Consider the following 72,089-nt stretch of genomic DNA (forward strand, 5'->3'; position numbering starts at 1 on the left):
ACTCACTATTAATATCTAACTAAAATATATTTCAAGAGGAAAACGGAATACGAATTTTCCTGGTTAGATTTAAACAGATTTCACCATGTCCACTATAAAATACTTCATATTTTAATCTTAGCTCATGTTTATAACCAAACAAACTTTTATCGCATTTAAATTTAAATTAGCATTTCCACTTTATTTTATTTTTCTTATTTGTTCTTAATGCGTAAGCACAAATTTATTTAAAATTTGTATTTTACTACAATATCAATGTAAGAGCCAGTAGTAAAAACAAAAGGATAAATCCAAAAAAAAAAAACAAACACTTCTGGTTCAGTAAAACTGGCATTTATGGCAGAATTTTTTCCCTCACATTTCTTTGTGTACTCAACCTTTTTTTTGAGCTATATTTTAAATTATTTTAAATAAAAAAGTAGAAAAATAGAAAAAAATTGCATAAAAATAAAGAAAAAGAAAAAAAAGGATATAATATCCTAGAAAAAGAGGAGCAAATTTTATGAGATGCAGCAATATTGTGCAATTTTCGTGTAAAAGAAAGGATTTTTTTTTTGTTTAGTTTTATTCTTTTTTTTGTAATTCTCTTGCAATTTTTTGATATAAAAATACCCATGTGTGTATATATGCAGGAGATTGTAATTTAAAAAGAACAAAAAAAAAATAATATACAAAACAGAAACGTTAAATTTACGTGACTAGAATTTTGTTACACAATATTCATGTGAGAATCGGTTTACTTCGTTCGATTCTAACAATTTGTGTAATACACAATACCATATAAATTCATTTATTAAAATTTAAGTGCATATTTACAAATATAAGTTTATATGTGTGTATAACCATGGCATATAAACAGTATAAGAATTACCAAAATGGCACATTGAAATTTTTACAAAATTTCGGAAAAAACAAAATCCACCATCATAAAAGCGATCGGTAATGCGGCTTTCAAACAATGGAGCAAAAGTGTAATATTTGAAATCCGCATTACACATAAAAAAGTGCCTACCTTACATTAACCCAAAATCAATTAATAAATTATCAATAAACATATTCATATATTCAATGATTGCATCTTAGCGGGCTGGGCTTGAAAAGGGAAAACACTTGCAGATTCTGTGGGGAAGATGGAAAGAATCCAGTACACCTTCTGCGAGAGTGAGTTGTTTTCGCTGGCAAGAAATATTGTGAGAATCTGTTCTCACAACGGCAGAGTTGTGGTCCTCCGCGTCTCACAAGTTGCTCGAATACATCATTGTGGTAGATCTCGAGCGGATGCTATAGACCATGTCTGCGCTTAGGTGGGAGGGTCACAATAGATCCAATCGCGGTACACTGTTACCTCGGTTTTACAAATCTAACTAAAATTTTAATTATGAATGTGAACAGCTTCTATATTTTAAGGTTCTAGAAGACATGAAATTTTTAGTTTTGCAACTATTTCGTTACTGACTTTTTTTGCCCATGATTGTGCTTGGTTGCCTTTCGTTGATTATAATGTTGAATATTTCGGAAAAGTATTTTGAACTGAAGCCTACAAGTTTATAATTTTTGTGAAACCGTTTCATCTTTAGAGCCAAATTTCTCTTGAGCAATGCATCTCCTGAAACATACATATAGTTGAATAATTATTTTTTACTTACTCGGCACTGTTTATATACCTTTTTCTTCTATAAATTCAATAAATTTAAATTTTAAAATCATCTTACTTGTGTATTTTTTTTTTGTATTTTTACAATCTAACTTTATTTTTTACAATATTCTTTTAAAAAATTCAAACCGTCATTTTTTTAATTTTGGAACATGGAAAAATATATAGGATTTTGTTTTTCTAAATCCTTGAGAATATTTCTTCAAGTAACTTTATTTCTTTATTCTAGCAAGAAAAAATACTAGTAATTGACGATAAAAACAATTACATAGTTTAATCAACTATAGGGTATTTATGTAGATGAAATTCTAAACATTTTTATGCCTAAATCACTGGAGTGACACAACAAAAAAGTTTAAGTTGTAAATTAATTAGTTGCAACTACCTTGAAATAACTTTGTAAAACTGCTCCATCGGACTTCGTAACTTCTAAATTTTCTCTAAATTCCTTAGAACCTCATATAGTTCTTAAAATTTTTATATAAAAATCCAAAAATGACCGGCCAAAATTATATAAAAATTAACAGAAATTCTGAAACAGCATACAACATTTAACTGAATTTGCTTACAATAGGTGATATTCGAAAGTTTCACAATTTCTCCAAATTCGGTTTTGCATCGGCTTTGCATTGATAATTTGTAAAAATCGTTCAATCAATTGTTGCAAATAATTGTTTTGAACTTGTTTTAGTTTTTACTGAATTTTACTTAATAGTCAAAATTTTCAAAACTTCTTAACACGTTCCCTGTCCCAATACAAAAATTCAAAATTTAAAAAATATTTTTTCGTATGTGCCGACGTTTTTCTTTACTTCATTATCGTACCAGCACGTCCAGTGCAGCTAATACGTTCCATGCTCAGGAACGTATCAGTGCTTATCAAACGCACGTTTCCTGAACCATATGTGGCTCAGCGGACACGGAACGTTTTAAGTATTAAAATTTACTCAAAACCTAACAGAAATTTTTCGAATTCAAACATATTGAAACATACTCGGATATTTCATAAAATTCAATAACATTTTTTAATAAATCGATCCGAACATAGAAACAAAATTATATTAGCAAAATTGAATTAAATTAAATGTTCAATATTTCAAACCACACACTTGCTTAGTGTTATGAAACGAGCTCACAATTCGCAATAACTTTCGAATAAAATCCGTTTGGGTATAAAATGAAAACTCACATTTCGGCAGTAAAAATGAAATGTTTAAAAAAAAAGTTGTTTTTTCCTGTTCCTTCTTTTTATAAAATCCTTATGGAGTATTTATTTGTGTTTTTTTGTTATTTGAAACTATTTTCTATTCCTTTTCTAACTATAGGTTTTTTTTGTTTTTATACCCTATAGATCGCTAGCATACAAAATTACTTATGAATTTTGGAAATCAAATATTTTGATGGCTAAAACAATAAAATCGGAAACGTAACCTAATCACGAAATAAAATTCTATAAGTTGATGTTGGCGATTTAACGTGAAATGAATGAAAGCAAATTACTGAATTTTTTTAAATGGAATAAGTTTTAATGTGGGTCCCTATACGGATTATGTGAGAGGGAATTTGTTACTCGTATTATTGCCTTTTATGCTTTTTTCAGCAGTTGAAATTTTTTTTTTTTTTTTTTTGTAATTTATATAATCGATTAAAATTGATTTTGGAATGCGCTTTTAATACGAGTAGATTACCAATATAAACATGTATAGGCTAAGTTTTATACAAACATACCACATACCAAAAATGTTATAGAAAAACCATTCAAAAAAGGAGCAAATATTTCTAATTTGAAAATAATATTTGAGTTTGTCATTTTATTTGCACATATTGAAAGATTTAAAATGGCAATTATAAGAATAAACTGCAAATTCCTCTTCAAAAAAAAAAATCAAAAAACCATGACACTTTTTCTTAATTTTCAATTGATATTTTTGCGGTATGTCAAAAGTATAACACTGTACAACACAATACTGTGTTGAATTTTCATAACTTAGCATTAATTCAATTTGTTCATTTTTAATTGCTTTCAATTCAGTTAGAAATTTTGAAATGAAATGATATTTCAGCAATAAAAGGCGATTGATTCGATAACGCTAATTAATAGTTTTTCTCTTGAGGTTTTACTTTTTTTTTGTGTTTTTGTGATATTTGAATTTTTCATTTGTAGTAAACGAATACATTAATAACATTCGATATAAGATATTGGTACTTGTGGTTTATTGACTGATGTGAATTGAAATTCAAATTTTAAATTCAATTTTTCACTCACATTATTATTATACCATCGTCAATAATGAAAATGTTGGCAATATTCAATCACGTTTTTAAGGGAATTGCTATGAAACCAGATACAATGTATGTATAAATAACACAAGAAAATTATTTTAATTATTCCATTCTAGTTCAAATTTATTTGGTAACATTCAGAAAATAAGCTTAAATTTTGATTCGTAATCATTGTTTTATTTAATTAGAAAATTTATTTGTTAAGCAATAAAGATTTGAAAGAAATGTAAGGTTCATATAGAAATCTTAGTGTATTCAATGTGAAAATTCGAAGAAATTTGGGAAACTTTATTGAAAAGTGCAATATTTTCTTTAGATTTTTTTTTGAGTTTTCAAGTTTAAGTGAAATTAATATTGAATTCCAATATTCAATAAATTTTAAATAATTTTTTATATTTTAAACGAATAAAATATGCTTTGAAACAGGCACTGTTGGATACATGATTAAGGTAAAAAAAATTAAGATAAAAAGATTTCATATTTTTTAAATGATTAAAGGGCTCGTAATAAAATCCCAAAGTTAAATACATAGATTTATATACGTTCTTTGTTTGCAATTTTAAAATTTTACAATTTACAAAGAAAATTCACTTGCGATATGAAAATACCGCAACCGAATAACCTTGTTGTAGAGCCAGAATTTAGAATTTTTCTAAAACAAAATTTTGAAAAAAACTACTTAGTTACCTATCCGCTGTCCGGCCGTGAACATGCTCTTCTACACCCATGAAGATAGAAAGGTTATATTTCATATATAAATAGATCTCTGCGAGAAACTTATTTTTATTGAAGGAACCATTTTTTTTTCAGATTTATCATATCACTTTCCTTCCACACCACAAGTTGTAGGAGTCGAAAATTTAAGCATATTTTAGATACCAATAAATCGTTTAATTCGTTATAAGAAAATTTTTCTCCCCCGTCTTAAGTTATTTCGAGCCTCTCGAAATTTTGTAAAGTTCGACTTATATTCGACCTTTTATCCTGTAGTTTCAAAATTTCGATAACCGCAAAAAGCTAACGGTAAATTCCATACCATTAAACAATATAATTATTTTTCTTAACTCATGTAATCAACCCTTATAATCTTGCATTATGTGATCACCTTTTTAAATTTATTTTTGATTTAACTATTTTAAAGACTGCATAAATCGCTCACCCTAAATATATGCAATCCTAGAAATATTTTCGTACTTGAATGAAAATAATTTTAATAGTTTGACTCAACTTTATTACCGACCGTATTGTGTAAACAATAGGTAGGTTATGTGATGGCAACAAATTTTGCATATCGAGTTTTCGGTGGGAACGTACTTCTCCATAGTAGGGAAGTGTAAATAAACTATTTTTAGCAACCTGTCGGTCTGTCGGTCTGTCGGTCTGTCGGTCTGTCGGTCTGTGTGTGCACGCGTGTATCTCAAGTTCGGCTGAACCGATTTTGATGAAATTTTATATGTAAGTTTGTTTCCACAATGGCACGGATCGATCAACTTTTGGTATATATCAGGCCTCGGGAACTGCACTTTTTAGCGGGCCTGTTTTACATTTTTCACCATTTTGAAGAAAGTATTCAACCGATTTACTTGAAATTTCATATATAAGCTTTGCTCGATCATACGCAAAAATTCCTAACTTTTGGAAGAAATCAGGCATCAGCAACTGGGCGTTTACTACGGGCCAAATATACATTTTTGTAAATATAAAGAGAAATAATCAACCGATTTCATTGAAATTTAATATATGAATTCCTCATATTAAAGCAATGAACATATAACTTTTTTGGAAAGATCAGGACTCGAGAACTGATTTGCGTGCCGACTTTACATTTTTCACCATATCCACAGAACAAATTGATGGAATTTCTTGAAATTTGATATTTGAGTTCTGGTTGTTACCCAAACTAACTGGCGAGCATTTCAGGGAATTCGGGTAGCACAAAGCGAAACTCTACTAAGAGCCAAATTTACATTTTTCTAAGTATGTGAACTATAAGCTTACTAATGTCCTAAAAATTGGAAAGAAGTATTTAACAGACATTTTTATAATATTCTGTAACACTTTCATTCAACTAGACAATACACAATGCGGTCGGTTATGTGCTGACCACATCAGATTTTTTTTTTTTTGGTCCAGTTTTCCTTCTTCTAGTTCCTTCTTTAATTATAGCTTTTCAAAATATTCAAAATCATCCTCTATAATATTTGATTTCTATTTTCCCTGAATAACTAATTTTGCCCTAAATTTCATAAACTAAATTAAATTTCGTAATACCGCGTTCTGAAATTTAATCGATTGTTATAAAATGCACTTAATTACAAAACAATTTCAATTTTATTAAGCGAATTACATTAAAAACAAGATTATTTTAAAAAAAAACAAAATTTTTATAGTAATTACCAAAACGATCAAATTTATCATTTTTAAAATTAATTTAAAGTACACCGAAAATTGCCTTCGCTTACATAATTTACGATATATAGGTATTTGATACCTTCCAATTCTCCTCCCACAATTTTTACTTACAATATTTTTTATGACATTCAATAAAATTTGTGAGTGAGTGAGTAAAAGAGAAATTAAAAAAAAAAATATTGTATAAAATTAAAATTTAATATGTACTTTAATCCCCACCCTTTATTTTTTATTTTATGTAATTATTTTAATTAGTTCTTTTTTTCTCTCTTTCTTTTATTGTTTTATTTCATATTAATTTAATTTTTCATATATTATTTTTATTGACACTTTAGTGGCGTGGTAATAAATAAATTGCATGACAGTAAGTAATAAGAATAATTGTAATAAAAATTACACGTGTCATTTTTTTTATTTCGTTCTCTTTGCTCTTCTTTTCGTTCATCTTCCTATATACAATCATCTAGTTTTTTTTTCTAACTTGTTGTTATTAAATTTCTATAATGTACGAGATAATTTTCCTCAAAAAAAAAACAACAACAAAAATTTCTCCCAAAAAAAAATTATTTTAAAAAATATGTTAATGAATTCAATAAAAAAAAAATATTTATAAATAATAATAAAAGTATCAATTTAGTTATTCATTATGGATATTAGAGAGCATAAGGATATTTCTTCCTTATTTTTCTTCTTCTTACATAATATATGAATATTAAAGTACATAGTTGCTATATTATAATAATAAATTAAGTCTTAATAACTTATTTAAAAAAAAAGGGCGAATTTTAAAATACTTAATTCATTCTTATTAAAATTACATTATCTCCCATCACTCTTAAAAATATTATCCTTCATTCTTCTCTCTTGTACGTACATTTCAAGTTTTTATTTTTTCATTCTTCTTCTTTGTTTTTTTTTTTCAAAACAGGAATCATCCGGCTCAATTTACTTTAAAAAGGAATGAAATGTTTTTGAAAAAGGAAGATGATAATATGGAAAACAGTTGGAGAGCAACACAGCAATATTGTGTTATACTGACACACATATATGTATGTATGTATATTTTATGATAGTAAATGTTATGTAGTATAGTGGCATAGCATAATGTATAACAAAAGAATTTTTTTTTTTTCATATCATTCAAGAAAGTTTTTAGGATTCTTGAAAGAAGAAACAAGAGGAGAAAAACACTTTTTTCATTCATACAAATTTATATAGAAAATTATAAAAATAATATTTTTTTTTTATACAATAAAATAAAAAATTATAATATAGAATAAAAACAAATATACAAAATAGAAAATATTTATTTGGGGTGTAACATGCTTTCAAAAATTATAATGTAAATTATTTTCAAAAGAAAAATAAAACACAAAAAAACAAAAAATGCATCAACCCAGGATTCTTCCTTTTCTTTTCATTTCTTTTTATTTTTGTTTTATTTTTGTTTCGTTGTTCTTTTCTTTTTTTGAATATTAATAAAATTTTTACAGATTAAATTAGTGACGATCCGGTTTTTTTCAAAATTATATCAAAAGAAATATTTGAATGAATTTATAGCGTAAATTTGTGTAAATGTGTGCGAAATGAAAGAGAAATGAAATTTAATTCTTACTATAGTGATTTTGTTTTGTTTATACAAAAAATGTAATTCTATATCCATCTTACACATGAAGAGTAATTTTTAAAAGCTTTGTTAGATGTTAAAGGAAAACACAACTTAATACTGCACATGTGTGCGTAAAATTTTTATTTAAATTAATTCATTTCCAATTTTTTAATTTTTAATGAAATCTTCAAGTTAATATTGTTCAGGAGTCACGAGTCACAATCTAATTTTACTTAATTCATTCCAAGTGCCAAATTCAATGTTACTTTTTTACATATTATGAGCACAGTATTAATGCATTTGTTTCTCAAAGCTGCAATTGATTTATGTATTAAAATAAATATTACAAAACTTCAAATAGCATGATCTATGCGACCAACAAATCCAAAAATTATAATTAGTTTATTGGTCACCGAACACATTTCTAATTAATATTGGTTCGAACGTTGATTTCTCTAAATTGAAACGATAAATAAAACCGAGATTACTTGACATTAGACATAAAATTAATTTTGTTAATTTTTTCAAGAATTTATAGGTTTTATATTAGTATCAGACCATGTCAACTTGCAAGCCTTCGCAACCGTTCCCGCGCACTTTTTGTTTATTGCAATCAACAAAATACATGTATGAATCATACTTAAGAATATATGTATGAATCAACAATACATGTATGAATCTAAATAATGTCTACTAATATTATTTGAGTTTGACATTCTATGTACATTTAGATGTTTGAATTCATGATTATTTTAAGTAGATCGCCACTGATTTTGGTAATCAGTAACAATAAAATTTATGTAAGAATTTTTACGTACATATTAAAAATAAACATAAACATACATACATACTTACATTTATGTAGTATATAAACATTATATAAAAATTAAAAATAAAGAAAAAAAAATAAATATAAACTTATGTTATTTTTATGACGCTTTTTCACACATTTCCACACACACACACATAAAGTTTCTTTCAAAAAATTACTTCAATTTTATTCTTTTTGTGCTTTTGATTTTCTCTGTGCTTTTGTGTATTTATAATGGATCGTCTTTCATCGCTTTAATAGCCTTTGATATCATTAATCATTTTGGTAATGGAACATAACTGTTTTCTTTATATTTTTGTTGTTGTTGTTGTTTTCGTTTTATTTCTATTCTACTTGATTTTGTAAAAAAAAAAAAATTGTATTTTTTTTTCTTCCTCTTTTTTTGTAATTCTGTCATCAATGACAGGGGGACGGGGGGGAATTTGAAATTATTATTGTAGTATCTGTTGTAATACACAAACATTCAAACAAACAAATATCAAGGAGGATCAAAATATGTTTTTCATTTTTTCTTTTTGTTTTCTTTACACAATTCTCATTTTTATTACCAATTTTTGGGTGTCTATATTTATGAAAAATTTAATGTGAAATTTGGTACGTAACATAAAATAATTGTGCAAATACACAGAAGTGGTGATACGAGTATAACCACCCAACAAAAAAAAATGTAAGAAATTTAACATAAAACTTGTCATAAAGAATAAGAAAATTATTTTACTTAATATACATACCTACAAAATAGATATAAATACGCACACATATGTATGTATATATTGTAATATAATGCATCAAGTAAGTATAGCATATATATATATATAAATATGTTTGATTTAGAATGTATTTTATTCGTTTTGGGACATCCTTCAAATGATATCTTCAATAAAACAGATGAATCCACCCATGAAAATAAGGGAATACAAGTAATATTTAGTGCGTATATTCTTCTTAGTTGAAAAAAAAAACTTCACAATTTCTTATATAATAGACACCTACTTTGTATAGGGAGAGTAAAAGTATCGTTGATCTAAAATTTTCTTAACAGTAAGTAATGGCCCATTCCATTTAAATTTACTTTTTTAAATTAAATTTTTCTTAAAGAAAATATGTACATATTTTGATATTTAATGACTTTGTCTTTAAGTTTAATGTTAAAGACCTTTAAAATAAAATAATATTTCAAAACTTTTTCTAATAATTTGATATTACACCATTTTAGTAGTTTAACGAAACAATTCTATCTGGTTTACTAACATTGTTGTCATTAAAATAAAATTTGATGTCTTCTTTCAATATTCCAAAAGAGATTTTCAAGATCAAGATTCAAGATGAAAGAAGATTACTTTATTTTGGATTTTTTGAATGATTCAAAATTATTATTAATTTCTTAGATTCCAATAACCTGAATGTAAGTTATAACCATACCACATAACGGCAGCTTAAAATATTCAAATTAATTTACATAAGGTTTTATGCTTTTTTCCTTTAAACACCTTCAATAACAATTAGGAAATAAACTAGAAGTGTCAATTATTAGAAAACCATAGTTATATAAACTGATTTCTCTGCTACCAATGATGTCAAACTGTCTTGGCAAATTTGTTGTTGATAAGGCTGATGCCGACTATACAAAATAAGTAATTTATTCCAAACCATTAGATTAATATTGGATAAGGTGACAGAAGAAAGGCAAACATGTTGATATGTTGATAAGGTTTGGCACGACGGTTCATTATTAAAACTTAAGAAATCGATACCTTTACAATTCTTGAGTTACTTGAATCATATTTATCTGACAAACTTTTTCGAATTGAACAGAACAAGGAATACTCCACTCATAGAGAAATTAGGGCTGGTGTGCAGCAGTATTTTGTGTTCCACATTATACATACTTTATACAAGTGATTTGTCAGATTTAGGAGATGTAACTGTTGCTACATTTGCCAACAATACAGCTATATTAGGTGTAGGGTCTAATGTTGAAGAATTGCCAAAAAAATTACAGAAAGCAAGTAACAATATAAGTAAATGGACAAATATATGGAAAATAAAGCGAAATGAATATATGTATGTATGTATATCTGTTTATATGTATACATTTCACAAACAAAAATTTAGTATAAATCGTGCTAGAATAATTGTTGAATGGTGCTAGATTATCAATTCTAAACACAGCTATGACTTTAGATGTTAAACTGAGATAGAAAAAACACATAATCAAGAAGAAAAGAATAGAATTGGAAAACAAATAGGCTCCTAGATCGTAGCTCAAAATTGGCAACATACGAGAAGGTGTTTGTGTGCAACCATAAGTAATAAAGCGCGTAAGTAAGTGAACATTTTTTACTTTATTAAATTACAAACACATTGAATAATGAATATTTCATTAAAAATTTTATTGTATTAGAAATAAGTAAATTTTTAATTGTTTATTTCCTCTTTATCAAATTTTCAAATAATGGAAGAAATTCAAAAACAAAAGCCTACTTTATAGGACTACTTTAAATAACATAATTTTTATTTTATTATGTGACACCATTAAAACATTTATTTTCAACATTTGCTGAGTATTGACAATGTCATTTAAATTAAACAATAGTTTATTTGAAATATTTCTTAGTACAATTGTACAATTGCTTCATATTGTAATTTCGCATAATGTCCTTTCTCTCAAAATTTCATTTTACTTTGAAACAGAAACAATTTTGTAAATCAATATATTGCATTCGATAATTTTTTTAATAAAAACAATACAATGCCATATTTTAGATAAATTCACGTACCTATACAATATAAAAACATTTCACTCTCATTTTATTCTCAGATTATTATAGTTGACATCCATAGCATGTTACTAAAATAATTAAAAAAAAAGAATTTTGTATTGAAATTTGCTACCCATTTTGCTTCTCATTTCACAAAATTTTAATATTGTGATCGAAGGAAATATGAAGAATCTAATAATTAGAAATGTAAAATCTATTTGAGCAAATGAAGGAAAATGCAATACCTTTTAAGGATATTGGATTTTTTTTTATATTTTTTCATTTCATTCACTTCTAATGGAAAACTAAAATTGCTCTTAATTTATTAACTACTACGTACAAAATATTTGAATTCCTAAATTTAATTTTTCATTTCAGTTTTTTGGGAAAATTTTAAAAGTTTTAAATTTCAAAATGGTTTCTCTACAATTTTATGTATTGTTTAAATCTTATATTTTCTTCATGAAAATTAAAATTTGTATTAGGGCCTGATAAAATTTTAAAGGTCATACAGGCCATGAAAAATATTTAAAAAAAAAATCTTATACTTACTATAAGAAAAACACATTTGATTGTTACATTTACTATTTAATTAATATATATACATATATATATATATTTTTTTTAAATATACATAAATGAGATGCGATTTTAATTATTTTAAATTGCGTATCTAATATCTACCATTTTCAAAGAGGGTATCTATTTGATTTTTGCAAAAATTATCCAAAAACGATAATTTAAATTACAAAAAAAATGTACGTAAGAGCCGAGCCATTGTCATAGTGTGTCGTTTTAAATGAAATGTTTTTCTTTTAAATAATATTGTTCTGATTGTTTTCAAAAATATTTTTATTGCCAAAGAAACTACGTTGCATCAAACTCAAACATATAGATCATAAATAGAACAATACAAAAATATTACAATTGTAAAACGATATGCCTAATACCTACATGAAGTTTCAATATTTCTTTTATGCTATTAAATTGTATGATACAGCAAGTGAGTCAAATAAATAAGAACTACTTTAAAAATGTATAAAGTACTGAAAAAATATTTTTGTTTTTCAATCAAATACTGAAAGAATCTATTTATGCTTGTGTTTTCTTTGAATCAAAGTATAGAAATTTCTTTGAAAATCTGATATTAATTTAAGAAGTTTTAAGAAAATATTAAATATCTCACACAAAAAAAAAATTCATAGTGTTGTAAGTTATAGGAGCAGCCATCCTAACAGAAATATTTACAAGAAACTTTTAACATAATGAATCACATATTACAAGCAGTAATTATATAAGATGACGTGAAAAACTTTGACATTTTGAGTAAGGTGACATGAAAAACTTTGTGATTGTATACAATCACAGATTTAATAAAATTCACTTATACTTCTGTAAACAATATTATATATGTATACCGTATAATTTGCATGCAATTTTTTTAACTGCTAATTAATATATTATAGATGTTGCAGCTTTAGCTATATATATATACATTCCGAATCAAACCCTAATAATAAAAAGAAAACAATAAACCGCCTTAAATTTCTTCAAAATCTTGCAGAAAATTTAGTAATACCGGAGATAATTAAATTTAACAACAGCAGCGAAACCATTAAGAATTTCAACGATAGAAGTGGATTAGAAAGTATGCTGAGATATAAATCAAAACCGCAAATAGAAATACGAAATAAATTCATTCTCCAGATAGAGATGGACGTCGTAGAATCCGATACAAAGGTAAGATTACTATTCATTATATTATGGTACAAATGTCGCTCTAAAAGAAAAACTTGCCAGAACATGCCAGAAACCTTTTTACAACCAGCAATCAATTTAAATTCCTAATTTCTTTTATCATAATTATGTTTAAATATAATTTTTCTGTAAAATTAAAAATTTATTTTGTTGTCTAATTTAAATTTAGTTTTTTCCTTTTTGTTTCTAGATATTATTCTTACTTCCATAGTACATTCGTTATTATACCAAGTATGTTGGGTATATTGAAAAAATATACCGATTGGTGTTCAACACAAATATTAAACTAATCATATAGCCAAGTTCATAATATTACACATATATTATATAAATTACAATATTTGAAATTTTTATACAAACTGTATTTCTAATATTATTATTATGAAGGCTTCTTATATTCAAAATCGTGCATAACAACTCAACATTATGATAGTTTTTATATAAAAGACCTTCTTTATTCCAAATTTTTTTAACAAAGCATAGACAATTTTCTGATAATTATAAAATTTAATTTTTGTTTTTTTTTTTCCATTGTACATATTTTACTTTATATTGTACATAAATAAACATTTTAAATATTTTCCTCTCATATATTTTCAAATTATTCAAAAAAATTTTTGTAAAAATTACATAAATTAAAATAGCAATTTTAAAGTCAAAGTTGATTAAATATATTATTATATTGTACATAGGTACATTAATACATATCTATATATATATTAAAAATAAATGAAATTTTAATTAAATTTAAAGTATAGCATAATATTTACATTTAATATAATATTAAAATCAACAATTTTAACCAAAAAAAAAAACCGAAATTATCCTATGGAAAATTAAAAAAAACATATAAAAATTAATTTTCATCAAATCTACATAATCAAATAATCATAACACTATTATGTACATTATAATAAAATTACTGAAAAAACAATCCTACATTAATTAGATTAGTATTAAATGTGATACAATGGTACATATACAGCCATTTTGTAAATATTTTAATTTCATATTATAGTTGTACGCACACAAGTATATTATTATATTATTAATAAATTTAATATTTCATTTCGGGTTTTTTTTTTGCTCCATTTTGATTAATAAAAATAAATATATTAATTAGATGTAATTACAGCAATATTATTGGTAAATTAAAAAAAAAAAATTCATTAACATTTTATTAACAGGAATGACTTTTGTTTTTTTTTTTTTAAATTTATTTTTCATATTTTTTGCAATTTTTATAATTGTCTATATTAATTAGTTCCTAAGGAAAGGATAAATATTAATTGACAGAGATAAAAACATCAACAATTATGATAAAAATTACAAGTAAAATAAAAAATAATAATAAAAAATAAAAATGCAAGCATTTTTAAGTTATTAATTACAATTTTCAAGTAAACAAGCGTACAAAAAAAAAAATTGCAATATTATTATGGAATAATTTACTAACTTTGAAATAATTAGTAGTCATATTTAATTCATATTAATTAATTAAAAAATATAAAATATATATATATACGTAAATACGTATAAACAATAAATATCAACAAATTTTAAATAATTCATAAGACTACCTAAAAATTTAATATTAAATCAGTGGCGTGTCAATATAATATGAGGAAAGTTTTATTGAAAAAAAATCATGACTTTTATAAAGATTTACAGGTGAATACTGTATTTCTTTCTAACGCCATTCATATATTATATGGTATACAGATTGAGAAAAATTTTACAGAAAAATTATCAAAAATATAAACAAAATTCAAAATAAAATGTTAAAAAACTTATTTGGAAACTATCACTGAACCTCTGTGAATGAAATCCATAGACAATTAAAGATTCCAAAATTAGAGGAAGTTAATGTTCTTACTTCCTCTTGCCAGTTATTGCATATCCATACATTAATTCAAATTAACAAGGATATACTAAACCCGAGGAGCTAATAATTTCTGATTTTCAAGAGATGTTCATTTAAGCAGATTTCCACCAATTCGAAATTTTGCTCATACTAGTTATTCCTGTTAGTTATTTGAAATTGATATTGATCGAAATTAAATACTCGTCGCTGCAATAATAATTATAATACAATACTTATATCCATACATTTTTATTACACGAATTGCATAATTAAAAATTTTAAATTCAGTTCCATTTTTCATCAGAATAGATAAATTATAAATTAAAGGAAAATATTATATTTTTTTAAAAACTATAAATTACAAAAAATTCATTACAAAGAATTAAAAATAATGGTTGAAGTCGAAAGTTTAGTTCAATTTTATTATGACGGTTTTGATATTTTTTCGAGAAAATTGTGAGTTTTATAAATATCTAATATTTTTATATTTCACAAAATTTTGCATAAACGTAGGAGAAGTTTCATAAAATTTTATTCTGTCATATGGACGGAATTTGATTTTGTAATTCAGTTACGGTATTAGGTTAGACTTTCCGAAAACTTTTGTTTATTGAATGTTGTTTATTGGAGTTTTTTATTTACCTTTGTATTGTCGAAAAATCTTTCACATAGCTTCTTTCAGTAAGTTTTCATTTTCATTCTTTTATTCTAAACTTCAAAAATTATACATTAGAACAATATTGAAATCAATGTTTTTTAGGGATATTTTTTCAAATCATAATTACCATATTAATCTCATATTTACACACACATACCATATTGATTTATGTTGAGAAATATATGAAAATATTGATTGATCTATTACAACATTTTTCTGATTGATAAGGGACATAAAAAAATAAAAACAATAAATCTTGTGACAAAAAAAGAACAATATTTTCATAAGCGTCAACATTATTTTCGATTTCTTACATACATGCACGGGGTATTTAAACAACAAGAGATTTCTTATTTTACTCAGTTTTTGGACTTTTTGGAAAACAAACTATAACTACAAAAAAAGGTCATCTTGGACTTTGAACATAAAAATGTTTTGAAACAGCTAAAATTTTTGTTCAATTTCATTTTGAATTCTAAACGCAATTGCGGGCTCGATCTCTGTATATAAATTTTAGAAAATAAATCATAATAGATTTTCCATGTCCAATTTATTGCATATGCAGCATTTAATTTGAACCTAGAAATCGCTACATCTTCTCTGCAACCCTGCTTTAACTAGCCTAATAACATTATATTTTTCATTTCTCTGTAGTATTTCTGATAACTTTGTCTGATAACCTGCACAAGGTTTACAAATAATGCATACAAATTACTTGAAAAAAAATCAAATCTTTCAAGGGATTAAACTACACACTTATGTGAATTTTAGTTTTCATTCGCGATATATTCTTTTTTGCTAATAGAATAGAAAACCATTTTGTAATAAACATTCAAGTTCCGCTAAAAGTTAAGAAATTTCAGTATATCTCAAAAAGTAACTTAAATTTACTTCTCAAAAACCTGACAAAGGTCAAGTTTGTATGCAAAATATTAAAAGCAAAAAGGATATTTTTCATATGAGATTTTATATTTTATAAGATTACGTTTATCCTTTTTCTAAATAATGTAATTATGTTTACCGATCATTCAAATATTATTTTAATAATATAGAAGATAAAAGATTTTTCTTTTAAGATGTTAAAAATATATTCTATATCATCTCTAAAAAGAGTTGACGACAAATAATCAAAAATGAACAGAAAACAAAAAAAAAGGAAGGACCTTCTTAAAGATTTTCTTTTTAAGAATTGCAAATTGAGAAATTGAGGTAAAATATTTCTCAGGAATCAGAAATATTTGTTGAATGTTGATTGAGATATCTAAGTATTATACTCAGATTGTATTTATAATAAATTTGATCAAAAAAAAAAAACCTAAGAAGAACGAAGAAGGAGAGAAAATATGGGAAAAATACACCTTTGTCATTATTATATATAAAGTTAAAGTCAATAACTTTTTATGTAAATTAAATTTTGTGCCTACTCTTGTTTACATTTTATAGGATATTCTATTTCAAAATTTCTGTTAGTTTAGGACGAATTATTTTCAAAAGGAGCAGAAAAGGACAAAAACAAAAAGTAAATTTTTTATAACTGATCAGTAATTTTTATGTGATTTATGAGTTCATAAAAAATAAAATATTAAAATATTATTTTATCATAAAAATGTAAATATAAGGATAACATTTTTTTTTTGAAATAATGTTTCAATTTTAAATTTAATTATGTATTGTTTATATTTCTAAGTCTCGGAACATAATAACTTCAGTAGGTGTGTTATATTGATTTTACAATATTTCATTGATTACAATGGTAGTGGCTTCAACTTAATCGTTTCTTAAATAAATTTCATAAACAATAAGATTTATTTGAGATTCAGAAAACTTTTCTCTTAAAAGCATATAATCTTATTAATAAGTAAGTAAAACCGCTTCAGTCGGTATAAAAGCTGCTTGCTAGATTGTAGATTGTAGATTTTAAGGGAACCGAGTGGGACAGGAGTAACCCCCCAAAGCCACCGCAGCCATTCTTGACTTATTGTAGCCTCCCCACGCTCCCAACTATAATATCCCCGTTGCATGCAGGCAAGCCTGGCCCTCACGGCGAAAGAAGGCCCAGTCAGCCCCAGATCCCCAACGTGCCAGCCCATCGGCAGTTTCGTTGCCCGAAAGCTGCTTGTTAAAAACCAGAGTTTAAAAATTTGTTTTTGTAATATTTAAAATTAACTTTCATTATTGTGTAACAATTCTATCGCACCTTTGAAACCGTTCTATAGAAACTTCAGAGATACATTTGTCCTATAATTGGACACACAACCTGTAATTGGACACACAACCTGTAATTGGACACACAACAATCAAGTTTCATGAAACTGACTTTATTATTTTTCTAAATATTTAATAAATTTAATAAATTTCGAACCAATGCAGCCACTTCATTAAAAATTTTCAGAATATATATATAGAATTTAATTGAGCGTATACCCTTACAAAATTTGAAATTAATATTTCGATTAATTTTTCAATAATTTTAAATAACATCTCTGAGTTGTATGGCAGGTATTCGAACCTTTTTTCCGAATTGGTCCAATTACATTAACAGCCGTTATTCGGAGAAAATAAACAACTTGTGAAAATTTGATGTTTGAATTATTCTTTTTCGAGTTCGAGTTTCGAGTTAAGCTTTTCAATGAAAATTTAAGACCTTGCAAAAGTAGCAGCTATTTATTTCAAATAGTAAATTAAAGAATCAATTTAAAGTAACATACGTTTTTTACGGGATTTTCCGCTGACACACATAAGCTCGTCATCCGAATATAAAACATTAGAATAGATTTTATTCAATAAAAGTTTTCTTAGTATTTTAACATTAAAATTTTTACTTTTTAACGTCCAAGTATAATAATAATGTATGAAGACATTTATAAAGATTAAAATAAGTATAAAATATACTTAAATTTATTTGAATTGAGTTCTTATGTACTTAATAAGCGCATGTAATAGCTTAATAGAAATTATAAATTCCATTGTTATTGTTGGAAAATTATTTTAGTCAACATTGTATACATATTTGTTAGTTAGGGAGTAACTTTGTTCTAATTTTCTTCGTCTTCATCCATTCCCCTCTCCGCAAACACTATAATTTATATACACGCATTGAAATAATTCAGAAAATTTTTACATCATGCGAAAATCATATCCATATGTACATATACGAGTACTTAAAGAAACGTTATAACTATCTATACCTTATGGTTTTATACAAATAACGTATGGTGTATTTGAGCGTATCACGACAATGTTGCATATTAATGTTATATACATTATTGTTGCTATCTTGTAGCTTATTAGCTGTTTAAAGTTTTATTGTGTCGTTCATCGGTTATATGCGTGGGTCACGCTATTTTAAATTTAAATTCTTTTAACAAAATGTGATTTTTCTTTTATACTTAAGAGTATTTTTTCTTTTTTTTTGCTTTTTTTTCTATATACTCGTAGTATGATATTATTATTCTATATAAACTCTGAAAATAAACGCTGGTCCTTCTCATATTTTCTTTCATTGTTATTTTTTCTTTTTTTTTTTTGTGAATATAATATGTGCATAATGCATATATGTATGTATGTATAGGATCTATTATGTGCATTAATATACGGTTAAGTGAAAAACAAACGGGAAATTGTTGGATGAAAATACAAAAGGAAAACCGGTTTTTCATATTTCTGTGTTCCCTATTTTTTTTTTTCTCCCCCCGGTTGTGCTTTGTTGTTTTTGTTTTGTTTTAATATTTCCATACATCAGGAAAGACGTGAAAAAAAAAATTGCCGTGTAACTAACAGAAGGAATTTCAAGTTACACCTATGCATTTTAAAATTCACCATAAGGTCGTAGTGTTTATTAGAGCAGGCGAAAGGCAAATTCGTTATGAAAACGAATAAGATAGAAATGAAAATAAATACTGTGTTACAAAAAAGAAAAAAAAAAGTAAAAACAAATAAGAACCGTTGCCATGCTAAATATTGTTATAAAAGTAAAAAAAAAAAAAAAATAGCGGAATATTTTTTTTTTTTTCATTTTAATAAAAAAAATTTTTTATTGTTCGTTTTTCTTTTTTGCACCGCTTATTTTTCTGTTTTCCTTTAACAAACTGAACCTACATTTTAATTTTTTTTTTGTTTTTTTTTTTTTTTCGTAGTATATTTTACTTTTACAGTGTATGAGAGTCAGTCCGTTTTAAACATAATATTATGATGTTATACTATTTTTCTACTACCTTGAAATGTAATTAACCTGACTTGTATTATGTCCCAACAGAATATCCTATTAATGAACATATACACTCGCATTCGTATACATTATTATATTAATATTACATTATGCGTTTGTATATAAGTATATAAATGAGTGTGTGTGTATGTTTGTATAACATTAATATATGGTTCAATACACAAGGGTTACAACCATATAACAGAAAAAAGAGTATATTAAATAGATGAAGAAAATATAGAAATAAAGAACCAAACATAAAAAATAATAATAAGAAAATAACAAAAACAAATCAAATAAAATAGAAAAAAAAAATGCTTTTTGCATAAGAAAATTGTGTTGCATTAATGGTGCAATATGAATATTAATGAGAGATGTAATGCTAGGGTAACATAAATATTCCATTAATGCGACATTCAAAAGAATTGAATTAAAAAAGTTGAGAAAGAAAAAGTGTACATTTTTATTTGAAAATAGCAAAAAACAAAACAAAAAAAGCACTAAAGAGGCAACATAAAAGTCCTTATTTTTTATTTGTTTTTTTTTTTTACATTCTTCTATTTTTATTTTAGATGGAAATAATGATAATAATTTTACCTGAAATTGAAATTCAATATTCCTTACATAATATTCACCTACTCTCTATTCCTATACCTTTTCCTTCATCATAAATTATGGTTTGTATGCACTATATTTGAAATTAAAATATATGTACATAATAACTATATTATGTAGTGTGTATGTATGTTAAAATTTACATGAATGTATCCAACAGGGTATTACAGTCGAAATTTTTATAATTTTTTTTTAAATATAAAACTATTTTTGCCTCTTGTAATGAACAGGTTTTCATAAGCGCAGTACTACAAAATAGCAACATGACAGATGTGCAATATATTTTTGATAATTCTAACAAAGACAATATTATGCAGTTCATATTACTTAACTGGGCTACAGATATCAATTACACTATATTGTTGATAATTTCGAAAATATTTATGAGCAAAATTCATTCGTAACATTTTTATTTACGACCACTTTTACAGCCCAATTTTTACTATATGTATGGCGATTTATTATTGTATTAACAAAATCTCTTATACATTATTTATTTCAGCTATTTAAGTATATTTTTTTTCAGCTTGTTAAATAAATTTTGAAAATTAAAATTAAATAAAATACAATAAATTATTTTTATTATTTAAAACTTTAAAATTCATTTGGATTATATGCATTTGACCAGAAATTATTGAAAATTTTTCAAAATCTTAAGATTTATTAAACAAGAGTTAGTCATAGTTTTGTCATTTCATTATCTTCTAATTAAAAATATCAATGAAGATAATATTTATAAATATTTTAAATGCAAATTTTTTTTACCATTCCTAGAAAATTGTTCTCATATCTAAACTTTTTCTCATATTCTAATAAAAAGATATTATTTAAATTTTCGGAAATTTAAAAAGAAAAGAGCGATTCTAAGCTAAAAATTATTTACTCCATTTTAATTTGTAACCTAGTTCATATAAGATTATCAACTTGAGATTGGAACACTCTAATCTAAAGTTCACATACAATTACTAACTATAGTATAGTTACAGAAACTACTACTATTAAAATTGATTAAAAAAAAAAATAATTATGCTAATTTTTTTAAAAATTCTTTTCATATTTTTATAATTGTGTGATATATGTAAATACATTAATAAAAATTAAAAAAATAAAAACAAAAAAATTAAAACCATACAGTATATTTGTAAATTTATTAAACATTGGCATATATATATGTACATACAAATGTGTGTACAGAGGAAACCAAACGTGCATTTATATTAGCATTCTAAAGAATATTATAGGAAAAAAAAATTATCAATTCAAATGAAAATAAATGGCATGCCGTTATAAAAAACCCCTATATTATATTAATTAAATAAAAAGGATTTTTTTTTTAAATATTATTATAATTTTCTAACACAAATATTTTTAATAATTATCATGGCATTCCCAAATTATTTTATTCTAAAAACTACATATAGCCTATATGACTAGGACATGGATGGCAATTAAAGGGCACGCGTGCCAAACTTGGCACGGAAAAAAAATTTGATGGCACGTTATAGTTGTGCCTCGACAAATTTTTATATAGATTTTTTTTCTAATAAAAAATCTAAAAACTCGTTGAAAAATTTATTGAATGAAAAATTTCCTAAAAATGATAATTTCCTAATAGCGAAATGACAAATATTCAAAACCAAACATATTCAAATGTTATATTCTTTTTATTTTTGTTTTTTTTTCGCTTCACTAAGTAAAGTATTGAAAAAAAATTGAAAACGAAAAAAAATTCAAACCGCTTTGAAAATGCATTGAGTATTCAAAATTTCAAAAAAGAAAAAACATAGTAAACTTTGAAGTTTTCTTTTTAAAACAAAAAAGTTGTGGTTTTTAGGGTATGAAAAATTATCCATATTTCATTTGGAGCGAAGTTAGCAAGAGTGAATGTCATAATTGTTTTTCTGAGTTTACACAACACGTGTCGTGTTTAGTTTTTTACCGTTATTTTTAATTGAAAATACTTCTAATAGAAAGTGAATGAAAAACATCGACCAATTTCTAATGCTAAATATTTTTACAGCTGTAAACTTGATTTCGGTAATGAACTAATTTAACAAATAAACATTATTTAAATATATATAATTTTTATCGTGTAATTTTAGATTTAATTATTTACCCCATTAACATGTCACCAATAAAAAAACAAAAACTACAGGATGTTCGCAGTTTTTTACCATCTTGGACAATTGATTACGGCTTTATTAAACATGGAGATAAGAGTAGTTGTGGTCTGTGTTCCGAAGTTATTGTATGTCGAACATCTTCTATTAAACGACATTTTGAAACTAATCACAGGGAAATTTCTGAAAAAAATATTGCCGAAAGAAGAGAATTAATATTACAACGATTAAAAGATGTTGAAAAACAATCAAATTTGTTTTCAAGATTTGTGAAAACTCCTAATAATATAACAGAAGCGAGTTTTGAAATTTCTTATTTGATTGCTAAACACTCGAAACCATTTTCTGACGGAACGTTTATAAAAACACTTATGTTAAAAGCTGCTTCCAGTTTGTTCCAAGATTTCAATAATAAGGAAAAAATTCTCCAAAGAATACAAGAATTACAGATGAGTAGAAATACTCTTAAACAAATAATTTTAAAAATGAGCATTAATATTTCCGAACAACTTCAAACCGATATTAATAGTTGCGATTTCTTCTCAATTTGTTTGGATGAAACAACTGACATAAACTCGTCTGCCCGATTAGAAATTTTTGCACGTTATTCAAAAGGGAATGAAATACGCGAGGAGCTGTTGAAATTAGCAAATATACCGGAAAGAACAAGAGGTGCAGATATTTGTGAAGTTGTTGTTAATGAATTAAAAAGCCTTAATCTCAATTTAAAAAAAATTGTTTCTATTACAACGGATGGAGCACCTAATATGACTGGTCCGGCAACAGGGTTTGTTAATTTATTTCAAGAACATGTTGGACATCCGATTATAAGATTTCATTGCATCATTCACCAGCAAATGCTTTGTGCAAAAGTAGGTACTAGCGATTTAAAAGAAGTTTCAGAAAAAGTTAATAAAATTATAAACTTTATTGTTGCACGTGATATGCACAAAAGACAATTTAAATTAATGTGCAATAACGTGCGTTGGCTGAGCCGGGCCATATCGTTAGAAAGATTTGTGAGCTGCTTGGATGAAATACGTCTGTTTTTGCGTGAAAACAATAGGGTCGATTTTAAAGAACTTGATGACATAGAATGGCTAACAAAATTAATGTTTTCCACTGATTTAACATTACATTTAAACTCTCTAAATAAAAAATTGCAAGGGCGTGGAAAGACGATTGAAGTTATGTTTGGACTTATAAAGGGGTTTGAAGTTAAACTAGATATTTTCATTAGAGATATCGAATCTGGAAAATTTGAATATTTCCGAAAACTAAAAGTTTTTTTTGATGAAATACACATTTTTGAAAAAACTAATTGGAATTTCACCTATGAATTTACAAATATTCTTGTTTCTATTAAGCAACAGTTTGCACAAAGATTTCTCGATTTTAAAAGGATCGAAAATATTTTAAAAATTATTAATTACCCAGATTTATTTGATATGCAAGATTGTGACAATAACCTCCTTAATTGGATGCGATTAGATAATTTAGAAATGCAAATTATTGATCTGCAATCCAAACCAATTTGGGTAAATAAATTTGTGAATATGCGGAAGCTTGTTGAAGATTTAGAAAGCCATCAATCCCAAAATGTGGAATCAGAATGTTTCATGGAAAGTAAAATTTTAGAAGCTTGGAATAGTATGCCAGATACCTTTTATTCTGTCAAAAAATTAGCAATCTCGTTGTTAACGATTTTCTCTTCCACTTACTCTTGCGAAAGTCTTTTTTCCGTTTTGAATCATGTACATTCAAAGACTAGAAACAGATTAACAGAGGAAGATTCGGCAGCATGTATTACTCTGCAGTCAACAATGTACCAGCCCGACATAAAAACTCTTGCAAGTAATATGAAACAAAAAGTTTCTGATAAAAAATTAAATTAATATTTTTTCTATCTGTATTTATTAATTTTTATACCTTGAACTATAATATGTATAAATAAATATTATTACAACTTGTCATAATATTGTATTTACCTAACCATACCTGTACTTGGTACTGTGCTGGCACGGGAAAAAGTGTGACAATAAATTTCCCCAAATTTTGGCACTTTGATCAAACCCTATTTGCCATCCCTGGACTAGGATATGAATAAATCATAAAAAATAACTTCTACAAAATTTTATCAAATTATATAAAGTATGCACGTATGTAGATATGTAGGTATGTATGTGCATAAATGTTGAACCTCGAAAAGATGAAAATTTTACTGAAAATATTTTAATAAGTTTTAAATAATTCTCTTTTTTTTTATTATTATTTAATCATATTATAATAAATTTGAAATAATATTCTTTTAGAAATATTTTGGATAATTCTATTTTATAATACTTTATTTTTTATTTTATATTTTTTTTTTTTGAATATTTTATTTATTGTGTTCAAGATTATAATAATTATTTTGATTTTATTTTAAATGTCCCCTACATTCAATTTGAATTTATTATGAAAATAAAAATTATTCAAATAGCTAACTCGATTTATAAAAAAGGATATTAAACACATTTTATATATTAAAGGACCCAAGTATGCATTGAAATTTATTGCATATGTACATATGAGCAATTTATATACATGTGTACAAAAATATACAACAAAAAACTGAATAATCTATTCCTAATTTAAAATTTTTTTTTTTTGTATTAAAGAAAAATCTTGTCATTTCAAAAATGTTAATTAAAATATAATTTTAATAATTATTGTATAAAGTGTGACTTTTGTGTGAAGTGCTAAATTTATTAATAATTGTGAAAAGCAATAATAATTTTAATAATAATAAATATAAATATATACATACTAAATTTGTTGTGATGTGGTGATATATTGAAAGATAGTTAGAACATAATATACGAAAAATGTATAATTATTTACGCTTACGCTTTTTGAAATTTTAAATCTGGTCTGTTCTCTTGTATGGTGCAGAGGCTTGGACCTTGAAGATAAAACACCTGAATAGATTGGAAGCTTTTCAGATGTGGTACTATAGGCGTATGTTAAAAATATCTTGGGTATATCACATTACCTACTCAGCGTTTTTAAACCGAATGCAAATAGATTTGGATTTGGATAGATATGCAGATAGAACTTCCTTAGCTAATTATTCAGGGGAAAATTGAAGGGAGACAGAAAGAAGATGTCTTGGCTCAGAAACATGCGGAATTGAATGGGAATCGGAACATTCCGTAATTTGGTGCATAACACATTAGACAGGGCGCAGTTTGCGAAAATAATTAGGAACATCACATAAATATATCTTTTGTACATTCCAGCATATTATATATTGAGATTGAGTATTATATTTTGTAACACTATTTCAACATGCTAACAGCCAGTAGTGGATACGCAAATAAAGAAATATACTTACTGAATAAACATAATATTCTCACCAAAAATTCCTGTAATGTTTCCGGAATAATTTACCTACGTCTCAAAAGTTATTGGGACTTATATAATCAATATGTTAATTATAATAATTTAAAAATTTTTAATCTTCATTCAACACCACCGAACTCTTCTTCTAATAGATTTAAAAGGCGGGAGAGTAGTTTTTCCAGCAGTTTTTTCAAATAATCAGCCATGGTTTAAGCCTAAAAATTTTAAACACACAAATATTTTATAAATTAGATTAAACATTTCAAAAACTGCAACCTTTAAAATCTGTCTTTTGACAAAAATAGAAATTGTCATACTTAAAAATCATTTTTGGATTTCGTAACAAGATTCACTACATTACATAAAAATTTGATCAACGAAATTATATTTCTAAAAATGAAAAAAAAGAAAAGATTTTTTTACCAAGAATTTTTATTCAATCAAATATTGCAATTGTAAAAGATTATAACAATATAAATTTTTTTTTTCATTATGGGCACGAGTAGGATATTCGAACAATTATTTTAATTTCACATGTTTCAGAATTAAACCTTATAATGCAATTTCTACAAATTGTGTAATATATAAAAAAAATTTTCACATATATCGCTTTATATCGGTTTTATCCCGAATAAATACAAAAAAATCGAAAATAAAAATAGCAATCATTTGGATTTCCGATTAATTAAAAAATTACAATATTGAGTCCTTTAGTTTTTTTTTTGTTTTTTACGTTTTACTTGCAATTATTTTTATGTTGTTGTTTTAGCACATTTTTCAATAAAGAGGATTTTTTTTAAATATTTAATTTGTACCAATTTAGTTATTTTATAATTATGGCATAGAAAAAATTCTCGCTACATATAATTTAACACCTTAAAAATTTATTCAAATTTGAGCCAAGCTATATACGAAATACCAATGGAATTTAAACAAGTATAACACAAGTTGCCTGTCCTTCAAATCTACCGCTGCTGAGATTAAATTACAAATTATTGTCAAACAACAATAAGTGTAGCATTATTTTAAAATATTCACCGTAACTATGGAAGCTTTTCAAATTTCGATTCACAAAATTTTATATAAGGGTATGTAAATAAAATGGAATTTTCTAGAATACTTAATTTTACATATTATATACAATTTTTATATTTTTATATTGATATTCTGGTCATAACCTTTTACATGATTATTTCAGAACAAAAAAAAGACAAATTCAAAAAATATAAAAATTAAATTGAAGTACTAAAAAATAAAAAATTGTTTAACATTAATTAAAAATCTTTAATTAAAAATAATTAACATACCAAAGCAACTGATTCCGATATACATATTGAAATATTTTATTCTGGGAAAGGACAAATGGAAATAGGAAAATACAATATTGTTCCTGTTAGCTTCAGGATAAATTGTAAGTTTTTATGCTTGGAAAGGATTTTTGTTTTGTACGACACAATTGAAGACAAGAGTGAATGTAAGGTGTCAACTAGTTTTTGAAGTTTCCAGTACATTAATCTTCTTTCAAAGCAAAATAATTCAAAAGTGTGACATAACACCCTTTCAAGATAAGGTATCTGTTAAAATGAGTCATTTGTTTTTAAAAACCGGTTTTTGCATATCAAAGGTTAACATACAAAACCTCTATTTATACAACAAACTCATTTTCGTAAAAATTGTAAACATCTTCATTCACTCGTGTCTTACTATGAAAAAAATGTGATTATTTTTAAATAGTACAAATAAATTTCGGTAATTCTTTTCATATTATATCATTTGAAATTGCTTTCAACAAAAATAGTAAATAAAAATTTCTTGCGTCCATTATAAAACTGCTTCCAACTTGATGGACGTGTTTTAAACAGTTGATACTTCCAAATTTTGTAATCTTTACGTAAACAAACTTTTTAGAAGCATAAATTTTGGCAACCCATTTCAGTTGATTTACACATTTAATGTATAAATATATGTAACTTGTTTTTCATGTTTCCAGCATTATGAAACTGTATATGAATTTCAACATACTTAATAAATCAAAATAATCCAACAATAATATGCATGTGGCTTGCATGCATAACGTGGAATTTGAATACATTGAATTTTAATGATTATTTTTTCAATTTATTAAGAAATAAAATATTTAAAATATTTTTATTGCATTCTTTAATCGATGTTATATTTTTATACACATAATATACACATATACATATTAAATGAGGAAGAGTTCTTTAAAAATTAATATTATTATAAATTCGGATCAAATCAATGGTTTGTATAGTAGCATTTTTTCCTTGGACAATTAAAAATACTGTTTTTATGTGCTTGATAAACAATTTACTAGAATTATTTAAATTACTTTCATTCATATACCAAAATATGGAATATTAAATTATTGCATATATTTAGGATGAAAGAAATTTCTACGGTAATGTTAACAAAATGATTGAATATACCGGAGGGGATGGAAGGTAATGTACGTGGGAAAACACTTTTTTCTTCTAATGTAATATTTTAGTTATTAACATGTTTTTAAAAGATGATAAATTCAGGCTTCTACAAGCTACCGTCTAAAAGAAAAAATATATCAAAAATTTGCAAAAAAAATCAGGGTTAGGTAATTACTAGATTCAATGGTTATTTTGTTATTGTAATGCTTGACTATACCATATCGCGGTAGAAGAACACCTTTACTACTTTTTTGTGTTAACAAAATTTTAAAAATATTTGTGTTTCTAATACAATAAGTAGTTGAAAGATGGCATTTTTAGCATTTTTAGTGGGTATGACTTTTAGCGGAAGGAGATAGATAAAAACTTTCTTCTACAGAAACAACTTTCTAGTAAACATCTACTTGCGTGTATGAAATATCAGTTTCAATCTTAAAGGGTATAGAAGTTTTGTAAACAAATGCATCAGACGGACGAACCGAAACTAATAAAATAATTGTGTTAATCATATTGCTATGTATATACATTATATTTATTTTATTTATTACATTTATTTCAAAAAATTGAGTCTTGACTTAATATTTTAAAAATTTGAAATAATGTTTACACATTTTAATTTTTTTCGGTTTTCACGCTCTACCCGAATAAAAAAACTTTTCCATTTACTGTGTAATAATAAATTAAATAAACATCGAAATATTTTGTTAAGCATATTTTATCTATTTAGTTATAATTTTAAGTGAAGTAACATTATAAAAACTCTTTCACAGCAAATTATAGGAAGTAGAATAAAAGCAGGTCTTGCTAATTCTATTATATTCTATATATAACTGGAAAACTAAACCTAGTATTCCCGAAAAACCCGTTTCGAATGAATTAGCTCCAAAGTTTAAATTTCTTTGGAACATTTTCTAGAAAATCAGAGGAAAAAATGTATTTAGTCTCTTTTCACAAAACATATTTAATATACAATATATTTATAATTAAACTTGTTCGAATATCCATCCGCATAATTCTAACAATTTATAGCTTCGAGTAGCTTTTTTCTCATCCTGAAGTTATGCAATATGTAATTATGACTTATGTAAGAAATTTATAAATTTATAAAAAAATGATAATATTAAGTTATACTAAAACCAGTTTTTTAAAAAAAAAAAAAGAAATATTTTCATTTTAGAATTTGCTACTTTGTAAACCATGGATTTGATCCAAATCTATTACAGTATTTTCCGGCTTTTTATATACTTTTATTCATAATTTTTGAATTAGTGTTAACGATATTTTCACTTAGATTATAAATAAAACTGTAAATAATTTAAATTTTGTATTACCATAACAATTAGCTGTTAACTAATAAGTTTGACTTAGTTGTAACCAGATAACTCTTTAACACAATCAATTTTATATATTATTTTAATTATTTTAATAATTATGCGTCAATATTCAAGGCAACAATACTAATTATCATCACAATAGTGAATTAAAAAAAATATTCATATTCACAGTCTTTTCCTATAATATAGTATGATGTAAAAATATTATCTTCCTCCATGTTATGTAATTAAAGTATATCAAATAAATTAAAATAATAAAATATTATCCATTAAATGGATTAATTACATGAATTCTCAATAAATTCAAAGATTTAAATTTTTTAAACAATAAAAAATCTTTTCTTAGCAATATTTTAAATTAAAGCAATTAAATTTTATGAATAACCTTCCTTAATATACCAATAATATTTCGTACACATTAAAATATAAAATCGTGTCTCAGGTTCCAAAATTTGTTTTATGCCTTTATTAACATTTTCTTTAGCATTTTAATGTCATAACTTATTAGCACTTTTCCAAAAAATTTTTTGAAAAAAGTGCTTATTAGTTTCACTCTGTCCGTCCGTCCGTCCGTCCGTCCGTCCGTCCGTCCGTCCGTCCGTCCGTCCGTCCGTCCGTCCGTCCGTGGACACTTTTTTTGTTTACAAAACTTCTACACCCTTTAAGATAGAAAGCTGAAACTTCATACGTACATAGATCTTTACAAGAAACTTATTTCCGTAGAACAAAATTTTTACCTATCTCCCCCCCTCTAGAAGTTATACCCCCCCAAAACTCTAAAAATGGCCTTTTTTAAATATTTGTTGCAATGAAACCATAAGCATTTTTGAAATTTTGCAAACGCAGAAAGGCAGTGGCTTGCTTCCCCTAGCGTGATATACTATAGTTAAACTTTAGAAAAACAAAATGGCCGTTCAAATTTACCGTTATCTAAAGTCCTTTTTTTCCAAATTTTTGATGTCATTTTTCTTCTAGACCCCAGCCTGTAGAAGCTTGAAATTTTAGGAGCTTTTAGACATTAACAAATAGTTCATTTCGTTAGAAGAAAATTTTTTTCCATCTCCACCCCCTCTCAAGTTATCACCTCTTGAAATTTGTAAAATTTGAATTTTTGACACCTTATATTTCCAAAACCGCAAGCTTTTCCAAATTTTTATAAACGCAAAAAGCTAACGGTAAATTCCATGAAATTAAAAAATATAATTATTTCTCTTAACTCACACAATTAACCCTTAAAATCGAGCATTATGTTAACCCCTTTTTATATTAATTTTTGCTTTATTTCAAACACTGCATATATGCGTCATCCTAAATATATGCAATTCTAGAAATAGTTTTGTATATGAATGAAAATAATTTTAATAGTTTGATAGGTATACATAGACTGTATTTAAAAGCAGAATTTTCACTTGTTGAAGGGAAAAGTGCTACAATACAAACCGTTGGTTTGACCCAACTTTATTTTTTTTTCTCTCTCTGTTTTTTTTTTTGTTACAGCTGAATAATGTATTTATTTGTATAAAAAATTAACCTATAGTATAAAATTTTTTTTTTATGAAATTTGTATTGTTCGAACACAAAAGTATACATAGAATTTATGTATGACATTTATGTGTATATATATATGTGCATGTATATATAGTGTGTGTATACTATTTTAAATAATATAAAATTGGTTTTATTTATAATTTGAACATTTTCCAGGATCCGGAAGCAATTAATTTCATTTGGCTCTTTTATTTCCTTTTTGTATATATTTTTCTTTTATATTTTGGTGTATTATTTGATTTTTGTATTATTACTCCTTTATATATTTTATTTGTTTTATTTAAGTTTTATCCTATTATATACGAACAATGACAAAGAATGTTTAACAATTAATTGTGTTTTATTTTTATTTTTTTTCCCGTGTCCATTTTATTTTATAATAATATTTTATTAACCCACATTTACCAAAATTTATATTTTTGATCATTATATTTAAAAAAAAAATTTTTTTAAATTTCGAAATTATTTTTTGTAAGAGGTCTATTTTTCGACTAAAAGGTTAACCACTTTTATTCTGTGATTAATTCAAAAGGATCAGTCGGTGTATTTAAATGGGTTGCATATACACACGTGATTGCAATGTGCAATATTTTATCTGATAATTTAGAACAGACAAACTCATTCAAATATGCAAGTAGTATGTTTACAAATTATGAAAGATTATATCCTAAAAGTCTCTATAAGCGCGATTGCAAGAATTCTTATAAGACTGAATTAACTAACCTGTAAAACCATGATGATCTCCAAGTAAAAATGTTATTTTGAGTCTAGTATAAATTTTACAGTGTCGTCCGAATTTAAAATACCTATAATGAAATACCGTCCGAAATTTTGCTGGTCATAAGCATATTATTATGGTAACTTAAATTTGAAAAGCCGTTTTGGCCCTAGCAGCCAAGGGTATTGATAATATCGTAATAATTTATTATAGCTCTTTGAACGAACATTCCTGTTTAAGCATTAAATTTAAAATTTTTAATCACCAGTCAAATATACTGACATTAATGTTAACGTTCTGCCAAACAATGGTTAAAATGCTCTCATTCTTAAAGTAGCGTTCATATAATATTGTAGACCAATTTATATTAAATTTTCTTTGTTTTTTTTTATCGAATAACGTTCAATTAACAATCTATAAAATATATATATGTACATTTTATTATTGTTATATGTCATTATTTTATTAACAAATATACACATATGAACATAAAATTTTAAAATTAAAAAAAAAGCAAAGAGTTTGAAAAAAAAAAAAACAAAAAAGCACACAATATAACACCATTGTAAAATAAAAAACCTTTCAATAAAACTTATAAAACTCGAAATGTACCTCATGTGGTTAAAAATTAACACGATTTTTATATTAAAATAAATGAAATTTTTCAATCGTATATACAGTCATTTTACTTATAAAATTTTTAATGTTATATTACAATAATAATATTGCTTGTTTTAAATATCCTTTTAATTTTTTTTGTTATAATTTTTACAAATTAAATTAAATAAATTTTTTTTCGTTCAAATATCTACAAGAAAATTGTTACTATTTTTCACATAATAACAATTTATATGAAAATTTTTAATTACATTCACTTAGTTAATAATTTTACTTGAGTGTAATTCTATTTGAACAATGGTACACTTGGTACAATACCGGTCTTTCAACCGAAGAGTCATGGTTTCAAACTACAATCGGTTTAATATAAAAAAAATTTACAGAATGATTTTAGAATTCATCAGAACAGAATTAATCTATATATAATTTTTAAAAATCAATATTAATTTTAATATCAGTGTAAAATTAGTTCTTATATATAGTATTACCTGTAGCCTAGTATTAATAGTAGCCTAGTCACCTACCTAGCTAACTCTCTATGACTATAAAAACTAGGGCATCATAGATATCATTCACTAGCCCTATGCTCCTAGGAGTGAAGAAGGAAAAAAAAAATATAGTATTACAGTATCTATTAGTTTTAATGAAAAACAACATTACCTTAAAATAATATTATAATTTTGAAAACATATATAAGTCACCCAACACCTTTATCAACTGTCAAAGAGGCATTAAATTAGCAATTTTGTTCAATGTACATCCGTAAAAATCTTTTACACCATTAACCATTTACACCATTTCTTGAACTTAATGATCTCCTAATGATAACTCAAAATCACCAAAATCAATCATAAATTCTTAAAGGTCATATCCATATAATTGTAGGCAATCCTTAAATCAAAATTAAATACAGTATATAACAGAATATAAACAATAATATTGAGATGAGCCATAATGCACCACTTAAAATCAGAATATATGAATTCAAAAAATTAATAAAATGTAAGGGCAACTTAACATATTCTTCATTACATTTAAATATAAAACAATTAATTTTTGTAAAATTATTATACATATAGCCGAAGTTGTTTAGAAGGGAAAGAATGATATTATTATAAGGAATATAAACCTTGTCCAAAATTTGAATTTTATTCAAGTATATTAAGAGTATAAAACAATAAATTAAATCACCATTATGCATAAATGATTCGAAATAATTAAAATTTTTTTTGAAAAAATTATTGAATTCTAAAATGTTTTTTTTATTTTTCTTGCTCAAAATACAAAAAAAAAATGTTAATTTCGAAAAATGTTAGAAACATATTCATTACATGTTATAATCAAATATTTTTACAAGTGTTATACATAATTTTGAGCATAATAAATAGTATTCTAAAATTATTAGAATTATGTTTGCGTGTTTATTACTGTTATACAAAAAAAAAACATATTAAATGAACATAAGAGTCGTCTTTAATAAATTCATATACATTTTATTTAATATATACAGCAGTATTTTTTAATAATAATAGTTAACTTCAATAACATAATTCAGTTACCATACCTTCAATAGATTTACAATCATTAAGAGTAATTTCAAATTCATTTACTATTTTATATTCCAAATATATATATATATGTGTTACATTCAAATAGAATTTAATACACTCAGTAACTGCTAATGAAATTTATTTACATTAACTTGTTATACAAATCATATGTGTATACACAAACAAAAATATCCTTATATTTATAATACACAAAACTACTGCTAATTTTTTTGTTTACAAAATTTTTAACATTTTGCTCCATTATTAATGGAAACAAAGAAACAATAAATTTTTAGAATCATAATTTATTTAAAATCAAAAAGGATATAATCTTTAACACTGTTTATTAACACTTTTCCAAAAAAATTTTTGAAAAAAGTGCTTATTAGTTTCACTCTGTCCGTCCGTCCGTCCGTCCGTCCATCCGTCCGTCCGTCCGTCCGTCCGTCTGTCCGTGTGTCTGTTTACAAAACTTCTACACCTTTGAAGATAGAAAGCTGAAATTTAATACGTACATAGATCTTCACTACAAATTTATTTCCGTAGAATAAAATTTTTACCTATCTCCCCCCCTCTAGAAGTTATACCCCCCCAAAACCCTAAAAATGGCCTTTTTTAAATATTTGTTGCAATGAAACCATAAGCTTTTTTGAAATTTTGCAAACGCAGAAAGGCAGTGGCTTGCTTCCCCTTGCGCGGTATACTATAGTTCAACTTAAGAAAAACAAAATGGCCGTTCAAATTTACCGTTATTTAAAGTCCTTTTTTTCCAAATTTTTGATGTCGTTTTTCTTCTAGACCCCAGCCTGTAGAAGCTTGAAATTTTAGGCTTTTAGATATTAATAAATAGTTCATTTTGTTAGAAGAAAATTTTTTTCCATCTCCACCCCCTCTCAAGTTATCACCTCTTGAAATTCGTAAAATTTGAATTTTTGACACCTTATATTTCTGAAACCGCAAGCTTTTTCAAATTTCTATAAACACATAAAGCTAACAGTATATTCCATAACATTAAAAAATATAATTATTTTTCTTAACTCACACAATTAACCCTTAAAATCGAGCATTATGTTAACCCCTTTTTATATTAATTTTTGCTTTATTTCAAAGACTGCATAATGCGTCATCCTAAATATATGAAATCCTAGAAATAGTTTTGTATATGAATGAAAATAATTTTAATAATGTGATAGCTATACATAGACTGTATTTAAAAGCAGAATTGTCACTTGTTGAAGGGAAAAGTGCTACAATACAAACCATTGGTTTGACCCAACTTTATTTTTCATATTATTTTAAGCTAAAATAATATATGTAGCTATATAAAATATTATTTTTTGTTATACATACGAGTACTAACAAAAATTAATTTTTATCCAAAATTTAAATAAAAAAAAAAAAAAAAACAAATAAATTAAAAAATTTTTACAAAGAGAAAAATCGCTATATTTTGTTTTTAAAATTCATTTATATTTTTTTTTTTTTACATATATTTACATATGGAATTATTCTGATTCAATGATCCTTGAAAAATTTATGTAATTCATTATAATGTTAAAAAAATTTATTTTTGGTCAAAAATGTTATTACTCGTATATATGCTAAAATAAAAGTTTTTCAAATTTTATAAAAAAAAAAATAATAAATTTGCGTTTAAAAAGTTTGTTAATTTTTTCCCTTTATTTATTTATTTATTTTTTTTTCTGTAATTTTGATAACTTGAATGTTTAAAATGTTTCGTTAAATATTTTTATTTTATATAATTTCCCAATGGGAAAAGTCAATATTACATGCAATATGTTGCAGAACATTTTCTATGCAATTATATAATGTATAACAGTCCGTAACATAGTTATCATTGTTTGATAAACAATAGTAATAATAATGTAAATTTTATTTAAATGAAAAATATAAAAATTTAATATTTTGTTTATTCACATTTAACGTTTTTTATACCAACGCAAATTATAATTTTAGTCAAAAATAATAAAATATCATAAGCATGAAACATCTTCGTTCTATGTCCAAATTGAAACTCTAGTAAACCATCGTTGAAAACTGTTAGATTAGTAGGGTATACTAAGCGTTTCAAATTGGAATTTTTGGCTCATTTTTGTTGTACGCAGCAAGAAAATTAATTTTAATTAAAGCTACTACACTTTTTTCCAAAAAATAATCTCCAGCAGTTAATTAGGTGATATGTGGTAAGCAGGATAGTTCTTTTGAAGGTGTACCTTCCACTCAATAGCGTACCTAGGAGGGACCCGGAATTTTTTATATTTTCTTATAGTTATAAAAAGCAACTTATTCATTTCATATTTATTTTCTTTCGTGAACAATAAATGATTATTATGATTATTACAAATTTAATATTTGGTTTATATATGAATTATGATTAAGATTTCGAATATTATTCCTCACTGTATATAAATGCATTTTAGTGTAAATTTTGAATTCTAATTCAATAACAAGATAATAATTTTATTTTATTGTATTCATTAAAATTCGTTGAATTCATAAAAGGATCTTTACGATTTTTTTCGGAAATTTTTCCTAACTATGTCTAAAAAAATTTACTCTGTGTATTAATTAATATTGATTAAATAACTAAATAATTTATATATGTGTATTAATTTATAAAAACCAATATTTGATTGACTTATAATAGAAAGGGCGGCAAACTGGAGATCGCCCCGGGCGGCAAAAGCTCTAGGTAAGCCACTGCTTCCACTGTTACCATTTTACGTTCATTGAAATTTAAAAAACAGTTTAATTACAACTTAATGAACAGGTCGTCGAATTTGATGAACAGGCCGTCGTATAAGTATCGAATTTCCTTAGAGACTTTTGCAATTTATACCCCACTTAAGTCCTCAGAGAGTATAATTTTATATTTGTTACAGAGACGAAAATAGTAGTCGCTATTTTTTCGCTTTTACGTAATTTAAAATTTTGTTTTGTTTCATAACAAAAAATTGTCTTAAATTTATTTTTATGAGATTTTAAGGAGGAGCTATGCATCTATAGATAAAACTTTTCTTCGAACGAAATGTAGGATCTAAAGGATGAAAAATTTTTAGTTAAAAAACGCATGGACGAACAGATGATCTATTAAAAAATAAGAAAAATTATTTACAAATTGCAATATTATTTTTATTTAAACAATTAAATTTGTATTACAACTTTTTTAGTTCTGATCAAAATTTTGTTTTTTTTACAACCACCATAATGAAGTTGGCAAATTTGAATATTAAGTGGAAAAGTTTATATAATCAGATGTTATCATTGGTAATAATATTGTTTCGCCAAGTATTCTTAAATTTGACAATTCTAAATACATAGTTCAATAATTCAACTTCAGCTGCTTTACTTTAAAATTACACCGCAAAACATAATTATGAGAAAATTGTATACTATGCAATTATTTAAATATAACATTGCTTAAAATAAATAATTACAAATACTAATAAAGTAAAATTATTTCTTGTACCATAATTTTTGTTATAATATACGTACCGTAATATATTCAATATAATGCACATTTTCTCTTAAATTACATACATAAATAAAATTCTATGTAAATCAGTATAAAATAAAATAAACTTAAATAGGGGAGAAAATTCTTATTACCTTTTAGAAAAAAATTTTGTTTTTCTAGAATTTAAATAAAAAATACTTTATTTACCAATTTCATTGTTAAGACTAAACCACATGGAAAATTTTTAAGTTATTAATATTTTTTAAATGATTATGAAATTTTTCTTAAACTAAAACAAAATAGTTTTTTGTTCATATACAAAATATAATAATATGTAAGTTTGTATATTTTCCAGATAAAATTAGAGAATATTATTTAAAAATGAAATTTTATTTAAAGTTTATTAATTTTTATGTTCACATTATCCTTTTTATATCCGTACGAACGTATGTTCGAAGAGTATAAAAAATTTGCACTACCGTTTGTAACGCTAAGAAATAATGGTCAGAAATGTAGACTCAAGTACATGTTTTAGATCGTGGTCGAATTCTGAATCGATTTAACGTTGTAAGTCTGTCCGTCCGTCCCAGTGATAACTCAAAAACTAATTAAGATAAATTTACCAAATTTTCACAAATGATTTATTATAATAATTTTTAGCACCCTATTTAAACTGGATATGATCGCGATATGAATATGATTTAAACTGGATACTGGTTCGGGTAGCTGCCACACCAACTTCAAAATTTATATGATTATATCTTAGAAACTATAAAAGCTGTGGTGTTGAAATTTCGTACAAGTAAATTTATAAGTATGACCAATGTGTTTGATAAAAGCCGTTCACACTGCTTGGTTCGTTCTGGTAGCAACCATGCAACTTTAACTGTAGTCTAGCCATATCTTAGAAAATATTGAAAACACAGTACTGAAATTTTCCATAAATTAATATGGTAATACGACAACTTAAAGTCATAGTCTGTTCCATAGTCAGGTATGGCATATTTATTCACACATGGGATAATAAATTCGTACGGTATCACAGAGTTGACAAGGTCAACTCTACTTTTTCTCGTTTTATTTTAAATTATAATAATGTATGTGATAGTACCATCTTTTATTAAAAAAATTTTAAGAAAAATTTAACAGAAACAAAACAAAAAAAAAAATTAAAACCTTAAAAAATGAATTCATATAAGAACACACTTTACGACCGAAGTCACTTATTAAAAAACCTCGAAAATGGCAGTAAGAGTATCTTGAAAGAAATATGTGTGTACTTATTTTCATGTAGGTTTTCTTTTTTTTTTGTGCAAGAAACCAAATTTTCTTAGAATTTTACACATGCATGCTAGATGTATGTATACGAAAATGTATGTACGGAATATAAACTATTTCATTTTATGTTCACATTCTTTATACAAATTATTGCGATGCAGTTTTTTCTTCAGAAAAATTAAAAAAAAAAGGAAAAATAGTAAAACAAAATAAAATATGAAAAATATAAGAAAACCAAAAACTTATATATAGGAAACCACATATTATAACACCACAATGTGTAGCATGGATTCCTTTTCCTTCCGATTCACATTATATAAAATAACACATTTTGTATACAATAACATTGTATACATTATATTTTAATTATTTGTATATATAAATATACATACATATTATTATATAATGTGTTTAAAAATATTATAATATGAGAAAGTGTTCCTTTTCTTTTTCAAAATGAAAAAAAAAAAATCATTTCTTCCCTGGTTAATATTTCCCTTTGATGAAAAATAATTTTAAATATGGTTCTTAAACCCCTAGTATACACAATAATAATAAAAACAATAAAGAGTTTTAACGTTTAATACGGTTTTAGATCGTTCATTTTTGAGCACAAAATGAACAAAAAAATAAAAAAACAAAAATGAAAATCTCAAAAAAGGACTTTTTAAATATTAAATCAAGAAAATGTTGGTTTCATTTATATTTTTGTTTTCTTTGTTCCTAAAATTTTTTTTTTTTGTAGAAAAAAAAAGTACCATACCTACTTGTTTATTTTAATTTTTCTTTAATATTTTTTTTTTCTTTTAAGTTTTTATTCGTTCTTGAAAACCACAAACTTTGTATTAAAAATAACATTAAGAGTTGTCTAATAAATAATGCAGGCAATGTGATGCAATAAAATGCATTTAAAAACAATTTTTATATATATACAAAAATGCCTAAATACAAAAAAAAAATAAAAAATTTAAAAAAGAATTTTCATGAGAAGAGAAAACGAACTGGAAAACATTAAAAAATAGAAAATCTTTTCAAACGAAATTTTCTTTTTGTTTTGAGTTGCTTAGAAATTCTTATTTTTAAATTTTATAAACAGTGTCGGACCTGTTTGGTATTGATTATTGCAATCAATATTATAGAAAATCTATGAAAAACAGCGCTTTTTTGGAAAAAAAATTTAGGGTTTGTTCCAAATTTAAGAAAGTATGTGATAAATAAGTTTTAAAAACGAAATCAATAAAAGTTAATTTTTATGATTCAAAAATCATTTCTAACAAAATCTCAATTAAAATACTATTTCCCTTACTTAAATATTAGTTACCTAACCAATTCTAGGCAAATGGATGTTGAACTCTTCTTCCGTTTACCGGGTCACAGTCTAGTGTCTTTCCGGGAGAGATGGTCGAGATTAAGAAGGCTCTGAATTGGTTGCAATGTGATATCGGCCGATAACATCAACATTTTCAATGACAGTCAGATCACAATAAGGGCATTAGAATCAGAGGTCTCTACATCCAGAACGGTCCTAGAGTATAGGTCGCTTCCTAACGAGTTCGAGGTAAATTTGGTATGGGTCCGTAAACATAGTAGGACTCCGGGATACTGTAAGACGGACAAGCTTGTGAGGCAACATCTGGGCATGTCTCTAAGCACCCAAAAGCAACTGTTGTGCAACGCAAAAATGAAGCGCACCAATCTTACTTGGCTGAATGAAGCAACGTGTAACGCGACAAGGAATCTGATTTCTCTCGAACGGAAGGATATAAATGATATAGTAGCGATTCTGACAGAACAATACCTGACTGCCTAACATGTAAGAAGGATGTGCCGCCCTGTAAATTATCTCTGCAGAAGCTACTGACATGAAGGACAGGAGGAAATGACGGTCCACCTCTCTATGCTGATGTCCGGCGCTGACGAAATCTTGTCGGAGATTTGTTCGGTCATATTTCCTTGGGCGCGTTATGGTCTAAGCGAATGTGAATTTAGGGATTTAAGCCGATTTTTGAGAAGCTCGGGCTGGTTCGAAAAAGGGAGGGAAAAGAGATTCGGCAGTACCACAACGGATTAGGCCCTGTTGCTAATCACACCAAAAATCATGTCATTGTGGTAAGTCCAATACTGGATTTTATTCAACACATTATTTTACTAAATTTTTATAAATAAAAATGGAAAAAAACAACTAAAAGTTTAAGCAAAAAAAAAAAACTTTCAGGTTATGCTTGGAGTTATAAACAAAATACGCTATTAAATGAAACAAGGAAAACAAAAATATAAAAATGAAAACGAAATGTAGAAAAAAATCAAAACATAAAATGAAATAAGAATAAAACTGAAAAGGAGTCAAAACCAACAATAAGGTTCAAAAATATGTTATACTTTTGACTGTGCACTTAAAAACCCCATATATACTTGTATAGAAAATGGAAAATGTATAAAGGAAAACTAATTGTTTTTTTTTTATTTTTCCTTCTTCTTATTTTGCTATTTCATTTCATTTTTCTATTTTTAATTTTCCTTTTTCGGTATACTTATTTCATTAATTACAATTTAAACTAGTACAAAATGTAATTTGTTTCATTTTAATTTCTCATTACTTTCTACTCGTACACATTATACATGTATACATATACGGAGTAACACATATTTTGTATGTGTTGCAGGAATAAGTAGGTAAATTTAAAGTGCAATTGCCACAAAATTAAAAAGAAAAAAAAAAAAACTTGAAAATACAAAATAATAAATTTAATTTTCTTAAATATTCTAGGATTATTTGCGATTATAATTTCTTATGTTGGTTTCTTTTTGGATAATTTTAAGATTTTTAATTATCATTTGTGTGTAACAATATTTTAAAAAGAAAATTACTTTACTGTACATAAAATTTTAGGAATAATTTTCTAGACATTTTTTTTTAACATACGCGCTTATTTAAAATCATACAACCATAGGTAATACGTAAGTATTTTTACACATACGTTTTGTATTTCATTTTAATTGTATAAATACCATTGGTATTTTGTATTTAATTCACTGCAAAACAGTAAATGTACAAGTGATTTTTTATATTTTTTGTATGCGACCAACATTTAATAAGATGTTTCGAAGGGTATTATAAATTTACTTTATCGTTTGTAACTCTAAAAAAAAAATGGTTTGAGATATAGACATACTTGTATGTTATTGATTAGCGTCGAATTCTAATCAGTCATATCTCTCCGTCTGTGTATCTGACCGCCCGTTCCACCGATAACAAAAAAACTAACGTAATTAAGTTAAGCTCACCAAATTTTTACAAATAATTTATAATAATAAAACCCTATTAAATTTGGATGTGATTGAGTCACTGGCTCGGATAGCTGCCACACAACTTCAAAATTTTTTTGGCTATATCTCAGATTGAAGCTATAATTTAGTAATTTCGCTCAAACAACTATATTATTGGAGCTGTTATGCGTGATAAAAGTCATTGAAATTGTTTGGCTCCTTCTGGTAACTAACATACAACTTCAAGAATTACTTGGCATTGCCTCAGAATTCATTGAAGCTATAATTTAGAAATTTCGCTGCTACGTGTGGTAAGACTCGTTTATATTTCTTGATTCCTTGTGGTAGTTGCCATACAACTTCGGTAGTTTATTAACTATTGAATTTGCAATGGTAAAATTTTGCATAAACGATAATAGTAATATAGCCATTATTTTCAGTAAATATCTTTCAGGCGGTGTGAATTTGTATGGTGACTGCCATATATAATGTATAAAATAGCACTATACATATAAAAAAAAGAAGGTCGAGTGAAACACTGTGGGCTGTGGCAATTTATTTATACAACTCTTAATATTATTCATTCGTACCGGTATCACAAAGTAGACACGCTCAACTCAACTTATTCTCAGTTTTCTCATATTTTAATTATTTTAATGAATTTAATATTTTAACACTTTTATACAACTTATTGTATGGTACTTTTATAATCATAAACACTTAATAATAGTTAGTTTTAGTTTAATTTTTTTCAAAAAAAAAAAATTAATATTTTTAAATTTTCTCTTGAACAAAAATGGCTTATGTTCTCTGAACAATAAAGTTTTGTAAATTAATTCACTTGAATATAAACGAGAAGTAACATCTGAATGCAATTAGATATAATAATGGTATATAGATTATAAATATGTATATACAATATGTAACGTATGTGTAAACAACAAAATACACATGAAAATTATGCAATGGTATACTAAAAAAAGAAGATAACTGTTTTTAATGTGAACAGTTTATATTTCAGTTAGAAAATTAGTGATAATAAAACTTGTTTTATATACCGTTAGCACTGAATATAAAAAATAATGTTGTATGTCGTAATTATTAAAGAAAAAGAAAAGAATATTAAGTAGAAAACATTGTTTTCACTAAAATCGTTAAATGCATATGTGGATTTTTCCAAAAATTATTCTTTAATGTTCATGTAAATAACTATTATAATAATCTTTTAATTCACTTAACAATTAATATACGTGAATTCGTTGGTATAATAATAATATTATGATACATATTAACACTCTAATGAAAGTCTTATGGAAAACTTTGTTTACTACAAGTATTATTGCGTTCCATTTCAGTACATAAAAAATTCGAAATATATAATATCTCAGGTTAAACATTTCGAGTGTTTTAAGGCAACAGATAGTTTCACATTGATATAAAAAACTATTTGACTTTATTTGTTTTTGTTTCTGTACTGTAGTCTAAAATTTTCAAAGAAAATACAGCGCCCCATTTGAAAATTACTTTTAACAAAACCGAAGTAGCTCAGATTATTACATTTCTTTATACAGAGCGTAACAAAATGTTATTTGGAATAATTTCGAATTTGAATAAATTTTAATGCTGCGACCGAATAAAAGAATTCTTAATAGTTATTCCTTGGTTCCAGTATCAAGTTGGATTCGTCATGTACCACTGCAGTTTGAATTATCATGATCTTGCTCCACGGAAGAGGAGACAGTGAAACAGATCTTATGTAGCTGTAAAGTCGGTTACCTTATTCTATTGCTCCATTAACTTCCGGAAATATTAGTAAAGAAGCGATTTACAAACTGACAACTAAATTTATGCTTGTAAAATTATTTAAAGTTTTGTTTTTGATTGATTCAAAATATACTTTTATTGTAAGTAAACCTAAACTACATTTCTTTCTAATTTTAAAATCATTTAAAATTATTACAATATTTTGGTAATATTAATTTTGAATGGCAATCTATTTAATCGAAACTTTTTATTATCACGAAAAACAATAACTTGATATTTATTAAAAAACCAAAATTTTTCCAAATAATTTTCCCAATATTATTATTATACAAAATATTATTACAAAAATTAAAATAAAATGAAATATTTAAATTATTATCGTATGATTTTATTTTACTAATAATCAAATTATAAATTTTAAATTCCGTTTTATTATATTACATGTTTTTAATTCATTAAACAAAATTTAGTTATTTCTATTGAAATATTGCATCCTTTTTTTTCCCCCAAATTTTCATAATAATCTAATATTTTGACTATTCTGATCAAGCTGAATAAAAGCGATTTTCTATATATATAGTTGAATTAAAGAGTTTTTTTATTCTAAATTTATTTTTAGCAAATTTTATTTATATTAAATGAATTAAAATTGTGTATTTTGTTAGTCGCACTTTTTTTTTACCATTATTGTAGATAATTTACATATTTTATACATGCTTGGAGTTCGTACTAATTTGTGTTAAGCAAAAAATTTATGAGATATTATTTTTAAATATTTTCGTAAAAAAATTCAAATTCTTGGTTTTGTTTCAAAGATTTTTAGTAATTTTTCAATAAATTTACCTTTTAAATTAGAATAAAATTCAAGCATCTAGATCAAATCAACCCTTTTATTATCTAACTGCAATACTTTAGCAAGCTATACGATTCAAGGCCAACCAAAAGAATAATATTGATTAGTTTCTATATAAGAGAAAATTTTAATTCTACTTTTCTATTTGATAATCGCTTAGATACTATTTATCCGACGAAATTTAAGATATAATCAGAGTGTGACCGAAGTCGTATATTTAAACACTGTTTTACGTTAGATTTTGTGTGATGGCAAATAATAAAAGCTATTTTATTCTAATTCAGTTTACAATCAGAAGTTTTGAAGTTGAAATGACGATAAATTATTTTTCCACGACAATTTTGTACAGTGATCAGTTAACTTTTATTTTAATTATAAAATTTGTAACAAAATTATTAAATTTTAATGTAAAACCTAAGAACTCATCAGATAATTTCAGTCTAAGTCCGAAACCAGTCATCAGGTTTTGTCATAAACTTAATTTTAGTTTTTTTTTTTTCTTATATGTAAGCGGCATTTTATAAAAGAAATGTACTTTTCAGAATTCATTTAATAAATAACAAACTTATATTGTAATTTTACTTTATTATAAAATTATCTTATCAGCATATAAATTATGGTTTAGAATGCATAAATAATATTATTGTTCATAATATATGTATGTATATAATATAATAATGTATATTTATAGTACAATATGATTGTATTATTTTAAATAAAATGCAATAATTGTATAAATGCTAAATCAGCAAAGTTAATTGATTTGCAATGAAGTATAATGTTTTATTCAAAAAAGGTAAATTTAGACATACACGTTATATGTATATACATATTTAAATGTATATGAATATATTATAATATGCGCATATGTTTGTGTACATATTATATTATATAATGTTGGTATGTCATTTTCTAATAAACAATTATTCATTATGTTACATAAATATTTATGTTCTAATAAATAATTTAGATAAAAATTTTAAAAATTGCACATTCGTACTTCGAAAGGTTTTATTATTATGGAAAAAAAATTAGATTCAAGTTTTAATGTGTGACGATATAAAAAAAATTGTGAATGCTTTAAAGTCGTTAATATTTGTAGAGGGTGAGAGGACAAAGGAGGAAGGACAAAGAATGGTTTAAAAATTCTCTATTATTAATTCATGCATTAATATTTAGGTAATTATTCCTAAAACTAGCTCATTTGAAAGGGGAAATGTGGCAAAAATGTGTGGTACGAGGCAATAAAGAAACACAGAACTTGATAATCGAACGATAACATGAAGTAATCACCTTTCTTTCTTTAGCACTGCCTTTAAAAGGAATAAAATAACAAAATCAATGTTTGTAATCAGTATTCATTCGCATAAATTCTAAAATAGTCAATACTAATTCAAAAATTATAAAATTGTGATTAATTAAACCATATTGTAAATTAAAATTTTTATTCAGTAAATTTAACATTAAGCCCAAATATTAATCAAAATCATAATTTAATTATAATAAAATTTTATGTTTTTCATTGCTTTTTATATAGCATTCATGATAAGATTTTAAAAAATTTTAAATGGCATTTAACATTTAATCATCGTACCGTACCGTACTTGTAATTTTTTATTAAATAATTTTCTCTTTATTACAAATTATATCAAAATTTATTATGTATGTAAAAATCTCAAAAACAGATATTTTATTAGTATAATATGAAATCATTATATTTGCGCCTATTCTGACAAATAATATTCGATATTTTAACAAAATAATATAAATTACTAAAAATTTATTTAATAGATTTCATAAAATATTTTGTGTCAAATTAAACCAAAAACAAAAAAAAAAATGAAAATCTTACTATATTTTTCAAACAGATATACATATATATTATACTTGTATAACATTAGCATACACATGAGTTACAACTATACATTTAAAGCATACCAGATTTTTGCAAATTCTACAAAACATTTTTGCATCACGTTTCATTTTCATGTAAAGCAAACAGTCTATTTCAATGTTATCTGAAATATAACAGATATTTCGAAAAAAAAATAACTGGTTCACTAATCAGAAATCTATGAAACTACAATATTTTGGTGATATTTACACGAGCAAAGTGTCATTCGGCCTTTGAATGATATTAAAATGAGTATTTTTAAAAAAATTTTTAATTTTCAATAGCGGCACAATATTATCCGGGCGTCAAATCATGAATTCTTACAAAAATTTCAAGAATCGAAAACTAGCAGGAAAAACTTCTAATAACAAAAAGGTGAAATAACCATAACGATTTACCAAATATTTCATTTAAATGAGATGGCAATCTAAGAACGAATAATATACAAATTCCAATTCATAAAATATTTAATGAAGTGTTAAAAATATGTTTTATAATATTTCATTATATTACATTATACGAATTCAATTATGTGTAGATATACATATATGTAATTTGAAATAGCTGTAAGGTGTCAAGTACAGATTATGAATAAAAATAAAATATTTCATATTATACATATTTCATTTTCTCATGATTTCATTAATGGAAAGAATCTAAGGATAAAAATTGTTAATTTATTTTCTAGTTTTTTTTTTGTAATATATTGAATAATATGAGTATATCTACTATAAGAGTGAAATTTACCACCAATGCAATAAAAATAAATGATTTTGGTTCTTAATAAATTAAGTAAATTAATAATAATATAAAAATTTTATATAAGTATATAGGCTTTTTAATAACAGAATTATTATTATTAATTTCTTGTCAATTTTGAAACATAAGATTTACACAAAATTAATATGATTTTTCTTCTTTACGTATAAGAAAAATAATTTCAAAACAAAAAAATTGATTCAGAACTCGAACTAAAAAACTTTAATCCCTTCTTAGAGGGTACTAAAACTATTGCATTTAACTTATAAATGCAAAATTATTGATTCAAAATTATATAGCATCAGACTTATTATGAAACCGATAAGCAAAATCGTTTAAAAATTCAGTTCTCATATCATGCAATATATGAACTTTCCGAACCATTACCTGTACACAAAAATTCACACACGAAGTAGTTCTTTTAATTAAAAAAAATTAATAAATTTCAATTAACAATAGTAAGCAACAAAGAAATCGCCCAATAATTATAAAGACATAAAATTTAAGTAAGAACCAACATATGTGAGCTAAGATTTCTTTCGCACGCTTTATGTTAATTCAAAAAGGTAGTTATAGGCACTATAAATAAAATTATACGCATATCCTTAAATCACATTTACCAATGTCCTTAATTATAAAATTAAAAGAAATTCATAAAAAAAAACTTTTAAAAATTCGATATTTAAAACATTTATAATTTATTTTTAATATAAGAAAAATTCATAAATTGAATATTAAAATTGGAACATTTTTAAAACAAATTTATTATTAAATGATAATTTTTTTTATTCATTTAAAATTCATAAAAGAAGAAAACCATTATGTAAATTTCCAATTAAAATATTCAAAAAATCTTATACACAGGGTGATTAAGAAAATTCGATTTTCTGCTATATCTGAAAGATTTAAGAAGCTTAAAGCTTCAGCAGCTGGACAAAATTCTGTAAAAAAAAAATTATAAAGTTTCAAAAAATTTCGTACGAAAGTATCGGCTTAAAGAAAACTAAAAAAATAAGAAATGTGCAAAAATTTAATTTTTCTTAAAGTTCGACTGCTTGATATTTCGAAAGCATGTAAAATAAAAAATCAAGTAACATTTTGATGTTAAGCCTAGGCTTTTCAGAAATTGTTTGTTTGAAGCTCCTATCTCTTTCGGAATGAAAATTATAATTTCTATAACTCGGAAACTCTTGTAATATTGCATTTTGGCGGGAACAAAAGTTTTACCCATTTTCGACCCTTTAACCAATGATATATGTTAATGTATATCTTTCTAAATCACCTTGTATTACTATAGTTTCCTTTAATCTCTAAGATATTATCATTATTATTCAAAATTCATAATCTATAAATATTTCTGATTTTTCATTTGTTCTTTTTTCATTATTTTGCTCCTTTTTAGAAATTCGAAAAGAATTTTTTGTATATTGAACAATTTTTATAATAAAATTTTCCAATAATAAATAATAATGATAATGATAATGATAATTATTAATAATAATATTACAATAATGATCATAAATTACATTTTCATATAATATATAGAATAAATTCAATAATCGAATTTTTATTTTACAAAAATAATATCTAATTTAATAAATATTTCAATTTTTATAAAAAAATGAAATAAAATTAAAAAGATTTTTGTTTTTTTTTGTGTTTTTTAGAAAAATTTCAATAATTGGGTTTTTAATATTCAACATGAATATCCTTTCGTGTTTTAATGCAATATACATATATTACATACACATTCATACATATAATAATTCTTTATTACACACACACACACATATGTTAAGTAAAAAAAAAACTAATATTATGTGCTCCTCTATATTTCGTTTATTTCTCGTTACACAAGAAGAAGAAGGACAAGAAGCAGAGGAAAACTTTAAAATCTTATAAAAGACCCAATTTATAATGGAAGAAGTTGAGCATATATAAATTAAGAAATTTTCTTTCTATTTCTTTTATTTTATTCTTGTTTTTAAAATTAATAAAAAAAAAAGGCATTTTTTTCTGCTATAAAATGTATAAATTCAGTATACAACGTGTTCATGTGTATGTGCATAACATTTATATGCATTTTTCAAACCAAAGAATGAATTATTTTTATGTCACACCATTGTTCGTGCCTATATGGAATTTAAATAAAATTGCAAAAGGAATAAAAAGAGCGAGCAAGAAAAAAAAAAGCAAGAACAAAACAAAAAGAGAACAACATTAATAAAAAAAAAAATAAGGAACAAAAATTTATAAATTTTTTTTTTTTATTCTTTTCAGTTCAGTTCAATTCTTCTTAAATTTTTAACTAAGAATACACTTTCGGAAAACAATAAAAGAAGAACAAAAAAATAATTTACCAAAAAAAAGAAAACGAACAGGACAAAAAGGGACGAAATGCTGAAAACTTTTTTTTTTCTCACTGCTTTTCAAAAAAGTAACAACAAGAAGAAAAATATAATAAAAACAAAAAAAAAAAAAAAGAAACATAAGAATTGAAAATTACACATTTGTAATATTATAAGAAATAAATTTAGTTCCCAAACGTGAAAAATTCATTTTAAATATTTCCGCAGTGGTTTTCGTAACTTTTCATTTCTTTCCATTTCCGATACATACAACAACCATGTGTACTTACGTACTTACATTCATATGAACTTATTATAATATGTACTAAGCATATATATTCAATTCATAAGTGTTATATTATTATATACTGTGTATAAAATTATTGTATAAAAATTTATTTTATTATAATGGTGAATAAGTATGTTTGCTATACAGAAATTCTTTTATGCATTCATTATTATAGAAGCGCATATAAAGAGTACATATAAGTTGATGCTGTAGGTTCATACACATTGTGTATATAAACACAATATGTATCTGTTATATATAATATAATATGAAAACACTTCCTTTCTTCTGTCTTTTCTTATATACAAATAATAAAAGCAATAATAACCTATAAATATATTTAATATAATTTAAAGAAATATTCTATCCTACATACATATACATGTGTATATGTTTATATAAATAATTCACATAAACTTTCAATAATATATAAAAAATAAGAGATTTTTTTTTTAGTGTTACCACAAATAAAATGACAAATTTTAATTAAAGAAAAAAAATTACTGTACTTATATACAAGTAATAAAAGCTATAATTATTTTTTTATAGCAAATTTTCATTATTGTTATTTTAATCTTTAAACAAAATAAATATTAAAATTCTTCTTCAAATTTATTATTAAATTTTCGAGTATACGAATAATTTATGAAAAATACTCATATAGCAAATCAAAATAAGCAAATCTTAAGTGAATATAATAAATTTAATTTATTAATTGTTATTTTAAATATTAAAAATGTTGTCTAACTTGCAAATTTCGAAATAATATTTCAGATAGCCATAAATAGCCTATAAGTGTAAATAATTAATAATTTTTATCAAATCAAATAATAGTTCTTTTAGCTTTATCTGTTTTTTCTAACAAAAACCGCTCCGATTGAGTTAAAAGCTATTTAGTTACATAACAAGTACAAGTTTTTCGTAGTTTTTGTTCGATTATAATTCCAAATTTTGTATTTTCCAATAATATTGGAAATTCCAAATATTTTATAAGTTTTAAAAAAAATGAGGAATTTTTGAAAATTTCGAAGTAAAATGTTGGAATGTATAATAAATGTCTGAAAATGTTGTCACAATATGAAATAAAATTATAAATTTCTATTAAAACCAAAAAATACAGAAAAAAATATTGAAAACGATTGAAATACTGAATCGACTTCCGATGTATAAAAAAATGACAAAAAAATCTTAAGCATTTGAATTATGTAAAAATATGTAAAAATATAGTTTTTTCATAAGGTATACCATGATTTTATGACTATAAAAACAATTTTTTAATAATATTTAAAATAATTTTTGTAAGTCGCTAGATTGGTCCCCGAACCTGCCAAGCTCCTTTACACAGACATATATAATTGAACATATGACGGCAAAATTTCATGCAACTAAGAATTTTATTAGTTTTTGAAATATTTAAAATAATCTTTTTGATTTGCATGGCCAATATCCGACCCGTTGCTTGAATTGGCCCAATTACAATAGTATTCAACCTTAATAGAAAAAGAGCTGCTTCTTATAATTTGGTAATGTTTACTTTATTTGTTTGGCGGACGGATAGACGGACATATTTAAATCAACGCAGAATTTTACGCTGGGGAAGAATATTGTATGCACATGTTCATACGGCAAACAACTCCCTCAATTGGTTTCAAACTCCACATCAAAGTTAATACAGTCTTCATTAAAATTTAGAGTATAATAAAGTTTTCTGTCTTTCAAAATCAACCCAAAAAGATAATTACCGCCTAAAAGTATGCATTTTTCTAATATAATACTACACGAATTTTCTCTAACGCATTTTTTTATAAACAAAATCAATTTGGAATCTTGCCTTCAAAAATTTCGTTGTATTTGCACAACTAGAAGTAATTTAAATTTCATTACTCTAATATACACATCTGTATTAGCATAAACTCCTATGTTCTCTAATCAAGGCATTCTAATATTGTACTTTTCATCAGTGAATAAATTATTTTGAATTTTCATTATATAAGTGTTATACAAATATTATATACGTGCTATAGTATATAACTTTTTATAGCTTTGCATTTATATCAGCTCAAGCATGAAAATTATATTAGTTTTCTTATTTAATATTTAATAAAAATTGGTAACACTGAAATATTTTAAATATATCGTAAAATATAGTATGTATATGTGTATGTAGATGTAATGGTATAAATCAAATTGTTAAAAATAACGTACGTGGTGAACTTTTCGATTGCAGTTGAAAAGGAATGTTGGTAGGTATATACACTTCCATACAGTAAATCTTGCATCACAATTTCACTTTTTCTCTTATATTTTTTTTTTCCTTTTGTATACAAGAACATGGTAAGCTGTATCAACGTGCCTCAAAAGGACCATTTCAAAATTTAGAAACTGTGGTAGTTTATTTCTTATGTTTCCTTTCTATTTTTGATAGCGGAACAATAATGAAATGTTATTCATACATACACCCATATAATAAACAACATATCTACTATAATATGCTTATATTTCACACACACATGTGGGTATGTGTGTAAATTATATATTTTATTCATACATTATTATTTGTGTAAGTTGAAAAAGAAATAAAAATAGTTCTTTATCTATAAATTCAATAATTCTGGTTTGTATCCAAGGACAACAATAAAAACTTTTACACAAAAACCAAAAAATTAAAGAACAAAAACAAAAAATACAAAAAAAAAAGAATCAAGGACCAAAATATTCACACCAGAAAAAAAGTAATTTTTATATTTTTTTTTTTCGCTTATTTTGTTTGCTGCATTTTATTTAATGTTGAACAGGAGCGTATCAAATTATTTGACAAAAATCGCCATAATTAGTACAAAATATTTTAGCTATCGTAACTTTTCTTTGAATTTACTCTCACTAACATAAATTTATTAGAAAACAGAGTTAAAATTTTCTTATTATCAACAATTTTAAGAGAATAGGGGAATTCTTGAAATCGAAAAATAAAATTTTTAAAATTACAAATAAGTTGATTAAAGTATTGAGAAATTAAAAATATTTCTTGTTAACAATTTCCGCCACCAGTAGTTTAGGCGGCTTAAACTTTTAGATATGGTTGATTGGTTGGCTGAAGTGGTAGATGCAGTAGGTGTACTGCACACAATTTAGCAAAAATTTACTGTTTTGCTACCAGTATCGTTATGCTATCACTGCCATTGTAGACTGCCGTCAGGCAGGCAATGTCCCTCCGAGACATTTGCAGGAGCCGATCCGGTTTCCTAATTTCGTATTTTGGACACATTTTTGTTGGTGACCCGCAAGTGGACAGGGCTTTCCACCTGGTGTCTGTTCACGATAAATAATACCAATATATTCATTTTCAATGTGTTGGTGAAAGCAAAAACTCATTCCGCCACCGAAATGCCCATAACTGAGAAACACCCACATCCGTTTGTTTGTGCTATAATATGGTGGCCCGCAACCCAAAGAAGTGTGACACTATGTAGACACGCCCCCGCGAGCTCACAACAGCATTGGCCCGCCAGCTTCGAGGACACCCTAGGTGACCTTAGAATCAAAATCTCGACCCTTCACTATTCTCGCGATATTACTAGCTCCCCTGTTTTTCGCATGGTTTCAATATGCCGGAAACTTCCTCCTGAAAGACACTCGAAGCCGATACGATTCAAATCTATATTTTAATCATATATTTTTTTGAATTGAATAAAATATAGAGGAAAGCATAAAGTTATATTCATCCATAACACAGCATCCATAATTAAACAAATTTTATTAAATGGAACACTTAGCTTATATTTAACCTTCTTTTGTGGACTTTGATTCAAAGTTCATAATTAAATTTTTCAGTTGACACATAATTCATCAGGATTGTGAACCTACCAGATTCATAATTTATTCCATGCATGAAGCTACAAATAATTTGGAAATTATATTCAAAATTTTTTAAGAATAAATTTTAAATAAAAGGTCATATTTTTGTCAAAGAAATTGCTATTAAACTGTTTTTAGTGCATTAATCCAAAGATGAGCGCCTTGAAATAGACTACAATCACCATAATATTTGTGTTTTTCTTTTTTGTTTTAATACGATCCTGATTTTAGGAAAAATTATAGTGCATATTTTTACTACGCTCCTTGGCGGTTTTCAGTTTTAATTTTTTTTTTTTCTTCGTTTTCCTTTTATTTCATCATACAAATTGTACAAATGAACAGAAAAGAAAAAATGCATTACGAATTTTCTTTTTTGTATGCTTTTCTTCTAAAGTCTCAAGTGATTTTCTTGTTCCATATTCATTTTGTTATAAGTCAACGATGGTTTTTCAATTTTCTTTATTTTTATTTTATTATTTTTCTTTATTTTTCTTATTTTAATGCACATCGAGCTGAATTACAAATGAAATATAAAATGAAAGCACTAAAAGTAACCAAAAACTCTGAGCTATTGCAAAAGGGTACATCATTTTTTTTTTTTCGAAAATAAAAAAATAGCAAATAACTATAAAAGGACTGGAGATTTTCTTTTACCAAAAAAAAAAAAATATTATAGAAATATAAAAATATAACAATATGCACATTTGTATAACATATATTTGTATATACTTATAAATATTTTAAATATATAAATATTTCATTTATATTTAAACCCTATCAGCTAGTTAGTTTTCTTACTTATGGTATACTTGGAATCCTTTCTATATAAATTTATTCTTATTTATTATTATGTATTTTTTTGTTTTTTCTTTTATTATATTGTTTTTATATAGGATATTGTACAAATCTATATTATAGTTTTTATGTATAAAATATATTTTTTTTAAAAATAAGTTCATGTATTTTTGAGGATTCTTTTGTAATTCTATTTACACTTAAATCAATTTTCCTCTTTGTGTTCAGTGGAAGAAGTCAAAATGATAGAGTAAAAGAATGAAAGGAAAATAAAAAAAAAAAATTTTTTTTAAAGGAAAGGACAAAACCCTGACAGGATTTTTAGTTTTTATTCTATTCTAAAGAATATTCTTCTGACAGTTGAACTTATTTATTAGTTTATATAGCGGAACTTTTTATATAATTTCTTTTATTTTTTATAATATTATGCAGATTTTAACTGATAGACTTCACTTTATCGAAAATTTGAAAGTTTAAAAGCTTATAAAGAAAAAAAAAATAAACGAAAATGGAAAAATTATCTTTAATTTTTCATATTAATTTAAGAATTTTTTTTTCAACACATTAACACGTTTAGTATTTTTAAACTACTAAAAAATTTAATATGCATTTCTTATATCGTACATTAGGAAGAATAATAACCCAACTCAAAAATATTAGTTCGACTTCCGGAATTTCAAATGGTTATAGCCGAGTATAAATTACTAACGATGGTTAAAAATAGGTGGTATAGAACTGTTCTACAAGTATATGAACAAATTTTCTGTTTTATTTTGTTACAAAAAAGCTTTATATATTATAAAATATAATAGTAATAAAAGAAAGTTTTGTGACTCTTGCGACATTTTGGCTTATGTCATTGTTCTAGCAAATGTGTGATATACACGTATGTAATGTATTTAACATAAAACTGGTATCCAGATACCAAACGAATTGAGCATAAATTGGCGTAAATTAATTGACAAAACGCTTTGAATTTTTAAAAATTTTCAAAATAGAAGGTTTATTTAAGTAACAGGCACAATATCTATTTATAAGATTTCTTGTAGCATCTCATGTAAAGAAGAATACTTGGTAGTCATGTGAATTACAGTATAAAGCAAATGTGAAGAAAAATTTGTAAATAATTTGTTCATATTTCTGTAGCTCATTAAGTAGATATTTCGGTTAGAAAGTGGTAGGTCACTGGATCGAGTCAACTTAAAGAAAAATTTTTTAATTTTGTCTGCCTTGACTCGTTCCTTTGATTACGTCATTCATCTGTTCTGGAATTATATGAAGAAATTGCCATTAGTTATTCTTATAAGAATTAAGTAATGTTAATAATATTGATTTCAGTAATTTAATTTTGTGCCAAGTTTTTAAGAGAAATGGCTAAGAAATTAAAATGTTAAGATCTGATTAAATTTTTTTCATAATTTATTAAAAATATTTCAATTATATTTTCTAACGTAATTCCAGAACGCTTAAAAAAGTAATTATTAGAATTTCCCTTAAGTTAAAATACAAGTTAAAAGCTTTGAAATTTTGTCAGTAATTATAAATTTTATATCTTATATTTAATAATAAAACTATATTAATACTCACAGAGTATTCACTTTAAAGTACCTTCGCGAGTTCTGAAAAATGAGGCGCTGATTGAGACACTATGTCCTTCCACGTGTGCTAAAAAATTTTCTTATTCTAGCTATTTAATATTAAAAGCTGAGAGATCTAATATAAATAAATGTAGCTTTAATAGGAACTTATTTCTGTAGAAGCAGAATTTTTACTTATAACGGTTAAAATAAGCGTTTTTAAATTTACGGCCCCTCAAAATCCTAAAAATGCCATTTTTTGACTACTTGTTTAATAGAAACCAAAAATATTTTTTAAATTTTGCAGACGCGAAGTAGCGACAAACTCCTTTTACCACGAAACAACATAGTCAAACATCACATTGACAAAATGGCCGTTGAAATTAAGCATTATCTAAGATGTGCTTTTTTCCTTAAATTTCAATGTAATATTTTCTTCAGACTTTAAGTTGCAAGAACCTTAAATTTTAATAACTTCTAGATAATAATTAAAATCATCACAAGAAAATGTTGGTTCTGCCTCCATCCCGTCTCATTTGAATTTTGGGCGCATTATGTTTCTGGAACTGCAGCTTTTTCCAACTATCTACAAAAACTTATAGTAAATACCATGCCATGCTGACGACATCGGGATGATGGGGAGGGGCAAATATGAAAGCACCCTATGTGACATTGTGCAAAGGGTTCTGCGAGTGCCCATTAACTTTCACTAAGAGAAGAGGGTTCCGCTACCGACATGTGATCTATGTACGCGATGGACTCCCACAAGATACTCGAATTTGTCAGAAGGATGGGTCTCGAGGGAATACTTCAAGCGTGATAATTGAAAGGGGCAATATTCCACCTTGGATTGCGATGCATTGCTACCGCATGTAGAATCAAATCTAAATGCCATACCATTAGAAAATGTAATTATTTATATTATCTGACTAATTTAACCATCGATTTCGTTCACTATGACAATTCCTCTTTCCTTTTTTTTAAATTTTTGCTCATCCTTAATGTATGCAATAATTTTATATCTACATATTTTGGTACGTTGACGAAAGTAATTTAAATAGCTAGATTTTTGCTCAAAGAAAGTATTTTCAATTATCCAAGAGAAAACTGCTTTTCAACAAACCCTTTAACTTTGTTCTTTGAACCAACTTTATTATATGCGTTTGCTCAAAGCATTTATCTATTTGAACTAAAATATTACAATTTCATATTATTATAAAACTCATAATGCAATCAGATTTTCTTTTAAACTAAAATCTTATTAACTACCAATTAAACTTTGTTCATTTCTTCTTTACTCTCGACAAAGTAAATGTAATTGTGACTTAAAGCTATTGTTCATAATAAACCCAAATCATATTTGTAATGAAATAATTTTTTTTCCTTGCATTGAAATTATTTAAAACAAAAGACAGTAACATACTATGTATGGTGCTAGTATATTTAATTTATTATCTGGTATGTGTTCAAAAAATTTTAAACACATACCAAAATTTAATTATAATTTTTTTTTATGTTTTTCTTTTGTCTTTTTAATATTCTAGAAACAAAAACTAAATATACACATTATATACGATAAAATTTTTTAAACTTATTTCACTCTATTTATTTTCTGGACTTTCTGGTGCTTATTCTAATGTTAAATGTGTCCAGAACAGGAAAATACTGAAATAAATAAGGAAATTTGTTTTGAGAGAAGAAAAAAACAAAGAAACGATAAAAAACAATAAAAGTGAATTCAACCATAGTGATAAACATCAAATAAAAAAAAAATAATAAAAATAAAAGAATAATAGAATAAAGTTAAGAATTTACTGTGTATGTGTGTATATGTGCATATTTTCTCCGGAAATTTCTCAAATAAGAAATTTTCTTTAGTTTTTTTGCTTCAAGAAAATAATCAAAGTTTAAAATAAATTTGAGTATCAATATTTATAGTAAAACAAAAAATTTTCTTTCTATTTTATTTTTTTTTTAATTTTTGTATTTTTGCTTTTTTTTTATTAATTTTTTAAATATTTAATTCAAAAATCAGAAAAATATTATTACATACTAAGGCTCAGCATTACATGAGAATTGAAAAAATATGAAAAATAATGTAAGAGCAAAGCGTATCCAATTGACTTGTTATTTACTAGACCGTTACTGAAAAGGATGTTTAAAACAATTGATTCTATTGTATAGGGCAAACATTAGAAAAAAAAGCCATAAATTCCTTATTTTTAAAAATTTTTAAAGTACATTTTTTTTTTATTATAAAAATTTAATTTATAAAATATTGTTAAAAGTCTGGAGTCAAATATTAATAAAGTTGGGTCAAACCAATAGTTTGTATTGTAGCACTTTTCCCTTCAACAAATGAAAATACTGCTCTTAAATACAGTCTATGTATACCTATCACAGTGTTAAAATTATTTTCATTCATATACGAAACTATTTCTAAGATTGCATATATTTAGGATGATGCATATATGCTGCCTTTGAAATAAAGCAAAAATAAATGTAAATAAGGATTCACATGATGCTCGACTTTAAGGTTTATTGTGTGCCATTAGCTTTTTGCGTTTATAGAAATTTGAAAAAGCTTGCGTTAAGGTGCCAAATATTCAAATTTTACAAATTTCTAGAGGTGATAACCTAAAAGTAGGTAGAGATGGGAAAAAATTTTCCTCTAACAAAATAAACTATTTGTTAGTGCCTAAAAGCTGCTACAGTGCTACAGGTTCCCACATTTCAGGTTCCCACATCCTGCGGTCTAGAAGGAAAACAACGTCAAAAATTTGAAAAAAACGGATTTTAGATAACGGTAAATTTTATCTGCATTTTGTTCTTTTAAAGTTCAGAAATTGTATGTCGTGAAAGAAGAAGCTAGCTACCATCTTTTCTGTTTTGCAAAATTTGAAAAATGTTTATGGTTTCATTGCAATAAATTGTTGAAAAATGCCGTTTTTAGGCATTTTTCAACAATTTGTTGTTATGCCGTTTTTAGTTTCTAGTAAAGATCTATGTACATATAAAATTTCAAACAGACAGGCAGAGGGACCGACCGACAGAGTGAAACTAATAAGCACTTTTCTCCAAAAATTTTTTGGAAAAGTGCTAAAAATGAATAACTAGCTACATTCGATGAAAAAAGTTTTTTTACGAAAGTTTAATTCATCAAACCCTAAAAGTATGCAATTTTTTGTAAACATATATTGCAATACAATTTGTATCAAAATAGCTATTGTTATTAGAGAAAAAATTGTAAAGTAAAAACAAATAGCTTTTACACATGAGGTTAAATATGTTTAATCTCCCAAATCGATCCAGAGTAATTCAGGAGGTTACACTTTCACAGCGAGAAGTATTTCAATATTTTACAACTGCTGTAGTATTTATGAATTTTGCAATTTAATTTATAAAATTTCATATTTTGTCAATTATTGTTATACTTATGAATTTTTTTGTTATATTATTATATTTATACATATACAATATATTATACATATATAATATATTTTTACATTTAAGTACAGAAAATATGAAATTTTAATTGAATTTTAATAAATTCGAAATTCTTTACTCTCTTGTTTTTTTTATTATAAAAAACAAATTCCCATTTTATTGTAATTCTTCATATAAAATTAAAATATCACTCATCAATTACCAATTTCCATCATTATTAAATAAATGATTATTTAATCATTACTATCTGCCCCATTGAATATACTATGTTTCATGATTACAACCACATCTTTAAATTTTCTCACAGTTAAATAAAACGGTAACCCTATTATAAAACAATAACTTGAATAATAAAATAAAAAAAGAATTAAAACGCAATAGAAGGGCATAAAAATTGAAACTTAATCTTATATGACTTCATCTCCATAAAAAAGAAAATTGCTATAAGAATACGAATGTTATATAAAAACTTTTTTAATATTACGTGATCCAATTAAAATGCAAAAAAGTCAATAATTTATTATCCTTCGCGTTTATTCCTTTTTCTCTTTTTCCATTTTTGTTATTCTTTTCTTTTGTCTAGTTTTCTTCTAGTTGATGACAAAACGTAACTATATACACGATTGTGTCCTTTTTATTTTTTTTTTTTTATTTTTTCTTTTAGTAATGGAAAAATGCGTGATTATCTTTGTTAATTTTTTTTTACAGTTCTTTTACATGAAAAACGATTTTTTTTTTTAGTTTTACTTGCATTTCGCTTTGGATTCTGGTTTTCTGTTTCTTTTTTTTTTGTAACCATAACAAGCAACCATTTGTATAGTTTTACAATGGAAAAATTAAATTTAAAACATAGTTTTTTTTTTTCATTTACAATAATTTTAATTTATTTTGTGGAAAATATTTTTATCCTTCCTTATATTTCTTTGCTTCATTTTTCTTTTTCTCCAGTTTTTTTTCGCTAGGAAATTTTAAGAAATTGCTTTTAATATTATATTTTAAAAAATATTTTACACAGAGCCATTATTTTCACTTGCAATTCGAATTAAATTTAATAGTACCTACCAAAAAAAATGGAGAACGAAAAAAATTAAATAAAAATTTATGTGACGCTATCTTTACTTTTTTAATTCGCTAAAAATTTTTTAAATAATTGAATTTTAATAGTTTTTATAGCCTTTTTCTGTTTCTTTTTCTTTTATACATTTTAATATGAAATGGTAGCCATAATTCTTAACAATTTATAGTTTTTATTAAGAGAATTTGTTCAACTATGGTTACTATGGTTGAGTATGTCAAATGTATTGCAATTCAAATTGTAATCTATGAAAGAAAAAAATAATGTATGAGACTTTATTATTAAAAACAAAATTTATTAAAATGATTTGATGCGCTAAAATTGGAAAATTTTTTTTTTTTTAAAATGGGCAACGCCAGTTATGGTATTGATTTTTTTCCGTATTACAAACATATATAATCATAAATGAAATTTAAAGTCAATGTAGTAAATAATGAATGGAAGCAGAAAATTTTTTTTAATAATTTCTTCGACGTATGCTAAAATAATATGATAATTCAGATCGAACATGAGATTATTAATCAAACTTTAAAAGCTATACCATATTTCTAGTCATTTTGAAGGCCCAATTACCTAAAATATTCTTTTTAATTGAATCGATTGAATATTCCCTAAATAAAACAGATGAAATTAAGAGAACAGCAATGATAGTGTTATCGCTATGGAAACTGCAATGAAAACTCACCTAGCTGCTTCACCAAGAAGGAAACAATCTTTCACTATCTCTGCGAGTGTGGGTATAGGGTTAGACTGGTCACGTAAGGCCCAGCATGTGTGACGGGGCTGCATGAGCATCGGAGAATTAGATAGATCCCTTGGGAGAGCCAGACCTGCAATCGTACACTCCGTGACGGTCTGATGATTATTGGGTGGTTGTAACAAAACGGCAAATTTGTGGTTATTCGGGTGCGATGCACCTGCTGCATCGACCACGTTAACTGAGCAACCATCAATACCCTGTATTGTATACAAATTTACATCATAATTAGTTTTACACTTTTTACATATTTTTAAAAAATCTCTCCAATAAGTTGTTAGAATAAAAATGACACACAATGAATGTTAGATTAAATTTCTAAGAATCTAATAATTGTCTATATATACACATGTAATTTTCCATGTATGTAAAAATGTAAGTTTCATATAAAATTTTTACATTGAAAATTGAGTAACACATAATAATAAAATTTTATATATTGTCAAGCAATTAAAAATTTTCTCATATATTTAGACATAATTTTAATGTTTCTCTATTTCTTTTCCTTTTTCCTATATAATATAAAGGCATTTTCTCATATCAATTCCGAAGTAATTAACATTACTTACCCAATTAAATTTGATCATCTATGTATATTAGAAAATTTTCAACCTTTATTTAACTTTATATATTGTATTGTTTTCTTTACCACATCATTATATAACTTGGATAACACAATTAAGAAAAATAATTCAAAGTTAATCTTTATCTTCCTGCATAAATTATAATGTGTATATTGTTGTATACATATGTATGTATTAAAAAATTATAGAAAACGGAAAAGGGTGAGAGATTAAAGAAGAAAAATATTATGACCATGTACAATATTTTGTACTTTATGTATTATAGAGGATGTTAAAATGATCATATTACAAATATGTGTATATATATATATATACATATTATTACACGAGTATTGTATATGAATAGAGAAAATAATTGTTACCGCAATATAAACCGATACAACCAAAACAGTTTTCTTTTCTATTAATCATTATACTGACTGACCTCTTTTATTGTATATCGTTTCTCAAAAGTACATGGCTTCTCTATTTTATACAGTTTCCTTTAATCTTTTCTCTCTCATTCTTTTCAGAAATAATACATAATATTACGTGTATGTATATAGAATACATAATGTTCTTTCTTTCATTTCAATATTTCAAAAGAAAATCCGGGATATATACGTCTATGTTTACATAAATATTAGTCTATACCTTATAGAAAATAACGTTAGATTTATATGAAAGTTTTCCACCGCATATTTATACATAGGCATTAAAATTTTGTTATTCGTTTATCATAACATACTAGTTAAAGTACTTATTTTTGTTTAAATGCAAAATCACTCCAATATTTTTGATTAAATTAAATTCTTCGTATCAAATTCAGCATTCACTTTTGATTTTTCAAACTGCAATACTATATATCAAAACAGTTTCCCTACGCACAACTATTTCTTTATCCTATTATGTTAAGCCTAAGAAATTAAGCAAATTAATCATTAACGAAAGTGAAAACAAAAACAACTAAAAGAATTTGATGAGGTCAGCCGATAACCGACTGCAATGTGTATTGCATAGTTTAGCAAAAATGTTGCACATGTTTATGAAAATAACCTTTAAACATTTAGGTACCTCAAATTTAATAAAACCCAAAATTTCACCCAAAAAATAAATTTCAAAAAATTCCGTCAATTAATTTCTATTTAAATTCTGTAGTGAAAAAGCAGTTGCTGACACCTGATTTTATCCAAAATGCCGGTGATTTCTTGTGCTGCCAAGAACAGCTATTATATAAAAGTAAAATCGGATTAAAAACTTCTAGGGAAGATTCAATTTCAGAGACCTTACATACCCCAAAAAATTGATCAAATAGTCACATCTTCAAATACAAATTTTGGTAAGAATCGATTTACCCGAACCAGAGCTACTAATTTACCCAGACAGACCAACATACAGACAGACAGACCGTCTCTAACGAAAACTCGATATGTGAAATTTGGTACCATCACATAACCTTCCTTATTGTATGCAAGACGGTCGGTAAAAATTTCCTTTAAATACCTTTTAATAAGGCCTTCCTATTGGTGAATATTACAAATCTCTAAGAGCAAAAAGTGATTTTTACGTTTGATTTCAAGAAATGGGATTCAAATTGTGTTCACCTTTCTTTTGCGTTTGTCATTCTGATCCAACGCTATTAATATTTTTCATTATTTTTATATTTATTTATTTATTTATTTGAATTCTAGTACTTATTTCCTGCACATCAACAGAACTAATAAAATTTGATTTTAAAGAAAGAGAGCCATGATTCTAAGAAATTTAAAAGCCAACATTAAAATTTATTAAATAAAAATATGCAGAACATGAAGCAAATAATGTTCTGGGGCTCCTCATTCTGAACTGAGTGCATTTTCAAGAAAAAAGATTTATATTAAATATTTTTTATATACTAATAAAATATTTAGCAAACTTATCTGGATTAAAAACTTATTAAATGCAAAATGTACCTTTCGATTACATGGCACTAAATTTTATTTTCACACATCTCTTCTTATTTTATTTGCTGTTTTCATTTTTTTACCGACCGTATTGTGTAAACAATAGGTAGGTTATGTGATGGCAACAAATTTTGCATATCGAGTTTTCGGTGGGAATGCACTTCTCCATAGTAGGGAAGTGTAAATAAACTATTTTTAGCAACCTGTCGGTCTGTCGGTCTGTCGGTCTGTGTGTGCACGCGTGTATCTCAAGTTCGGCTGAACCGATTTTGATGAAATTTTATGTGTAAGTTTGTTTCCACCATGGCACGGATCGATCAACTTTTGGTATATATCAGGCCTCGGAACTGCACTTTTTAGCGGGCCTGTTTTACATTTTTGAACATTTTGAAGAAAATATTCAACCGATTTACTTGAAATTTTATATATAAGCTCAGCTCGACCGCCCGCATAAACTCGTATGTTTTGGAAGAAATCAGGCATCGGCAACTAGACGTTTACTACGGGCCAAATATACATTTTTGTGTATATAAAGAGAAATAATCAACCGATTTCATTGAAATTTAATATATGAACTCCTCGTATTAAAAAAATGAACATATAAATTATTTGGAAAGATCAGGGCTCGAAAACGGATTTGCGGGCCGATTTTACATTTTTCACCATTTTGAAGAAAGTATTCAACCGATTTACTTGAAATTTCATATATAAGCTTTGCTCGATCATACGCAAAAATTCCTAACTTTTGGAAGGAATCAGGCATCAGCAACTGGGCGTTTACTACGGGCCAAATATACATTTTTGTGTATATAAAGAGAAATAATCAACCGATTTCATTGAAATTTAATATATAAATTCCTCATATTAAAGCAATGAACATATAACTTTTTTGGAAAGATCAGGGCTCGAGAACTGATTTGCGGGCCGATTTTACATTTTTCACCATATCCACAAAACAAATTGATGGAATTTCTTGAAATTTGATATTTGAGTTCTGGTTGTTACCGAAACTAACTGGCGAGCATTTCAGGGAATTCGGGTAGCACAAAGCGAAACTCTACTAAGAGCCAAATTTACATTTTTCTAAGTATGTTAACTATAAGCTTACTAATTTCCTAAAAATTGGAAAGAAGTATTTAACAGACATTTTTATAATATTCTGTAACACTTTCATTTAACTAGACAATACACAATGCGGTCGGTTATGTGCTGACCACATCAGATTTTTTTTCTTACATTTTAAATCTTCTCTTTTTCATTTTTTTTCTTTTACACTATTCTTATTTTATTCTGTAGTCTGCTAAATCTACAATGATCAATCTCAAACATTACAGCAGGACTTTATTTAGTTGTTTCATATACGAATAATATAATGCATAAAATAACACAATATAATACAATATATTGTATAAATATATGTATATATATATATATTTACAAACAATTTCTACACAATGAAAAATGAATAGAATCACTGTGTAATTTTTATAAAGTAAAATAGAAAAAAAATAAAATAACATGCACAACATGCAACAGTAAATTGCTCAAATAAAATTTGAATAAAAGGGAAAAAATAATAATACAAAACAAAAACAAAAAAACAAAATAGAAAAGTGGCAGAAAATCTTACTTAAAATCAAAAGAACTCATACAAGTCCTTAGAGATATGATAACGAGTAGCATATTTTGCATACATGTTCATATATTATTATTTACTATTTTTTTTATTTTTACCATGATATTATTCTTGTTGTAGCTCCCCAATTCTCTTAATAGTTTCAGCATTATATAAACTGCATTTTATTTTTATGTTTTTCTTATTTGACATTATTTTTTTGCTATTATTATTTTTGCAACACAATTTAATGCTTCTTGGCGGTTTAGTTGTTACTTTCATCAAATAATAGGAAATTTTTGCTCACAGTTTCATGATTGTGTATAAAGAAATTTATAATTTAAATAAAATATTGTGGTTCTTTTTAGTGAAAATATAAAAAATTGATTGAAGTTTTTATATCTTTTTCTATAGTTGAAACAGGTAAAGCAGAATCTACTTGTATATTAATTGTAAATGGTGAGAAACACCTACATAAATGGTTTTTCCAAGAAATTTTCAGGAAATAAGTAAAATGTGAATTTACTAATGCTCTAATCTAAAAGCTTTGTATAAGCTATTATGAGGTATGCAAATATAAAATTTCAATAAGTCCGTGTCATCTCCAACTAAATCTGATAGTTTTGAGTGAAAATTTAATACTATTCCCTCACAAATACTTAAACTATTTTAATAATCTTAGAAAACAAAAAATTTTGAATTGTTGCAATTATAAATAGCAGCACTAAAATATACGTCCCATTTATAATTTTCTTATATTCTCAACAAATTATTCACGAAGTTTTTGGCGTCTAACAAGCGCATTCACGTATCAACAAACTTTGATTTAAGACAAGCTACATTTTTTAAATTAATATTTCTGGAAATTAAGCTTGAGAAATTACAAAATATTTTTATTATTTATATTGTAATCTAATACTTTTCTTCAAACTTTCACTTGTGTTATTTCTAGTAGGTTTAGAAAGATTTCAATTTGGTATTAAATATTTTTCTTCAAACTAAATTGCAAAATTTAAAAAAAATTGGAATTTTCAAAGAAACTATTCTAAAGATTTTGACTTCTTTCTTTATATAAAAATATTAACTATTATACACAATTTCAAACCTCTTAACCTTTTCAATTTTACATACAACATAATATTATACTATTATGTATACTCTATTTACATTAATCTATACATTTTCACTCACATTCCTAACATACACCTATATTATAGCGATCATATACCCTTGTACACAATCCATACCTACATTTTTTAGTATCACTATATTAATGTTAGTTGCATTCTTTGGCTCTTATTTGTTCGTTTTTCTCTCATTTTCATATTACAAAAAAAAAACAAAAAAATAATAAGGACGTAATGGATTGTAATCAATAACATTTTGCAGGTGAAAGGTACATAATATACAATATATATAATATGCAAAATCTTGTAATAAAAACAACGATAAAATAACGAACTATATAATATGTACATACATAATAAATAATATGTTTATGGTGGCTATATATAAAATATAATTTAAATATTCTAAAATTTTGAGAGTATATTCATGTTGTAAGTCATATTATATAATAATATTTTCGTATTATGCATACGTACTTTAAGAACTTATTCGAGAAAATTGGGGTTAGAATTGTAATTGTCATACTTTTTTAGTATTATGTATTATATGTATATAATATATAAAAAGTCAATGATAATTTTTGAAAAGTATTATTTATCTCATAAGATATTTTAAAAATTTTAGGTGTAGCATAACTTAACGATTTCGATTAAAAATAAAATTGTACTAAGCAATAAAAGTTTTAACGGAATTCCTTTGCTTTCTCACTGAAGGGATTTCGAAAATGAAACGTTATAGATAACTTAGTCTCCATTCTGAATTCTTTATTACATTATATATTAATTATAGTATAAAGGCGTTATATTGAATTAAAAATTTTATAATGTAAGCATTTAAAATTTTTGTACTCTTTAAAGCTCCTTTTTTAACTATATAACAAAAATGCATAATACAATATTTTATATAGAGTGTCCTGTAACAAATTGCAATGCTACACCTGGCTTTTCTGCACACTTAGTGAAAACTTGCTTTTCAGGAAATTTTTTCACTAGCCAATGATTTTAGAAATTAAGTGTGTTGAAATCAAATTTTTAGATTGCCTACTTTAAAATCAATTTGAAATGACTTGCGTGTTTAATATAGTTGAATATTTTGACTTTGAATTCTAGTTCCGATATGTGATTTTTCTAGGAAGAATTTTGTATTAAATTATTTTAAATAAACAAAAATAAAAGACTTTATTATCAAATTCCCTTTATTTTGAATCATCAGATATTTTATTTTATTTTATTTTATTTTATTTCAATCTACCGGGAAATAACCCTTACAGATTTTGGAATAAAAAATACAAAATCAGTTTAAAATTAAGTAAAGAAAAAATTGAACAAATAAAACAAAATTCATTATATGTATATAGTATATAATAAAATTAAAGCTTAAGTACTATTGAAAAATTTGGTGACATCTCTTCTAACTTTATCTCTATTAGAATCAAATCAATTTCAGAGGAACAAATGTTAAATAAACGTTGAGAAGCAACTATAGGCTCGCAAAAACCATAATTAGTTCTATGCGAATCAAGATATAGAAAACGATGATTTCTGACAGCATGTGCTGGGGCGTAAATATTATATAAATTCAAAATTTCTGAGCAATTTATTCTCGCAGATAAAACATCATAAGAAAAATTAGAGTTTGAATATCAATGAGTTTAGATTTGGCAATGTATTCAGTGGTATTCAACTCCCAATTAAATCGATATGAGGATTAAAAGTAAGCCTGTTATCAAGAATTATCCCCAAATCCTTTATTTCATCGACACTATCTAATATAAAATTATTCACCCTATAGCTAAATTTAATGAAATTATTTGTTCTATAGAATCTCATGGCCTTACATTTTTCTACATTTAACATGAAACCATTCGAAGAACACCAGTTATAAAATTTATGAATATTTAACTGGAGCCAATGGCAATCCTCCACTGATCTAATAATAGAAAACAATTTTGTGTCATCAGCGAATGATAAAATAGAACAGTCAATATGATAAGAACAATCACTGAGGAAAGCCAGAGGTAGCTAGAAATGAATAAGATTCACAAATGGAGATTTTAACAGAATAAAAACGCTTCCACTTCAAAGTTGTACCATGAAAACCTAGTGCTTGCAGCTTAGAAAGAAGTTTAAAATGATCTACTTTATCAAAAGCCTTAGATATATCAGTGAAAATAGCGTCCACCTGGAAAGCACGTTCCACTGCATTGTAGACTAAGTTCAAAAAAATTGATAAATTAGAACTGGTTGATCTACCTTTGACAAAACCATGTTGATATATTAACCATATTAAATGGTTCTTAAATTCTAAATGAACGTTCTTTGTAAAAACAGCGTTCGCGGACAAAAAATTTTTAAAAAAACTTTATTACATTTTCAATAATTTTAAAGAAAATCAAAAAATTTCAAGAAATATGTTCAAATAATCCTACGGGTTCAATAATATTATGAACAATTCATTACAGGACAACTTGCAACAATATATAGGCATAAGATATAAGAAGAAAAAAAAATAACATTGCATTATTATTATTGTTGTATGACAACATTAATGGCATTACTTCACATCAACACATATGATGAGTACAAATAGTATAAAGATAATGTTAGTATATACTTATTCACCATTTTCAACAAGCATACACATTTTATACTCTATGATGTAAAAGATTCAAGTACTTTTCAAGTTCTTATAGAAGTTAAGTGCATACTTAAAGATATTTTTAGTTTTCCTTATTTTTCTTGTTCTTGTTTTCTCTTTTTCTGTAATAATGTTGGTCTTTATCATTTTTTATAAGATGTATAAATATTGTGATTACTATATCAAATGCACTTATTATACATATATATATTATATATACAGATATATAATATATAAATACAAACATCCCATAGTAGGAAAAACACATTAAAATTTCATCAAATAAAATATTATGTAAAATGATGATAAGATAACGATGATGATCATCATCTTAAATTATTTGATATTACTCTATGTTATACGTATATGTATCAGTCTGCATTATAAATATAATATACTAATGTATAATGTACATCATAGATATTATCATTATTATTACAATATGTGTGTAGTTAATGTAGTATGCACAAATCGTTTTATAGTTAAAATGCAGCATCCAAACACAAATACGAACGGGTATTTGCCATTCTTATAGAAAATAATATTATAATAACAAAATAATGCCACAATAAAGCAAGTGTATAGAAATAAACAATACTATTATCGACTTTTCTAACTAATGCAAAATATGTATAACAATAATTATTTGCACAATTACATTTTTTCACAACACAATATTTTTTATGCACAATTACTTTCATTTTTTGCTTTTCCCTTTTAAAGAATATCAATTTACTTAAAAACAAAATTATTTCAGAGAAGATACAGGGAAATATGAATATTCATTAAAATGCACGCATTATCAATTTAAAGCAAATAATATCTGGTCTTATCAATAATAAAATTTGGGGAAATCCCCTTCTATATTAATAAATAATGTACGATATTTTAAATATTGCTATTTTGGTAATTATTTAGGCATCTCATCAATTGCACTATTTTAAGAAAAATTTTTAATGTGCACGAAACCTTTAGTTTGACAGGATCAAAATCATTTCATTTGAAAAGATGAACACAAAATATGCAAGAAAATCGTTAAAACTTTAAGCTTTTTTCACAAAAAAGGACAACGACATGCTCTCTTAGTTAAATATTTAATTTCTGGTTTATTTATTCAGGTGCTGAAATCCATCAAAACATTTAATAAAACATAAAATCCCCTTAAAACAAAACAAAATATAAGACCTTTAATAATAATTGTGATATCCTTTTTTTACATGGGCTTAAAACATACTCTTATTAAAATTTTAATTCCATACCGTCAATTTATTTTTTCTATATCGTATTTTTTTTTCTCATTTAATTTTTTCTTTCCGTATCCTTTATAAATGCTGTATCAACATTACCAATAACATTTTTTTTTATAGACTTACCTTTTCATTTATATTGCGTATCTATTTGAAATTTTAGTGTTCACATTAAAATTTTCTATTTCATTTGTAACATATCGTAAGGATGGAAAGAAAAAAAAGGAAAATCTTCTAATCAATATTCAAGTCATCATTATAAAACAGATAAATTTTTCCATTTAACACTTCTGCTTTTAATAGATGATGTTCTAAAAAAATTGCAAAATCATTATTAAGGTATCAAATAAAAGAAAATAAAATTTTTATATGAAAAAATCAAGATTCAAATTAAAATCAAAGTGAGATCGAACAAATAGTTTGAAAGGTAGCACATTACAAAAAATTTCGAATTGTTCAAAGAACACATTTTTTTCAAATTATGTTTTATGTGCATTAACAGTTTTAATACTAAAACTACTTATATCCTTTTATTCAAGAGTTCCAGGATAACAACAAATAATTAAAACTCTCAGATTATTAACTCAATAATAAGATGGTAGCTTTATTTAGGCCTATTAAAAAATTTTAGGACAGGAGAATACTTTCGGGAAAATTTGTAAGTCTAAGAATAATCACAGCTACATCCGTCATTCATTATTATTCCATCCATCACCTTTTCTGTAGTTGAATTTCGTAGTATTAGAAATTAAAAAAGCGCTTGTAGTTTTCCAACAATAAGATATCAAAAAATATAATTTTTAAAATTTTTATAGACTATAACGTTCGAAAGAGGATTTTTATTGGCTAGGGAACTGTTCTAGTAAAACAGATTTGCAAAATAGATCAATTTGAGAATCAAATTTCAAAATATTGGTAGAAACGGATGCCCAAACGAATAGAAGGGCAGAATAATTACTGATAATGTGATTTTTTTAAATTTTTTTTTAGAAATATGGTTAAAAACAGGAAAACCTAAAAAATGAAATAATTTTTATTTTAGCAAATAAGCCGATAAGAAATTTAGAATTTATTATTGTTCTAAAATCGATCTGATCTATTTCGAAATCGATCTATTTCGAAAATCAGATCTTATTTTAAATTTTATATT

The 72,089-nt window shown here is 25.2% G+C and overlaps 1 protein-coding gene across 1 annotated transcript; it reads left to right on the top strand.

The window, feature by feature from the left end:
• The first annotated feature begins 3,944 nt into the window (after nucleotides 1-3,944).
• On the top strand, nucleotides 3,945-56,991 carry LOC129608814 (zinc finger BED domain-containing protein 5-like). The gene is made up of 6 exons (XM_055520551.1): nucleotides 3,945-4,006; nucleotides 10,606-10,799; nucleotides 22,757-23,458; nucleotides 23,534-23,754; nucleotides 24,142-24,628; nucleotides 56,969-56,991. The coding sequence occupies exons 1-6, from the start codon at nucleotides 3,945-3,947 to the stop codon at nucleotides 56,989-56,991; spliced, it is 1,689 nt and encodes a 562-aa protein (XP_055376526.1).
• Nucleotides 56,992-72,089: the final 15,098 nt, after the last annotated feature.

This window comes from Condylostylus longicornis, unplaced genomic scaffold, assembly GCF_029603195.1.
Source record: "Condylostylus longicornis isolate FDR11 unplaced genomic scaffold, ASM2960319v2 ptg000036l, whole genome shotgun sequence".
In the NCBI taxonomy this organism is placed as follows: domain Eukaryota; kingdom Metazoa; phylum Arthropoda; class Insecta; order Diptera; family Dolichopodidae; genus Condylostylus; species Condylostylus longicornis.

What these genes read in the sequence shown, in the direction of transcription:
- LOC129608814 (XM_055520551.1), top strand. Translation starts at nt 3,945, where the DNA reads ATGAAAATGTTGGCAATATTCAATCACGTTTTTAAGGGAATTGCTATG. An exon ending in GCTATGAAACCAGATACAAT is followed by an intron (nt 4,007 to 10,605) that starts GTATGTATAAAT and finishes CGAATTGAACAG; the next exon opens with AACAAGGAATACTCCACTCA. An exon ending in AAAAAAATTACAGAAAGCAA is followed by an intron (nt 10,800 to 22,756) that starts GTAACAATATAA and finishes GTGTAATTTTAG; the next exon opens with ATTTAATTATTTACCCCATT.